Below are 72,089 nucleotides of genomic sequence, written 5' to 3'. Positions count from 1 at the left end.
ATTTGTGAATGATGTCAAATGTCACTTCATTAACCACTTTGAGTCCCATATTGGGAAAGAAGAGGGCTATAAATAAAAAAAGAAAGCCTGGTTCCATCAGTTCTTCAATCAGAACTAATAATTAAGAAATATTTGAAAATACATTGCATGTTAAAACAGAAACAATGGGCTCTTGGAAAGTGCAGCCCTATAGTAGAATAGAACAGAGACATAAACTGGCTGCATATAAATAAACAGAAGATTTTGAGAACATAGGAACATTAAAAAGCCATGTTGATCCAAAGTACAATCCAATTCCACAGGTAAGTTAGGAAGCTCAAAAGCAGGTTAAGAGGATAACAATATCCTCCTGAAAATGCCTCCCAACAATGTATATCCAGAAAAAAAAACCATCTCTAGCATTGAACTGAATGTTTGTCCTCCACAACTAGCAACTATTGCTAGATTCTATAGCCTTTAAACCAATCTTCTTATATAACTGTTCAAATTGTTAGTCATCATTGCACCTTACACTTGTAAATTCAGCAGTTTTGTGAAAAATCTAGGGTTGAGACATACAGAAAGAGAATAAGAGATGAAAATGAGTTGAGCATTGAAAGGGCCCCAAAGTGCTTCTTTCTGGAGACTTGATATGAAGTAGCAAGAGATATGCTGCTTAAAACAAAGATGTCAGTACTCAAACAGGTTGGTAACCTGGTCACCAGTTTGAGTGAAAAACAGTCAACTAATCTCATTGAACAAATAGGTCTAGAATCAGAGTCTAGAGAGCTGTCAAAGCCCCAGAATCATGTCCAGGTCTGAGACAAAGCCCATCAACTTGAGATCCAGAGATTCTTTGAGCAGCACCTCAGAATCCGACATCATCTAGGCTTAAGTTCACATAGAATCAACTCCTCCAAATGAGAGAGACTCCCACCCTATTAGTACCACAGCAAAACAGAACCAGGAGAAACATCAAGATACAACTGAAAGATCTGTCCATTTATACTTCTCAAGAAAGGGGATGGAGCCTGGTGGCACAAAAGGCTTCACATTTCAGTCAATGTCCTAACATTATTGGAGAAAGGTACTCTCTTGGAGTTCTCTTTGGTGCTGAAATGGCCCCATGATCTACATGGGATATCCAGAAAGAAAGTTTACAAGATTTTTAAAAAATACAAAGAATGAATATATTTTAATAAAACTTACATGGATGGTAGCATAGGTATTACATTATTTTTCCACATAATCACCATTGTTTGATACATTTTGTCATCCATGGGATGCGTGTGACACAGAAGTTTCCCTCTGGCTTTTCAGCCAGTTCGTCACTTTAATTTTCACCTCATTGTCATCAGAAAAGTGTTTTCCACCAAGGTGTTCCTTCAATTTAGTGAACAGATAATAGTCATTGAGTGCAAGATCGAGGTTGTGAAAGGGATGGCTTAAAACATCCCAACCAAATGAAGTCAACAACTCTTGTGTTACATGAGTGGTGTGCGGACATGCATTGTCATGAAGGAGAGAGACTCCCACCATCAGCATCCCATGACGTTTGGTTTGGATGGCTCTGCTACGTTTCTTCATGGTCTCACAATATATTCCATACCCATTTTGTCACATGCTGCCTTGACATTACGTCCTCTCCATAAACTGAACTGATTTCATGGTGAATCGCAGTAGCGTTCATGCCCTTAACATTTAGGTAGCACTTGGAGGGAAACAGAACGAGGATGCTCATGTCTAACCTTAGCCACAATGCCAGTCGATGAGCTACTGACGACTGGCACTGCTCGATCACTTCCGCTGGCTTCCCTCTACATGGCAATGATACCAACTTCCCCTGCGAAAATTTCCTTTGAGAGCTATGTGCCTTGTAACCTTACATTCCAGATAACCCTCATACTAGTCAGAATAGGACTGCTGCTTATTATGCACTACTAATCTATACTGAGACCTCCACATGAATAAAAAAAACTTTTAATTGTGTTTATTGTCTATTGGCATTATATAAATGTCAATAAATATGTTTTAATTACTTTTTTAAACCAAACAGAGCAGCTTTCTAGAAATTTCTAAGTTTTCAAGCATGATTATATGGAAGTCATAGATGGAAGATGACAACAGAATTGCATTGGAAGACCTAGAGATTCCTAGAGAGAATAATTCAATCAAATCAGCAAATGTAAAACTCGCAAATGTGAAGGGCCAATTAGATTTGTATTTAAATCAAATAATACAAAACTTCAATTTGTCCTCCTTCTGAAGAATGTCGATAACTCTGTGGAGCTGCCTTTGTAAGACAAGGAACCAGACAGTTTGTAACAATATTTTATTGCAAGTATAATCAGAGCCCTTAGTGACAAGGGCAAGTAGCCTGCCTCAGATAAAATTGCCAAGCTATGCCTCCTCCATTCTAAAAGGACCATAAGTCTGTGTGGGACAGGCTTCTTTATAGCAAGAATTTGTCAATTTACATGTTTTAAATGTATTCCTATAGTATGGAATTTAACCAAGAAACACTATTATTAGGACCTGAGTGGTTTTACTGTTACAAAAAGAATTATTCTCCAGGCTTGGAGGCAAAACATTCACCATCCATTGTTCAAGGGTCAGGAGAGCTTACTGCTTTAGCAATGCATGAACACATTCCTCAAAGATGTCATTTTCAAGAAACTGTATTTTCAGAAATATGGTCAGCTTATATTTGGCCCATGCCTAGATCTTGCTTTTATCCTACATATTTACTCCACACCTTTCATTTATTGTAATCATGTTTTTAATCTATTTTTTTAATTCTTCAGATTATGCATCTAACCATTCTTGGACTGAGGAGTGTAGCAGGGCTGGAGTTTGAAATGCCAATCAATAACATAAGTCCAATAGCATGAACTATATATGTGACCTCCTTCCCTCAATATACACACACTTTAATATTCCTACAGGGAAAGGGAATAAAAGTGCAGAGTAGCAGCAAGGAAAGCAGAATGAGAGTTATGTTTATTACTAAGTCATAGCCCTGTCTTCACCACTTTGTGTATGACAGAGGCAGATTTGGTTTAGGGTTGACATTTTCTTTTTCTAACTGGAATGAAAAATGACAGATAAGCATTATGGAATATTTTGACACAGCCACACAACTTAGCTAGTCCCCTTACAGTACGAAATTGTTGGCTGGAGGTTATTAATTTTTGTGATGTGATTCAGTTCTTGGGCACAGTGGAATCTATACAGCTTAGATGATGTCTGTGCAGTGCCCGCATTAGAAAATGCAAATCCAATATTAACTTCAGCTTAAGTCGCTGCTGAATTTTATTCTCAGACGTTTTTGGTCGCCCTTCTGACAGATTTATTGCAAATTAAAATTATACTTCCTTTCCATGTACATAACCTTCAAGTTTGTATTCTGTTGAACCATTTTTTACACAGAGATTTTTCTTACAATTTTGACACATTCATTAGCACAGCAGAGTTTGTTAGCTGTGTGTCAAAGGGCATCTTTAAAAAATCTCGAGATGGGCAGTATGATTCCAAATTATGAGTAAGTATAATGTATTAAAAATAATATTGGGTACAATAACCTCTTGTCCCTCTAGGCTAGAAACATTTAGGTTACAAAGCTCATAATGGAGAGAGCTGAAGATAGCTTGACAAGGTAATTTTTCAAGTGTGAAGAATTCTTTGCTGACATTAACTATACATGATACTCTGATATATATTTTTCTGCCTGGATTACTTAACGCATTAAATATAATCTTATTAGCACAGTAAACTTTTCCAAGCCAGTCTACTAAAGTGTTTAACCAAGTCAATTCAGAATGGATAGTGATTCTATTTTGACAAACGAGAAGCATATTTTAGAAGGAACCCTACTTCTGGAGCTGTGTGTGAAGTGGGCACTGGTAAATAAGTCAACAGAACAGAGGCATGACTTGCTTTTCTTTTTTTCCTGATCATGTGTAATCAGCTTTGAAGAAACATCATCTTCACAACCACCTGGACAGGAATCCAAAAGAAAAAAGTGCCAACTTCATGACTATAGGGTCCCCAAAGAGAACATCTCTTTTTAAAATCTTGCTGTCTTAACTCAGCATAATTATACTCAAAAAAGCAACACTAATAGTTCATCAGCTTGGAGATCATGTAACATAAGGAAGGAGTGTTCACTCATATTAATGTTCACCTAGAAAGGCCCAACTCAGTCAGTCATACCTTCTCTCGACATTTTTTAATGTAAATGTCGAGTAAATGTTAACATAGCTGCATCTTCGGTTATCTCAGTCCATCTGTTTGTAACAGAAAAGGGGAACCTGGAACTTCTGAGATGTGGTTAGACCACAATTCCTCTCACTCCTGGCTGAGCCAACAGCAGTTGCTTTCTAGCAACATTTGGAGGACTGTATGTTCCTCACCCTGGGTGTTTCTAAATGAAAACCAACACAGTTAATTATGTTGACACAATAAAAAGCACTGCAGATTCTAAAACACTTTAAATCAGCCAAAGCCTCTTCAAGTTCAATGTTCTGTTCACAAAACATGGGTAGCTGTCTATGGAAAGACCAGAATCAAGGCAAACGTACAGGCAGTCCCTGAGTTACAAACATTCAACTTACAAATGACTCAGAGTTAAGAATGGGGTGAGACAACAGGAAGTGTGAGAAATCTGCCCCTAGGAAGGGAAATTATCTCCTGAAAGAGTTAATATCATGGGGGGAAAGGCTAACCACCGAAGCTTTCTCACCAGTCCTTGTTTCCACAACAAGCCAAATATTTTCAAAACCCAATCACAGGGACAGAAAGTAAGGTGAAGTCTTCTGAACAGGGCACAGGCAGCAAAAAAACACCACAAGGGTAGTAACCCTTCCCTATGCAACCCAAAGCATGCTTGTGTATGTGTGTGGATGTGTATGTGTGTGTGTGTGTATATAACTTCATATATATTTATATAGAGAGAGTGTGTGAGAGAGAGCGGGAGTTACACTTAAAATGTACTTTTTCCAACTTACAAAAAAATTCAGCTTAAGTACAACCCTACAGAATCTATTCTGTTCATAACTTGAGGACTGCCTTTACTCTCTCCTACCTCCAATACTGAATCAATTTTAACTAGTAACCATTAATGGCCCTAACCTCCAAGAATGTATATAATCCCTTTAAAAAGCTGATTTATCCAATCTCTTTTCATAGCCAGAAAATAACAACATGTAACTATGTGGATGGTGCAATTTTAATAGTGAATGCAATGTTTTTATATGTTTTAATGTGCTTTAATTTTAATTTTAAATTATAACTTAAATGTGTTTAAACTGTATGTTGTTCAAGGGTGGGATAAAATAGAGTAAATAAATAAATATGTGAAAAATGTATTTACTTTCACCCATCCTTTCAATGTGATTTTTATCATCTGCTTTTTAGCTTTAGCTTTAGACTTGCTGTAAACTCTTTGTGTCCAATGCAAGAAGCAAGAGAAATAGATAGACTGATAGAGCTAAATCTTCCACCACTCACCTTCAGTGGATGACCCCAGGTTCAAGTACTACAAGAGAGGATACAATAATTTCTTAGCACTAGGAGCACATTGTAAGATTGTTGTGATGGTAACCATTTTTCACTATTGTGTGTCACAAGTCAAGTCCTAAAAGTGAGATGATACCACTCATACCAGCCCCCACATCCCACCCCGGTGCCTGTATCTCTCTCTCTCCCTCTCCCATAGTTAAATGAGAATAAGACTGAATTACAGCACAGAGTGGCCATAGATTGTACTTAGGGCTGGAAATAGTCCTCTGTTTGAAATCATCCTCTATTTGGGGACCTCTCAAAGGGATAAATTGTATTCACTACTGTTTGTAACTTGTATTTTGTTGTTGTTGTTGTTGTTTAAAAGGAACACCTTGCCATTCCACTATGACGGCCATGTGCCTTATTTAGCAAAGGATATTCTCGTGTTTGAAGGTTTGTGCGAACCAACACTAATGTATAGATAAGGAACTGACACTGTGAAGAAGGAAACCGTGAAATTTCTCATCACCAGTTAACACCTGGGCTGCAAAGCGAGTCAGTAGACAGCCATCTAGTGATCTTTGCCATAATGAGGAAATTGAGGGTTTACAGTTGCAAATTTTATGCAAATCTGGTTTCTTCCTACAATGAATTTCCTCTTGTTTTTTGTTTTTTTGATCATGTGCAGCCAGGCTCACAGGCTTTCTTCCCTTTATCAAGCATGCCCCAAAACTATTCCAAGCAACGCAGAGGTATTATTTGTTCTACGGCATTTGTTGTTTTCCTACATATTAAGTTTAATTGTGGAAGGGGTATGACAAACTAAAAAAAACCCACTTTTTAAAAAATCAGTCAAATAACTTTTTGTGTGAAATATAAATAGGCTCTTACCGAGTGAGCTAACAATACACAAACAACAAAATTCTGTTTATGCAAAGGAAGTATCATTTTAATTTGCAATACATAGACATTCCAGTGGCATATCTATTATTCCAATGGCATATATCTATTAAAATGTATCAATATTCAAAGCCTTCCACACACAAAAGGCAATCCCAGTTAAGATGGAAATTTCAATACCAAGCCAAGGCAGAATTAATAAGCCTTATTTAATTCAGTAGAGCTATAACCCAGATCATGTTGGCCCTAATTCATTAGCCAGCTAGCATTAACATCTAAAAGGTAGGATAAAACATCTCATAAGGTACTGATTTAGATGCCAGTTGATATCAAGAGAATGTGCATGAATGAAGGTCTGAAACAGCCTAAAGGGATCCCCAGACTGCCTTAGCTATTGTACTTACAGAAACATCCAGTGCAGTTTGCCTGTCACTAATGTGGATTTTTATACAGTAGATCACATGTATCAAAAAGGCCCATGGGCCTAATCTGGTCTGCCATTTCATTTTATATGGCCCTCCAAATGCAGGACAACTCACGTATTATTATTATTATTATTATTATTAATAATAATAATAAACAACTTTATTTATACCCCGCCACCATCTCCCCGAAGGGACTCGGGGTGGCTCACTGAAGCACTATAAGTGCCGAAAATAAAATAAACTATACATAAACATGTACACTATAACAGCATAAATTTACAACAGCAAACAACATATGACACATAATAAAATGACACATAAGAATTTTTAAAAATCATAAAATTCATAAAATGCAGTAATGCCAGTGAATAAACTGACAGTCTTAAAATTAACAATTCAACTGCCGGACTGGAGCAGTCACTAAGTCCTCATGTTTCACCATTAAAATCTACTCAATGTCAAACGCCTGTCTTAAAAGCCAAGTTTTTAGACTAGACCAAAAAGCTTGGAGAGTGGGGGCTAACCTAATCTCTCTAAGGAGGACATTCCAGAGCCGGGGCACCATCACCAAGAAGGCCCTCTCTCTCGTCCACTGTCATACTTGCTGCGGAGGTGGGACGAGAGGAGGCTCTCCCTGGTAGATCTCTGAGCCCAGGCTAGTTCATAGAAGGAGAGGTGGTCTCATTAGACATCATGACTAGAGTCAATGGGAATTGTGATTCAGGGCCCTTCCACACAGCCATATAACCCAGAATATCAAAGCAGAAAATCTCACATTATCTGCTATGAACTGGGATATATGGCAGTGTGGACTCAAGCTAACTCAGTTCAAAGCAGATAGTGTGGGATTTTCTGCTTTGATATTCTGGGATATAGGGCTGTGTGGAAGGACCCTCAGTAACATTTGGAAGGCTGCAGTTTGTTCTATTTAGTCAAGAGAGAGGGATCTGAATTTAGATGTAAGACTTGTGGAGATGATGCCTGATGTTATAATTTATTTTAATCCTTCCCCAACATCAGAGCCACAAGTGCAGTTGCGTTAGAATTCCCATCATCCCAGAAAGGTGATGGGAGTTGTTGTTCAGGAACATCTGGGGACGCAAACTGAGTAAAAACCAAAGGACTCTGACCACTATATTAAAATATTATAGTTGGTCCTCTGTATCCATGGATTCTTCACCCAAGCATAAGGCTGATATGGCCCTTGATTAAAATGAGTTGACACCGCTGCAGTAGATTCTCAGGCTCCTTCTACACTGCCCTTATATCCCAGGATCTCATCCCAGATTATCTACTTATCCCAGATTATATGGCAGTGGAGACTCAAATAATCCAGTTCAAAGCAGCTAATCGGCACCCAGATAATTGGTAGTTTGCGGTGACTTGAGAATCACTACTAAAAATAAGCCTATTACACCATAAACTTTTTATTACCTTGATATTAATATTGATATACAAATACAATCATTAAAAGTAAATTTAGACAAAAAGAAATGTAACTTTACTGTGTTTTACTGTGTTATAAAAATCGATTTCTAACTCTTTTTTTAAAAAAGGCTGATTGCTTGAGAGTTCCAGTTGCTTACGTTCCAGTTGACTGAGGATGTACAGTACATACAGTATATTTATATGGATTCATGTAATTCATAAATTAAAAAATACAAAGCAGCGTACATTAAAGAATATAACATAAACATATTGGATCTATTCCAAGTTGTGAATAAAAGTGGCAAAACGGCGCTATTTTGCCCCACATAAAGAACTCCAATAACAATACGACCCTCCTATGCAGAAGAACATCTGAATTTATCATAACTGCAAACCATGGATAATAGCAAACCCCCTTGAAATGAATGACTGGCTAAAAATAATATAAAGTTTCATTGTAGACCAAGAAAATTTCCAGAGAAGATACTTCTCTAGGAACTTTCTAGGTCCTGCAGTAAAATTCTATGGTACCTTCTGGTGAAAGCTTACCATAAAATCACCTGGAGGATGCAGGTAGATAAAACTGGGGATATTGGTCCTGTAGATATGGGAGGTCAATTTGGTCCTTGAACTAGATAGCAGCTTGAATTAAACCAGGAAGTCTTGCATAAAGACAGTTTTTAACATACATCTAAAATGAGTACTAGTTTGAATATGTTGAACAGCCAATGGAAAAGTATTCCACATAGGTATCACTACACTCAATTGAATAATATTCAAGCAGTAATCTGATCAGTTGTTCTTTACATTTGGGTTGTTCTTTACATTTTGTTTAAAACCCTCCTACTAGATACACTCTCTGTTCATGTCCACCATTTATTTTAAAGTTTTAACTATTACATCTGGCCCAGCCATAGGTTTTTAAATCCTTGTATGTTACTGTCTATGTGTGAGTTATATTAATTGTATTGTTTATTTTGCTTATTCCCTGTTGTTTTTATTGATCTGTTGTTGTTGGGCTTGGCCTCATGTAAGCCGCTCCGAGTCCCTTGGGGAGATGGTGGCAGGGTATAAATAAAGTATTATTATTATTGTTGTTGTTGTTGTTATTATTATTATTATTATTATTATTATTATTATTTCAGCTTCTGTATATGGAATCAGGGATGGGAAGCATCTTGTTTTTCACCCGAACCAGCAGTTTGCAGGAGAGTTAAACTTATCTTTAGATCTCTCCTATTTGAATCTATGTAAAAAAAAAATGTGCTGTTGGCTTATGTGTAAATAAATTGCCAAATAATTATAAAGGCTACATGAAATCCAGAACATTGCAGAACTTTATTTTTTAGAACAGGAAACCAAAAGGGACTCTTGGTCCACAAATAGTGTACATAATAATGTAAATCCAACATGAAAAAGCTTGCATAAATATATACCACAGTATTTAAAAACAGTGGAGCAGAGGGCAATAGAAATATACCAGAATCTCACAGGACTAGAGCTTTCTATTAAGGTTCATTCTCAGATGAACAGAGGATCCATCTATCAAGTCAAATATGCCAGAGGAAGATTTATATTCCGCTAACCAAAGGATGCAGTCAGTGACCCCATCAGTATTTTTTTTTTCATTTTTAACTACTTGGATCTAAGAAAAATGCTAGGCTCTAGATATAGAACATGATTGATCACATTCTGAAATCTAGTATGTTTAATGTCACAATACAATCTGAATGGCATAAAGACCACAACAAGGTAACCCTAAAGGATTGGTTGACCAATCACCGTTTATAGAAACCTATCTTCAGCCATTTAAAGCCAAATCTTGTCTGATAATTGGTTTCTAGATAAAGCTGCTTGGGAATTGTGAACTTTTAATAGAGATATAGCTTTAATCATCATCATCATTGTCATCTTTATTTGTATTCTGTCCCCTCTCCTGAAAGGGACTCGGGGAGGCAGTTAACATTTTTGTCCAACTTCTGAAAGATTCAAAAGATTGACTGCTGAACAATTTTGAATGTTGTTTGTTATCTTAGACTAGTAAGCAAACCCTTTTTGACCAATCCTAAAGTTTTCAAAAGAATTGTTTGATTTCCTGCAATGATATTATATAAATATATAGATATCTATACAATTGATGCCTGCAAAATGTCTTCCTGAAGTTTCATTCAACTGGAAAATGGCATAACACAAAGGTGGAATTAAAAAGAACCACAAACTTCTCTCTATGCTTTATTGTTTCAACAGAGAAAATCAACACAGCTGGATCACTGAATCACCAGCATCACACAATATGAATTTGATGGAGGTGGTACAGCAGAGATTTTCAGTGAACCAACAAAAAAGGAGTAATTCAGAAACAGCAAAGCTGCAGCATTGGAAAAACAAATATGAACATGTGTGCATTCTTCTTGCTCCCAAAGACTAGTGCGGCCTAAATCCAATTGCTAGTCTCAACAATAGGAGACCCACAAGATTAATAGGATTTACATAAGTGAGTGTTGGTTTATCATCCAGCAACTGATTTGATGGTCTAGACTAGCAAATCAATGTATGCCTTTTTCTTCAATCAATTAAAATATTCATTTATCAAAAGACAGCTTTCCTTCCTCATTCAGGTTCACCGCCTGCAGCGGGAAACACCACAGTTTTAATCTTGCTTCTAAATTTAGGAGCATACAGGCAGGGATATTCTCATGTTGAGAGATTATTCTGTTTTGCTCAATGAATGGTTCAAAATAAATCATACGGTAGCAACCAGGTTGCCAAGACCCCATATTTATATATTTTGAGTAGCTGAAGCACTCAATTGTATGGCTTCCTCTAGAATTACTTTAATTGAATCTCACAGAATCTAAACTGAAGTTTCAAGGGCCTTTTAAATATAACCGTTTTATTACAAAAAAAAAATATTACTGCCCCATATAAAATCATTACAAGGATAACATTTCAGCATGGGCTGGGAAATTTACCCAATCAACACACATTAAGGTTTTCTGTAAAGGTTTTTTAAAGGTCATACTGAAATTCTAGCAAAAGCCTTCAGCCATTATAAATGGACAGTTCTGCAAAGTGCATTTTAATCTATGTTATCATCTTATTTCATCTGTACTACTGTGTTGCATTATTGTATTCATGAGGAAAGGACAATGGAAGACACTGCTTTCTATGCTTCATTTTGTTTGTAACAATATTTAAAAGAAATTGGTGCAGTACATTTTAGAGCAATGGCCCTCAACCTTCCTAATGCTACGACCCCATAATAGAGTTCCTCATGTTGTGGTGAACCCCAACCATAAAATTATTTCTGTTGCTACTTCAAAACTGTAATTTTACTGCTGTTATGAATCATAATGTAAATATCTGATATGCAGGATGTATTTTCATTTACTGGACCAAATTTGGCACATATACCCGATACGCCCAAATCTGAATACTGGTGTGTGTGTGGGGGGGGGGGGGGTGTTGATTTTGTCAATTGGGAGATGTAGTTGCTGGGATTTATAATTAACATACAAAATAGCATTCTGAACTCTCAAACAATGGAATTGAACCAAACTTGACACACAGAACTCCCCTGACCAACAAAAAATACTACAAGGGTTTGGTGGGCATTGACTTGGGTTTTAGAGTTGTAGTTCACCTACATCCAGAAAGCACTGTGGAGTCAAACAATGATGAACCTGAACCAAACTTGGCACAAATATCAATACGCCCAAATGTGGAGTTTGGGAGAAATAGACCTTGACATTTGGGAGTTGTAGTTGCTGGGATTTATAGTTCATCTACAGTCAAAGAGCATTCTGAACCCCACCAATGATAGAATTGGGTCAAACTTCCCACAAAGAACCCCCATGACCAAGAGAAAATACTGTGTTTTCTAATGGTCTTTGGCGACCGCTCTGATACCCTCTCACAACTCACTCAGGGGTCCCGACCTCCAGGTTGAGAAATGCTGTTTTAGAACATTAATTTAACGAATAAAAAGGGAGGGATTCCTTGTTTACATAGTAATGATTATATCTACTGTGTAATCATCTATATTTCTAAATATCTGTTGACACTCTAATGCTGGTACTTTGTGGGATTCCTCTGTATATTGCCCAACTGGTTTTATTTTTAAATTTTTCTGGTGTTTTATGTTTCACTATGGCCGATGGCCAAAACAAATAAATGTGAATTGATTTATGATATGAAAAAATTACCTCTATTTTTAGATCTTATTAACAGGCTATCTTTCTCTCTCTTGGCCTTTCTCATATTAATGTATTGAGGTTATAAGAATGCTGACATAGGTAGGACAGTTATTTTCATTCTGTATATCATATGCCAAACTTGCTGAAATATGTAGCAACTATTAACTCCAACAGTATGAAATCTTTCTGTTTTGTTTATTTTCTTCATGAGGAAATGGTGTCTTTCTTTAAAATATTAAAATATATTCAAGTATGTTTTTAAAAACTAGTAATCATATTTTATATTTTGGATTGTTCACCGTCTGACTAATGGCTCACTTCTTCCATCACTGCAGATTACAGAAGAGTTCAATGGCAAAAAGAAATGGGGAAAAGAAACTCTTTTCTGGTAAAAACAGTACCCATTCTTTCCAATGACTTTGGCATGTGGCAGAAACACTCTGGATCGATAGCAACAACTTGGGGTGTTTAGAAACGTAATTACTAGTAATTATAGGCCCTCTTCTAGTGGGGCTGCCAAATAGTTCCCATTTACAATTTTAAACAGTAGATTTGCATTTTGTCATTTCTCAGAAGAAATAAAAACTTATTATCTGGAGTTACTTCTTAAACATTTGAATGCTACAAGCCCATGGCTTGTGGTACAAAGCACTTTCTCCTGCCTACTTCGTCTGTTCAATATAAACAAAAGAATGCAAGCATCAGCAAACCAAACAATATTCATTATCCAATATTTAGGGAGGCTGCAATCCTGAAACTTTCCAAATAATTAAATGCTTAGAGTTCCATTGCAAAAAAAGGATGTTATCCCTCATTAAGTCCTAACCATAATGTAATTTTATTAAAACATAGTTACCAGAAAAAAATGTATAAATTACAAGTAACTAGAATTACAAGTAACAAAGTAGGAAAAGAAGCAAAGATCTAGTTCTCTTCAAACTCTATAGATTACCAGCATTCTAATAGCATTAGCCACTTATACTATGTGTCATAAAAGTGAAAGAAGTAAGCCCAACTTTGCTGCCAGCAAAAGCATTGCTCAACAGTGAGACAAAAAATGTCAATTTCCCGCAAGCAGAAGTTCTCAACCCTTGATCCTTCAACTGCTTTGCGTTCCAACTCCCAAAAGCTTGACAGCATTGTCAATGATGATAGATTCTGGGAGCTAAAGTCCAAAACATCGGAAAAATCAAAGATTTAGAGACGCTGCTTTAGAGACAAAAATAAATCATACATTGATACAGACTGACTATATATATTGACACTGGCTAGCCTAAGACTCAAAAGTTGGCACGAGCCTCTTATCCTCTACAACTTGCTCACATGTTATGATTGTTTTCAATTATATCTGTTCTATTGATTCCTTTGTCTGGGACATTCATTAAAATCAGAGCCTGAAAAAGTTCCTTTCTGGACCATAACACCTAGAATTCTACATCCAGCCATGCTGGCCAAGGATCCTGGTAATTGTAATCTTAAAAGACTACAATTTCCACATTCTGGATAGAACTCTGGGAGGAGACCATCTTGATTAGTGCCTCAACTCTGGCCTACCTGATATTGCTGATATTCCTATTTTTTTGAAAATATGTTTTGTTTCTCTGCTGTGTTATGTTTGATTTTTTCCCCCAGATATTTTATGAGGTTATTGAATTACATGAACTCTTTTGCTGGATTTTTGCCTTATGTATATGACCCTGCTATCTTAAGGTTACATGAGCCACATATAATCCCAAGAGACTGCCAGTTTCATCTGCCATGTGTGGCCTGCTTGCAGTTCTCCACTGAACCATAGCTACACAGGGTGCCCAAGTAGGTCTACGTGTTCTGGTTGCCATCACAATTGAGGTCACACTGTTGTTTGAAAGGCTTTCAGGATTCCAATGTTACTGTGAACAAGTACATGCCATAAAAGTGCTTTCAATGTGCCGTGTTTCCTTCGTATGAAATTTCATATTTTCTGTTTGTAATAGCAAACATCTGAATGTCAAACATCACCTTAAGGGCTGCAAAGTTTGCAGACCACTGCTTAAAACAAAGGGCATGATATAATATACTTTTTACTCAGTAAATTTATTTGGATAAAATGTGACTGATGTGCTGTCATCCCAAAGGTGGAACAATGTTCTAACCTAAAAAGCAAATTGACAATTGCTACTGCATATTTTGTAAGGGAAAAAGTGGACCATTGCTAATTATTAATGACTATGCCATTTCTAGCATTGAGGATGATAGATTACAACATAAAAAAACAAAAAGCAACTCCAAATTGGGTTTATTTGATTTATAATAAAATCTATGGAAATCCAAGGTGCACTTCCTTCAATGCACCATGTGCCATCTGCGTTGTTGGGACAAAGCTGGATTACAGAGCACAGTACTTGCTGCAGAGCTTGGAGAAAGAACATTGTTCACAGATAATCTATGAAAAGAGGGAAATTATACAAATATCCAAAATAATAAAGTCAAAGGCTCTTACTCCAACAACATACAGTCAGCCTTCCTTTGAAGAGGCCTGGAAAAAACTCAGCATCCTGATCAATTCCTTCAAATCTGATCCATTCAATTAAACTCAATTAGGATTAGAACATTAGTGTTTAAAGATAGCCCCACCATAGAATGTATTATAGCTGGGTGCAGAAGACCGGTGGCCAAGGACAGTACAGGGGAATGTCAAAACCATACATTATATATTACATGTTATATTTTTCTTTGCTGCCGCCAATTCACAATTAAGGTTTCTTTTGCTGCCACCATTTATTAATCCATAAGCTACCTCCTTGCTAGGATGTTCAATAAGACACACAAACTCTATTACAAACAGAAATAAAAACAAGAATATGATGTTTATTTTGTCCTTGAACATTAAAGATGCCTAGTAGTTTCAATAAAGTGTCAGGATTTACTTTTACAGAGAATGGTTTTATAACATGAGTTTCTTGAAAACTATGTTCCTCACACAGGAATACGAACAGGTTATTTAAACCTTTTGAATTCTCTTCCTCTGAGGCTTCAACACCAGCGGTCTAAAACCATAGAGGCTCACTCTATTTCTTAATCCTTCTCCCTGAAGGCTTTAATTGCTTTCCTCAAAGAGATATTTTTCTATTAACAGTTCCCAAAACCCTCCTCCCCGCTTCCTTCCCCTTCAAAACTCCTAAACTAACTTCCTCTTCAAACTCCAAACTCTAACTCCCAGCTGACAAAACTCTGACTGCATAGCTCTTTCTTTTCCTCTGGCTCCACCCATCTCCAGTTGTCAAGCAACTCCCTCCAATTTCATCAGCCAATCAGACTGCACCAGCTATGAAGCTGCCTGATCAATTCTCTGCCCTACTCTCCTTAGCCTTTTCAAGCCAGGCCTGTTACTGCCTTACACCAACCTTGTAAAGTTGGCTAATCTGTTACACTGGGATAGGAATGATAAGGCCCTTCAGCTGTTCTCAAACTCCAATTCCTCACCATTCGCCATGCTGGCGAGGGCTGCTGAGACTTGCAACCAGCAACATCTGGAGGGTTGTACGTATGATTCCCCCCACCCATTGTCCTCTAATGGACTCCTGCTCCTTTAGACAACCCCTTCCAGTCTTTCCTGCTTTTCCTTTTGTCTGGAACAGCAGCTCAGAAGGCCTCTATGAGGATATATCTCATATCTTTTTCAAATATAGTATGACCCATGTATTTGTGATACCGGTACCTGTGGTTTCATTTACCAAATCCAAAAAATATGTAAACACTAAGCATTTTCTAGGTCTTCCAGCACATCTCTATGATATTCTTGGGTCAGACGCCCTTCATTTAAATAAGATTCGCTATCATCTGTGGTTTTACATGCTGACGCAAAGTCCAGGAATGTATCTTCAGTGGGTATGGGGATGATATTTTCTCTTTCTGAATGCCTTGCTAAGTGTAACTGATACAATACCTGAAGTATATAACTTTGATCTTTACTCTAATTACATTTTCTTTCCCATCTGCTGTCTACCTTTCGTCTCCTCTAGACAATATCCTGCTTATGGGGAACAGACCTATCCTCTCATTCAATGAAAGTACCATATCCACTATTAAATCTCAAATAAACTGATCCCAATTAATTTAAAAAGCAGTTTTTTAAAAACCTACAGGCTTTAACATGATCCTACATATGTTTATTTGGAGAACAAAGTAGCCGACTCCAGTGGGACTTATTTTATGTTTATATGCTCCTTGATTAATTTTAATATTAGGCTCTTACAGCTAGTTACAGCTCGAAGCTGTAATAGCATAAAATAGGCATCTTAAAATACAATAAACACATGAAACAACAATAAAAACTTAACAGGAAGAGAGCAACACAGATAGCTAGCAGAAACAAAAGGAAAGATCAGAATAAAGCAGTGGACATAAACAAAGCAAACACCCAAAGAGGTTTTTTTTTTTACAAGTATTCTAAAGATTGAGAGGCAATTAGCCAGGCAGGCTTCTCTTGAGAAGGAATTCCAATGATCAGCTATCAAACTGAAATAATGGGAAGTTTCACTGTACTTCGCCCATTGCCATCTCAATACATAAATGGGAATACAAAAGAGAAAAATCTCTCTTTGAAGCAGTCTGGAAACAAACCAGCAACAAGAACAAGTCCTTGAAGTCTAATCCATACAGTGGCATTCTGAGTGCATCTACACTGTAGAATTGATGCAATTTTGCAACACTTTGACTGTCATGGTTCAATGTTATGGATTCCTGGGAGCTGTAGTTTTACATGCTCTTTAGCAAGGGTCCTCAAACTAAGGCTCGGGGGCCGGATGCGGCCCTCCAAGGTCATTTACCCGGCCCTCGCTAAGGTCAATCTAAGTCTGAAACGACATGAAAGCACACAACATCAAAAACAATCCTATGTCATCAGCCAAAAGCAGGCCCACACTTCCCATTGAAATACTAATAAGTTTGTATTTCTTAAAATTGTTCTTCATTTTAATTATTGTATTGTTTTTAATTGGTTTTTGTACTACAAATAAGATATGTGCAGTGTGCATAGGAATTCATTCATGTTTTTTTCAAATTATAATCCGGCCCTCCAACAGTTTGAGGGACTGTGATCTGGCCCTCTGTTTAAAAAGTTTGAGGACCCCTGATCTTTAGCCTCCTCTGCCAAAGAGTCCTGGTGCTTCATCAAACTACAACTCCTACAATTCCATAGCACTGAGCCATAGCAGTTAAAGTGGTGTCAAAGTGCATTGATTCTACAGTATAGATGCACCCCCAGAACTGAAGGAATTTACGCCTAGAACTGAAGGACATTAAACAGTATATAATACTTTAGTTTATAGTAAGGGTGGGAATTGTACATCCCTTCAGTTTTTATTGGACTGTAATTCCTCACCACTGGCTAAGGCCTTTTCTACACTGCCATATAATCCAAATAATCCACTTTATCTGCCTTGAACTGGATTATATGACTCTGCACTGCCATATAATCCAGTTCAAAGCAGATAATCTGGATTTTATATGGCAGTGTAGAAGGGGCCTAAAATGGCTGTGGCTGCTGAGAGTTGCAGTTCAGCAACATCTGGAGGGTTGTATGCTTCCTAGCCTTAGTTGTTGTTATGCACCTTCATGTTGACTCCAATTTATCTCAATAGTATCATAAGTTTTCTTTTTGCAATATTTATTCAGGGGATTATTGCATTGCCCCTATACACTGCCATATAAAATCCAGATCATCTGCTTTGAACTGGATTATCTGACAATGTAGACTCACATAATCTAGTTCAAAGAAGATATTGTGTATCACCTGCTTTGATAATCTTGATTATATGGCAATGTAGAAGGGGACATAGAGTTATTTGGGCAAAAGTTTCCATGGCTGAGCGGAGATGTTAACCCTGGACTCCCAAAGTCCTAGCCTAACATATTGGATGACACCATTTATTTGCAGGAGTGAATGATGTTATTAGGTGGCTACTTCCATTAGGGAGATGAAAGCCAGTAATGAGAAGAGATAATTTACAGTCCAACATTTAGATGCCCACATATTGTCCAATCTCATATTAGACTTGCCCCTATATATTCTGATAGACCCATGCTGGGAGAAGGACAGAACAGCAGGGTCTCTTCCTCCTGTTGAACTTTTCAGCAGCTTTTGATATCATTGACAATATCAACGTTTCCTATGGCAGTTTGGTGTAGTGTTGGGAGGGGTGGATTGGGACCTGGGATAAAAAAATAAATTTCCCCACTGAGCCATAGACTAGTCAGTTTCTCGCAGCCCAATCTACCTGATAGGGTTATTCTGAGGAGGATGTGGTCTTGAAAATAACATGGACACTGTGCTAGATTGTCCTTGTGGTCTCTTCCAGTCCCAGTCTCTTTTGGAATGCAAATAAAATAGAATGAAACCGAATGTACTTAAGTTCCAATACCAAAGACATCATCTGCATTCAAGATTGGATTCAGACCGCTGGGAGAGGTAATCTGGAGTTCAATGCCACCTATATGTAGATGACACCCAACTCTACTACTCCTTCCCACCTAAAGTCAAGGAAGTTGTCCTGACTATAAACTAGTTCTGACATCTATAATGGAATAGATGAGTGCAAACAAATTGAAACTTAATCCAGACAAGACAGAAGTGCTCCAGACAAGACAGAAGTACTCCTGTCAGAAGTACTAGGGAATAGTTATTCAGCCTGTGCTGGATGGGGTTACACTTTCCATGCAGACACAGGTCCGCAGTTTGAGGGTCCTCCTGGACTTGGTTTTGAACCTGGAGGTCCATGTGTCGGTGTTGGCTGGGAGGGCCTTTGCAAATTTAAATCTTGTGTACCAACTGCACCCATTCCTTGAGAAACCAGATCTTGCCACGGTGATACACTCCTTAGTTACATCTCATCTGGATTACTGTAATGTGCTCTATGTGGGGTTGCCTCTGAAGAGTGCTCAGAAACTCCAGCTGGTCAAAAGAGATGCAGCCAGGTTGCTAACTGGGGTTGGCTGCAGGGAGCGGACAACCCCCACCCCCATCCCTGTTGCAGCAGCTCCACTGGCTGCCAGTGTGTTACCGGATACAATTCAAAGTGCTGGTTATGATGTTTAAAGCTCTAGAGCAGGCAAGGGCAAACTTTGACCATCCAGGTGTTTTGGACTTCAACTCCCACAATTCCTAACAGCCTATCGGGAGTTGTGGGAGTTAAAGTCCAAAACACCCGGAGGGCCGAAGTTTGCTCATGCCTGCCCTATATGGTTCAGGTCCAGGTCCAGGCCTTGAGATCTTCAGGAGAGGCCCTTCCCTCGGACCCACCTCAATCTCAACCTCTGTTGGTGGGAACAAGAGAGCGGGCCTTCTCAAAGGCTGCCTCTTTACTCTGGAACTCCTTGCCCAGGGAAGCCAGAATGGACCTTCCCTGCTGTCCTTCCAGTGGCAGGCTAAAACCTTTTTATTTAGGCAGGCTGTTAAAGATGAAGGTGTTTAAGACCATCAAGGGTTGCTGTGATTTTGTGATGTGATTGTATATGCTTTTATGGTTTTAACCTGGATTGTTTTAATAGTAATGTTTACTACTGTTTTAATATTTGTATATTTTAAGTTGTATTCAAATGTTTTTAGTTGAGAGCTGCTTTGAGTCTCTGTATGGAAAGAAAAAGTGGGATATATATATATGTGTGTGTGTGTGTGTGTGTATATATATATATATATATATATATACACACACACACACACACACACACACTAGCTGTCCCCTGCCACATGTTGCTGTGGCCTAGTCTGTGTATATGTGTTTTGTGTGTGTGTATATATGTGTGTATATGTGTATATATGTGGTTTTGCACATGCATTGTAATTTTTTTATTTTTTGGCTTTTAAAGTCTCTTCCGCTGTGTTTTTCAGTGTTTTATGAGTGATGGTCACTCAACCTGATAGTTGTTATGTGTCCAAATTTGGTCTCAATTTGTCCAGTGGTTTTTGAGTTATGTTAAGCCCACAAACAAACATTACATTTATATAGACTAGCTGTACCCACCACGCGTTGCTGTGGACAACCTTCCCTCCCTCTTTCTCTCCTTCTTTCTTTCTCTCATTCCTTCCTTCCTTCTCTTTTTCCTTCCTTCCCCTCCCTTTTTCTTTCTCCCCTTTCTTCCTTCTCTACCTATTCTTGGACTGTAACTCCCAGCAGCCCTCCTGATTTTTCTATCTACCTACTATCTATCTCTATCTAATCTATATATCTTATCTATCTGGAGGATTGCTGGGAGTTGCAGCCCAGGAATAGGAACTATGTATGGATTTGGATGCGCCCAAAGAAATCCAAGGAGAAGCAATATTGCAACTTGGAAGCAGTGCATTTGGAACACCCTCCTCCCCTAAAAGGCCTGGTCTAAGGGATGCTGGGAGCTGTCATTTTTGTACATGTGGTGTATCACCATTTAGGGTTTTTTGGGTTTTTAAGTCCCTTCCGCTATTTTTTGGGAGGGGTTTATGAGTTATGGTCACTCGTTGGTCTGTTAGGGGTGTAATGTCCACATTTCACAGGGAGGAAGCCACAGGGAGGAGGGAGCAAGCTTGTTTTCTGCTTCCTTGGAGACTAGGACGCGGAACAATGGCTTCAAACTACAAGAGAGGAGATTCCATCTGAACATTAGGAAGAACTTCCTGACTGTGAGAGCCGTTCAGCAGTGGAACTCTCTGCCCCGGAGTGTGGTGGAGGCTCCTTCTTTGGAAGCTTTTAAGCAGAGGCTGGATGGCTATTTGTCAGGGGTGATTTGAAAGCAATATTCCTGCTTCTTGGCAGGGGGTTGGACTGGATGGCCCATGAGGTCTCTTCCAACTCTTTGATTCTATGAAATCCCAGCAACTACAACTCCCAAATGACAAAATCAATTTTTGAGTGAAGGGCATACATTGGGTTATTAGATGTCTTGTGTCCAAATTTGGTGTCAATTCGTCCAGTGGTTTATGAGCTCTGTTAATCCCACAAACGAAAATTACATTTTTATTTATATAGATAGAAAATAGATAGATAAGCATTGTTCTTCCCATTATTTTCATCACTGTCTAGAATTGTAGAGCTAGAAGGGACCACAAGGGCGATCTTAGTTTAACCCCCTGTCAGGCAGGAAAAACTCACAACTAAAGCATTTTCTGAAACATGCTCATCCAGTGTATTGTATTTGTGTTGTTGTTTTTAGCTATGTCGACCCTATCGGCAAACCTATCACAAAGTTTTCTTACCATGATTTTGTTTGCCGCCTTTGTCTCAATGAAGCTGTGTGAGAGTATGACCCAGTGATTTTCCATGGCTGAGCAGGAATTCAATCTCTGGTCCCCAGAGTCACAGTCCAACGCTCAAACCGCCACACCATACTCTTAGGGCGCATTTACTCTGTATAACAGGTCTGGGCAAACTTCGGCCCTCCAGGTGTTTTGGACTTGTAACTCCCACACTTACCAACAGCCTACCGGCATGACTCCAGAACACTAACTTTGAGGGAGGAAAGTAAGGCAGCCTGCCTGGAAACTACTTGCCCCAGGATGCAACGCGGCTCCTGGCTGTACTTCCCCCAAGCACCGCCTGTTACCCATTCCCTCTCCACGGAAGCACCGCAGCCCCCCGCCCCGCTTGAAAACCCAACGCGCCCATTGAGTTCACGTGACCCCCAAAAAGAAGGGGGGGAGAAGTGTCTCCGCCTTCCCAGTCTGTCACTGGTCAACGTCTTCACGAATCACGTCCTTCCACTTAGCACAGCCCTTTGCCATTGGCGGAGGCGGACAAAACCACCGCCTCCTTTGATCCGCGCCCTATAGGCCTCGCTCCTGATTGGCTACCGGCCTCCTCTTTTGAAGTACCTGTCGCTCTCTGACAGGTTAGCGGCGAGTTCCTGACAAACTGGGTGTGTGTGTGTGTGTGCTTGTGCGCGAGCGCGGGGAAGGGGCGGGGCGGAGGGATGGGAGAGTCCGACTCCCCTTGGCTCCGCCCACCTCGTGAGCATGTCAGCGGTTGCCTCAATTAACCGTCCGCGAGCGCGCGCGCGCCGGCCCCGCCCCTTTCCCCCCTCTCTTCACGGACAGGGGCACGCGCCTCCATTGCTCAGACTCAGAAGGGCCTCCCTCCTGGCTCCGCCCCCTTTCCCCGATCTTATAGCCTCCCAGCCACGCCTCTTCCCCTTCCCCCCTCCCTCTTCTACCGCACATCTCGCGGGCGGGCGCGCGCGCTGCTCGGGTCTCGCGCCCGAACGTTGCCTCGCGTCGCCTGTCTCGCGCCGCACTGGGATGTTGGCAGGCGGCGGTGGGGTCAGTGGAGAGGAGGGAGCGGCGGGAGCGGCGTGAGAGGGGCGCGGGAAGGGAAGGCGAGGCGAGGCGACGTCCCGAGCCCGTCCCCCGCTTTCTCCTCCTCCTCCTCCTGAAGCGCGCTGAGGGAACGGGGCGGGCTCTGCTCCTCCTCCTCCGCCGCCGCGCGTGAGGCGGAGAGAGGCAGGGAGAGACAGCGAGGAGCCCGCGGAGCAAGCAACATGGCGGAACACTCAGCCCCCGACCAGAAGCACAAGCCCGGCGCCGCCTCTGCCTCCTCCTCGTCGTCGTCTTCCAACTCCGCCGCCGGCTCCCAAGCGCTGGCCAACAGCAGGAGCTCCTCCTCGGCGACGGCGACCGGAGCCGGGCCCCCAACGGGAGGCGGAGGCCTGTCGGGGGGCCTGTCGCAGCCGGCGGGCTGGCAGTCGCTGCTCTCCTTCACCATCCTCTTCCTGGCCTGGCTGGCCGGCTTCAGCTCCAGGCTCTTCGCCGTCATCCGCTTTGAGAGCATCATCCACGAGTTCGACCCTTGGTAAGAGCAAGGCGAGGAAGGAAGGAGGGGACAGGTCTCTCTTCCTCTCGCGTTCTTTCCGAAGTGAAATTGGGGCGAAGGTCGCTCCGTTGGGGCTCGGAGCGGGAGGCCCAAGGGTTGAGGAGTTGCCTCTGTGGGTGAAAGGTGGCGAGGGCGGCCCGCGGGAAAACCTCGCCTTGGAAGACAGGCAAAGCACCCCCGACAGATGGCCATCCCGCTTCCGCCTTGAAACCTTCCCAGGAGGGATTTCCAAGACTTGCCTGCGGTTCTGGAATTGCTCCTGCCTATTTTTTCCCATGCGCTCCGAGCTCCTCTCTCCCTCCTTGGCCCAGGAAGTCAAGGACGCCCGAGGCTTTGAACTTTGGCTCCTTCCACACAGTAAAATTCCACATTATTTGCTTTGAAGTGGAGTAAATGGCAGTGTGGACTCAGATAACCCAGTTCAAAGCAGATATTGTGGGATTTTCTTCTTCGATACTCTGGATTATATGGCTGTGAGGAAGGGCCCTTGAAGAGATAGCGGGCTCAGTGTCTTGGGGCCCTTCCACACAGCCCTATATCTCAGAATATCAAGGCAGAAAATTCCACAATATCTGCTTTGAACTGGGTTATCTGAGAGCCCTTCCACACAGCCCTATATCCCAGGGTATCAGGGCAGAAAATCCCACATTATTCTAGTGTGGACTCAGATAACCCAGTTCAAAGCAGATAATGTGGGATTTTCTGCCTTGATATTCTGAGATATAGAGCTGTGTAGAAGGGCCCTGAGTCTACATTGCCATATATTCCAATTCAAAGCAGATATGATGGATTTTCAACCTCTATATTCTGGGTTATATGGCTGTGTGGAAGAGCCCTGGCAGGTTGGGCTCCTTTCCGCCAAACTTGTGCAACAGCACCCGTTGCGGCAGAGAGGCGGGCGTCCCTCCATGTGGGCTTGCAAGACAGAGGAAGAGCAGCAGCGAGTAATGCTATTGACAGGATGTTGGTTGCGAAGCCCCAGAGAGAGAGGCAGGGAGTAAGTGCGCATTGCATTACAGGTGGGCTGTGTTCCCAGTGAGGTTTAGGGCACATGGACTCCACACCGTGGCAGCCGAGCCACCCCTGCAGTCCTGAAAGGCACTATAACCCCAGTAGAAGGCAAAGCAGCATCACTCAGGTTTTTTTCAGTGCTATGCAAAAATCTTAGGAGACTGTCTGCAGCAATGGTATTTAGGACGCCAGAGGTAATTGGAGAGTTGCATGCAAATAGTATTTCTGGTAAAATCGTGCTGTGGCTTTGTAATAGGTTGAAATGCTAATTATGATTTAAGTTGCTGTGAGTTTTCCAGGCTGCATGGCCATTTTCCAGAAGCATTCTCTCCTGATGTTTCGCCCACATCTATGGCAGGCATCCTCAGAAGTTGTGAAGTCTGTTGGAAACTATGGGCTCTTCCACACAGCCATATAACTCAGAATTTTAAGGCACAAAATTCCACAATGTCTGCTTTGAACTGGATTATCTGAGTGCACACTGTCATATATTCCACCTCAAAGCTGAAAATGTGGGATTTTATTCAGCTGTGTAGAAGAGGCCTAAGCAAGTGAGGGTTTATATATCTGTGGAAGGCCCAGGGTGGGAGAAAGAACTCATGTCTGTTGGAGGCAAGTGTGAATGTTGCAATTAATCATCTTGATTAGCATTTCAAAGCCTTGCAGCTTCAAGGCCTGGCTGATTCCTGCCTGGGGGAATCCCTTCTTGGGAGGTGTAATTATGATTTATTTGCACATATTGTTAGTACAGGGTATCTGAGGGTTTTTCCCCTCCTTTCATGGTGTAACACCCATGTTGTATGCAATACAAGAGAAAATCTAAGAATTCATGCAATATCTCTGACAAATCATAATTTCTACATGCTTATGTGCTAGATTGTTTGATTTTAATTGAGATTTCCTTTCTTGGGATAGCAGTCATTCTTGAATGTGCCAACAAGTGCATCTTTCATAGATTATTTTTTACTTGAAGCTTCCGGTGCCTCAGATGGTGTCTTTCAATCACATAAACAGTCAGTTATATTGATGTATCAAGCTGTATGGAGATTTGTGTATTTTGTGTCTGGTGAATTAGGTCTTCTGTTTTTATTATTATTATTGCCAGTTGTTCACATGCTGCTGTTCATCCAGATAGAATATTTTGGATTAGTGAAGACTGCTACATAGAAATTTATTGGAACATGTCTGGAAAGCCGCTTCAAATTCTACATACATGTTTTAATTGCTTATATTTTGGGATTGTTTTATCTTTTGGTGTGATGTGATTTATTGTTTACTGGTGCGGCATTTAAGTTTTGCCGGATTTGTAAGCTGCCTTGAGGCCCCTCCAGGGTTGAGAAAGGTGGGGTAGAAATGAAGTAAATACAATAAATACAATAAATAAATCAGTGTGGACTTACTGTTGGTAATGTGATGAAATCAAAAGAAGATCTTTCAAGCTCAATTGAGCAGTTTATTAAACGATCTTAGGCAATCTTTCTTACATTGGTGTATATCTTTCAATTTAAACTACTTTCTTCTATGTATGTTATGTGTCGTGCTGTCAATTTTCTGTTAAAAATAAATTGTATCTTTGGAGGAAATGGTGTGGAACAAGGGTTAAACTTCCATTCTACCGCCTCTGCTCTTATTTTGTGGGGGAAGGGAGGGAGGAGTAAGATGCCTAGTCTTTGCTCTCCCAGCATCATGTTTAGTTTGTTGCTTGGATAGTACAGCAACCTGCTTTTTAAAGAGTGTACCAGTTTCCATACACTCCAGTGTCACTTTTTCTCTCAGTTTTTGTGCTGCTTTTGTCAAAAGAATTTGTGCTAGATAATTAAAATCTGGACCTTAGTTATAACGTTAATGAAAATATGCCAGTGTGATAGTCAATTTGGTATACATTTTAAAAAGTACATTTTAAAAGATTTAGTAAGGTTTAAACTTACTGAATGACAAAGTATAGATCTGTCTTATTGATAATGAAATTGGATGCTGCTAGTAATAATTGGTGTATCTAAAATCAGGTTTCATGGCACCCCAGCAGTAAAAAAGGTCCCAGTCCCATTGAACAATGTGCCACTTAATTTTAAAATATTTAGGGCTGTACTTGAAGAAATATGATATGGTGGAGCTGTACACTAAGGAGCAGTTTCGATTATGAAGGATGGAACAAAGAAAACAACTTGTATTCCAAGTGGGGTTGTACCTACACTTTGTGCTAAGGCTTTTAGTTATTGTAACACTATTTGGTCATATCTGAATATGTTAACACAAGTGTGTAGGGCAAAGAGGTCTTACACATTAGTTCTGTCCTCCTCAGTCCTGACACAATATGGTTTTAAGGGCCATTCCCTTCAGACTTTGTTGCTATTCAGTATTGCAAGGTCAGAAAAAGAGTTCTGCATATGAAAACTTTGAGCCAATGCAAACATTCAAGTTTCCAGCCCTCTGCATCACAGATGGCCATAGTGTAGGCCTCCAAATGTTGATCCATAGCTCTTTGTCTGTTCTAACCAACACAACCAGAAACAACAGTCCAGCATCTAGAGCAGGCATGAGCAAACTTAAGCTTTTCTGGTGTTTTGGACTTCAATTCCCAGAAATCCTAGCCAGTTTGCTAGCTGTTAGGAATTGTTGATGTTGAAGTCCAAAACACCTGGAGGGCCAAAGTTGGCCATGCTTGATCTAGAGGGTCTAAAACTGAGATAGTCTAAAGGCCCCAATAGCCTTTCTGATCTTGGAAGTTAAGTAAGTTTAACCCTCGTTAGTACTTGGATGGGAGACCACAAACACATACAAGGCTATAGACTGTATTTCAAAGGAAGGAATTCGAAAAACCACCTGAGTATTCCTTGTCTAAAACAATCTAGGCAACTTGAAGGCACATAGACACATCATAATCAGATGATCTCAATTACTCTGTGGTAGTGACCACATATAGACAGTTCCTAAACAAGGCCCATAACTATGTAAAAACAGATAGTGTTTGTGTGCAAGTGACATGAAAAACATTTCTTCAAATGACAATTTGCTTATTTATGAATTTGGCTTTGTCACCTGTAAAGAAGTAGGGCTGAGCCAAGATAGGATTATGCCCCCATATTAATTATTTTGTTAATAATTACGTATTTATGGCAAAATATCGTGCACATTTGGATCAACATCACCAGTCAGTTCCAGCTGGTTGTGCACAGTTATGTATATCTGAAGCCAGACAGGGTGGTGTTTGCCTCTATAATTATGTCAAGCAATGAAACCTCCAGCACACAGAGTGTTGTCTCATTTGACTCATCTCCTAGTTGCCTTCAGGTGGCATCATTACCTGGCTAGATCTGCAATGCAATTATAATGATGCTGTCTTCTTCCTTTTGTTTTACTTTAGGATTATACAGTGAGAAAGAGGACAAAATAGGCTGAAGCAACAGCATGTCAGGGGTTAATTTTTGTTTACACAGAATAACACACATCAACAGCTTTTGCATCAGATAATTTAAAGTGTGAAAGCCAGACTAGAACATTTAGACATGTAAGCAATAAAAAGACTTTCCAATCTGAAAAATGCAGTGTACAAAACATTTTTGTGAAGATGATATATCGGTAGTAGCAATAGTATACAGTGCAGAGTCCATTTCCTTCCATACATAATCATAGTCGCAGGTGGCTAATGCAGAATTATGTTGATCACAGAAAAATAAATATGAATCAGTCATCACTTGCCCAGAATTAATTGATAAGATTCAAGGAATGATGCCACTAATTCCACTGCAGAAACAAAACACTGTTTCAAAAGTCTTTCATGTGTTCCTTACAGCTTTTAAACATGCCTCATTTTTAAACATCTCATTGTAAATGAATTGTTCATGACATTTTGTAGTTACAGAGAACGCCAAGGTTGCTTATATCTGTAAATGTCTCTGAATATCCAAGTTAAGAAATATTGTAAGCTCAGATACTTCCCCAGTTGCAACAGTCACAATGCAGTATATGTGCTTAGTATGTGACCTTGCAGTCTGCTTTACATAGGTGAGATGAAAAGACCACTGAAGGTCAGAATTGTTGTTAAAATCGCATTGCAAAAAGAAAAAGCTTTTTTTCTTCTAGTGCTTTCATAATGAACATCACTCTGAATCACATAGCCAGGAGTTTGTGTTTTATTTCTTGAAGTATAAATATATTAGTCTCGATCTTCTTTGAATATATCATAGGTTATGTTGCATTTTTTTTGGCTTCTGTGCCTATGTGTGGGTTGAATGAATAACAAGAAATGAATTATTATACAGCTGGTATTATAAACTGGCCCACATACCATGTGCAGATTACTGTTGTACATCTTTGTATCTTTTTATTTCTAAAGTGCTTTAATTTGCTAGGTACAAAAAATAATAATAATCCTGCTCTTTAGTCTTTTTCTGGATCAGAATGGCTACTGTACCCTACATAACTTGAGGTTCTAGTGCAGAGGTTCTTAACCTGTGGGTCCCCATGTGTTTTGGCCTACAGCTCTCAGATATCTCAGCCAGTTTTCCAGCTGTTAGGATTTCTGGGAGTTGAAAGCCAAAACATCTGGGGACCCACAGGTTGAGAACCACTGGTCTAGTGAATTATCAAATCTGGTTCAAATAACTTCATTCTCCCACCATCCAGTTCATTATTTTAATAATGGTTTAATGTTACTGATTTTTAGATTACATAGCCTCTAACAAGGGCTATTAAATATGCCTTTCACTTTTAATGTTTACATATCCTCAAAAAGCTCTTCCTTGTTTGTATATAGTAGGCTTTGATGGTATAACACTTCTTATATTTAGCTATATCATCCAGTCTTTCTCAATCTGTAGGCCATTTCTCCTGATGGTACTCCTATAGGAATAGAACATTTTCCTTTTGCATCAATAAGATACCCAGTCATAATGAAATTTTTCCTCAGGAAATAAGAATTTTCAACTGCCATTATAAAATGTGGTGATTGTTAGAGCAACTCTAGTTTATTTTTCATATTCATATGACTCACTCAAGTAGATTATTTCTGTGCCTGCCCAGTAGTTATTCGGTACGTTCTAGAGTTCTACTTTAATGTGGCTCCACCCCCTTGTAATGTCCATGACCAGCAGGATTCGTTATTTTCCTTGGAGTTTCTTTTTAAGTGCCACCTTCGCAACTGCGTTAGGGAATCACCAGTGATTCAGTATTATAAAATACTTTGTCTTGTTTATAGTCTGGCCATGTCTTACAGTAGTTCTTACAGGGCCTTCTCAGTGATGGCCCTTCATCTGTGTGTGGGGGGGAAGGTACAAGAATAAAGTTATTTGTGTGTGTGTAATGACAACCTAGTAGTGCTGAAGGATAAAGAACGTGCAATAAGTACTTGTATTTTGGAGCCAAGAAATTGATTTTGGAAGCCACTATCAATTGTAATTTACCAATCCAACCATATCTGGAGAAGAAGTTTCATTTAAAATTGTTTTAAATTTGGGCCACTGAAACAGCCTTCTCTCTAATTCTATAGAATCCAAGAACGTAAAACATTACTTTTCAAGCCTGACTTCTAAAATAGTCTTACAGATTCTTAAAATGTTACTTCTGTTCCAGTGGGTTTCTGGAACTGGGACTTGCAAAAAAACTATGAGTTCGGTTTTCGTATAATTCATCTTCAGTAAATTTTGCTTGCAGTAAGAAATAAAATGAAATCTAGTTGCATAAAGCAGTACTGAAATCGCTTTCCCACTAGTTCTTGTTGGGAAAAATATGGTCCAGATTAAACCACTACATCATTTAAGTACAAATCTCTGGGCCAGTAAGAAACACTTTTTAAATATCTAGTAAAGCAGTATTGGTTATAAAAAATAAATGAGTTCACTAACAATAAAGAATATGAATCAAGGATTAAATAAAAAACAAACTCTGATGTAGCAACTAAATAAAGTCCTCCTGGGAAAGTACAGGTTTCATTTGAGGATGAAATGTGACTTCCCAAGCCAGGGACTGCGGCTAACAAAGAAGTACAGAAAAGAAGTAACAGAAAAGGAGCTGTACCTTAGAATTGTTATCAAAGTAACTTCAGAGAGTGATTTATTAATTGTTGGAAAGGGAGATGTTACTTTAGGGGTGGTTCTAAGGCGCTTAGTGCTATAGAAGTCATGATTAACTAACCTGTTGAATTGCATCTGGAAATAGAGTAGCAAACTATACCCAGTAGGAAGGTTACTGGGCAAAATTCTTCCAGCTTTTCTGCCGTAATAGAAGTTTGCTGTTCATATTTTTCTGCATCTTAGTGGTGCAGTGAAACTTTTTCACAAACACTTTGGTATTCTCGAATTTTACATTGTAAAACACATGTGAAGAAAACTTGTTATGGAGAAGAGCTACCAAACATGATATTTACCATTTGGACATTTTATGAATTAGGATTTCATGGTCATCATCTCAGAACAGCAGTTATGACATTGTCTGCATATCAGATTGTCCACACTGGGGGCCCTTCCAGTAACAAACTAGAATTTGCCCTTGGTTGTTTTTAGTTTTCCTTTCTAGAAGAGGCAAACAGCTCCCCTAGAAACAGGATTCTCTGGAGTCCTGGTTTACATTTATGACTAGACACTGAATCTGTTTCAGAGAGAGAGCAGTAAAACTCCTTTGACACATTAGTTTACTTTGGATTTGCTCCTTTTTTATTCACGGGGATTGCTTATCAAAGGTCACACTGTTAGGATGTGTTTGCAATTTATGATCAGTTTTCTTTTTGGGGACAGGTTGGCAATCAAACAATCAGACTTAGTAGCAACCTAAATTGTGTGTAAATGTAATTGCTCTTTTGCACCTGCTGATGGCACCCATCCCTGAAAATTTTCACATCTGCAATGGTGAAGAAAAAATGTTTCAAAGAAATGGCCCTTTCTGCTTCCAGATCAGTTAGAAAGGAAACAGGCGGGTGGGAACCTTATGAGTAGAGCAATCAATTCTGTGCAGGGCTGTCCTTTTTACTTTGCTGGGGGCATGCACCTAGCTTAGCAGCCATTCCATGTAAGGCTCTGGAGGATTCAGTAAGGTGTATGATTACTATAAAATCAGTTGAAGTTTTGGAGGTAGGGTTAACAGAATTTGTTGTTTTCTCATCTACCACTTCTGCATAGAGTTTGTGACTGCTGGCAGGAAATATAACTGTGACAGGGTTTGCCTTACCAGTGAATTGGAGTTACTGAACAATTTGTTGCTTGATAAATCACTTTTTAAATAGCTAAATAGAGACAATACATTATGCTTCCCTATATAAATGTATTTCATTGTATTCAATGGAGTTTACTCTTAGGATTTCAATTCCCTTGATAAATAAAATATTTCGAAACTGCCAATAGTTTTCCTTCTCTCCTTTCCCAACCTTCAGTTCCAGTCTTGTTTTAAAAATGTATAGATTCATGGTTAAAAATAATGTAATTACATACCACAATATATATAATATCAGATGTATATTCTTATTTCCAAAGTGTAGTGAAAGTGTGTACTATGCATAAAGCATTACAATAGTTTTTGTGATGTATATTTCAGAAATAAACCTTCATAAGCAACTGTCGTACTTTTTAGTCTATAGAACATGTTCTCAGTTCCTTTTAGATTGTATATAGTTAAATAGACAACTTGAATGTGCGCACAAGTTTTCAGTTGGCATTGGACTACAACTCTAGAAACCAGAATTGAATTCTAACTCAACAATAGAAATCCACTGCATGACCTTGGTGAAGTCACATTCTCTCAGCCTCAGAGGAAAGCAATGAACTAATCTGATCAAGAAAACCATATGATAGGTTTTCTTTTAAGATAGCCATAAGTTGGAAATAATTTCAAGGTACACAACAACAGGTAACACAATAAAATAAAATGGTTGAACATGTGACTCAAAAGTCATTTGCTCAATGAAATTTAAAAAAGCCAGGGCCACACTGATAAGGTACTTTGACATTATGGTTGACTTATGAATGGACATAAAGTGATTCAAAGCCGTATTTCTTGAGTGTTAAGAAAGCTTGACTAGAAGAATCCTGAACTGATAAAAAATCTTTGCAGTTCAACATTTATTCTGTGAAATTCATATACAGTGGTTTTATACAAAAAAAAAATTCTTTACAGAAAAAATGTTCTTTGTGCAGAAAAAAGTAGAAATATTTTTCTATACACAAAAATCTGTTTTCTCTGCAAACTGACTATACATGTATATTGCACAAAATACGTCCCAAATAGTGAATAGTTTTGTTAAACGTGCAGTTTCTGAATACTTTCTTTCAGTAGGCAGAAAATTGCTAAAATTACTGACAGTTTTCTTCAAGAGGAAAAAAAAAGTGAAAAATTACATTGTGTATTTGTGAGAGAATGAAATTTAACTTTTCTTTGTCTTACTTTGTTAACACAAATGTTCTATAAACTTATGTCATGTCAGGAGTGACTTGAAAAACTACAAGACGCTTCTGCAAAGTCTGAGTTGGCCATTGTAAAAAATGAAAGAACTCAAATGTCAGACTTTACATATCAGTTTCTTTATAGGCTATTGACTTTCAGTAATGTATGTTGTTTTTGGCTATCTTCATTGAAACTGGGGAAACAAAGTAACTTTGTGCTTATTCTGCAGGTTAGTTTACAAAATCTTATGTTTCACGTATAACATTCTCATATTGTTACCTATTGACATTGTCCCAAGTGTTGAGGAGTACCTTGGGACCAGGAAAATCACCAGATACACTGAGGAGAAAGCTGTACAAAAGCCCTCAGAAAATGACATCATACTTATCACAGATTCTGTGGAACTCTGTGAATAGTACACTGTTTGCTTTATTTTGAGGGGATCCGTTTCAGTTACTGAAGTGTAGTGACATGGACAATACTCAAATCAGTCTTGTCCCACCCTTGCTATCCCACTATATAAGGTCTAGTAGAGAAGGATTAATTGGGTGGGCCCAGGAGGTTCTAAATGCCACAGATGATACTCTAACTTTTAAGGAGACTGTAGTGCCCTTTCTTGAAGAGCATGCCTCTGAACCCAGAGGTATATGGGAATTCCCAATCTGCCTCTAATACCTTTTGAGTGCAGATGCTCAAGCATATGTTGGTCTCAGTTCTTCTTCAAGGAAACAGATTACTGGTAGCTGGAATCATTTCAAGGATTTCAGCCCAGATTTTGGTACAGAAACAGCTTTTGTTGCTCTTACCAATGGCCTACTCTAAGGAAAGATATGAGAGTGCTGTCTAGTTAATCTTCTTGGATAACTTGGCAGTTTTTGGCATAATCAATTATGGGATGGAAGTAAGAGGCACTGTGTTGCAGTGGTTTTGTTCCTGTCTGCGAGGCACATTCCAGAGAGTGGGCAGTAGGGTATCTGTCAGGCTTCGTAGTTATCAAACTCTGGGATTCAACAAGGCTCCATCTTACTATCCCCATACGGATTCTGAATCCCAATAAGACAGTGATTTGGTGATTCTCAAGCTTGAGAATTGGGTAAATGTCATGGGAAGTGTATCTTTGGATTACTCATCTATTCATCTTGACCTAAAGGTCTAGTTGACTCCATGGCTAAGTGTCAGATGGAGTGAGTTTTAACATTATATAGCACCATGAGATCCCGTGATACAACGTATTAGTATTTTAGATAAACTGTTTCAATGTGAAGATTGTAAAATCTTCTTTTCTCATTCACGGTTGAGCAATAATAATTAAAATTATACTTGTAGGCTGTCAGTGATGCTGCTTTGTATCAGCTGCTCAATGGTGCTTTCTTGGGTTTCTCATTCCTTCCCCACCCCAATTTGTTAGCCGCTGCCTGACTAAATTTTAGATTATCTTATTTTTCTTCATTTGTGTACAGAATGGAATAAACATACTTACCTGTCATGCATGTGGGTGTTTTATAATAAATATTTATTCTTTGTTTTCATTCTTGTGTGTTTGGATGTGATGACCTACCATAATTTATCATTGTTGTTTGGCTTTGGTGAGAATAAGCCTAGCACACACAACCCCAGATATAAGGGCCCCCTTCTTGGCTAGCCACATGGAGAAGTTCAGAAACTTTGGTATCCATTTTGATTAGCTGATGTTTCACAGGACTTCTGCATCCAATAAATGTTAATTAATAATTGCTTGTTGGAAAGGTTTTTTGTTTCTTAATAATAGTTAAGAATAACCAAAGTTTACGATTCAGTTGTAACAGTTATTTACAGTTAGTTAGGCTTCTAAGGCAAATGGCAGAATATTTGAGTATGGTAAAGCATCATCCAAGTACAGCAGTGTGATAAGGCTTTTAAAAAATCAGGTTTAGAAGAAGAACAATGTCAGTGATCTGATAATAGGTGGTCCTCGCTCTTCTCCTTCATCCTGTGGTTCTCTTTGATTCTGTATGTGAAGCTTATTAGCAGTGGGAAATGTTTTTAAATGATAGACCAGCAAATGTGTCAGTCTTGTGAATTAATATCCCCATCTTGAGATAATTCATCTGTGCATGGGAGCAAGTTTCTTTTAAAGTTTAAACTGTTGATCTAAAGGAAAACACATTTTTCTCTGGACTCTCATTCTTTAAAAGCCTTTTAAATCTTGTCAAAGTTTCAAAAAAAATTACATGGAAAATACATAGCCTTTTAAAAAAACTTTGTTTCGTATACTGTCTATTTTGTATAGTAAGTGAACTAGAACACAATAAAAGGCAATAAATGTGATCTCAAAAATGATGGTCTGAAAAAATGGAATTCACTATCAAGCAGGTGTTTTCTACAACAATTGAGTGAAAGAATAACAGTTGCTTCTTTTATAATGTGAATTTCTTTGTACCATAAACAGTAAATTATTGCTACATCAGATGCAATTGTATAGCTTTAAATGAATAGGTGATGTTAGGAGGAATATGATTGTATTATATCACCCCTGTGTAGGATTGTGGTCTAAGATACTGCTATATTATTTTTCTGCTTTGTATGTATCCATGGTTTCATAATTTGGATCAGTTCATGTAGCAAGACAACACATTGCTATTTTCCTGAGACTTGTCATTGCAGTTAAGTGCTGTTAATTGGCATCCTAGGTGTGTTATAGTAGACCTAGACACAGACAGCAGAAATTCCAAATTTCGTAGCTGGTGAAAGGAAAATGACAGCAACCTGTTCATTGGGAATATTTTTAGCCATAATCCAGAAAAAAGTTGTCCTCTTGGCCAGGCATGAGAGCTGATTTACTACTTTGAGAAAAGAGTGATTATTTATTGTAATTCTTTCAATATATTTTAGCCATTGTACAGTATTACATTTCTTCAAGAACATTAAACTATAGTAGCTGAGCCTTAGTTATTCTAAATTGGTTGTGATAAATGTCGATGTATTGGAAGAGTGCAGAGTATAGACAAATCTCTTACCTAGTTCATTGTAGCAGAAATATGACACATTATGCTGATATAGTTATCGAGGCAAAGAAAGAAGGAAAGAAAGAAAACCTTACCGGAACAAGTGCCAATTTGAACTCTTACCTATTATTATGTAATTGAACTGTCAAAATCTGCCTTAGTTACTTGATAAAAAAAGTTGTTTTCTTTAACTCTGCCTCATTATTTCTTCTGCAGTGTTTTAAGATACGCTGTAAAGTAATGTAACAACATCTGAGGCAGATGTAGGCCAGAACTTCAAAATGAGGATAATTTTTGATGTTGCTTTTTAATTATATTGCTAAGACCTGTATCATAACTTTTTGACAGCTGTATTTTTTCTGCAGCTGTCTTTGCTTTGTTTCAGCTGACATCTTCGGCATTTCAAAATTCTTTGAATGATATAGCCAGTTTTGGAAGTGGTACATAAAAATATTTAAGTGTGAATTTTTTCTTTTAGATTTCGTAGTTCCCTGTGCAGATTTTTCTTTGGTTTCAGCTTCTGTTGCCTAGAACTATAAGCTAAGTATTCTGTATTAAATTTTTTTTTAGGAGTAAATACCCTTTTCAGATTTTTTAAAAAGATCAGTAGCCCAAGGCTTCACACTACTTTTAGATAGGAGTGATAGGCTTCATAAATGACAAAATTTTGTATGCAAAATATTAAGCTATAGAGACGGAGAAAGAGGAGAGAGGGGTTCAAAATATGTCTTATTTTGGCAGGTGTAATACAAGAACAACAGTCATATTTCACACAATAAGCCTAAGATAGTACTTGAAAACTAAGATTCTCATATATATGTACAATTAAAACCTAGTGGCTTCTGTGTTTCTGTATTTTGCTTAGTTTTGGTTATTTCAGAATTTGAAATAGTCCTTATCTGTTGGAAAAGTTTCTGAGATGATTGCTGTCTTTCTAGTGGCGTAAACCAGTAAATAAGAAATGGGACAAATATGGTGGTATCTGAAAGGTGTTATATGTTACTGACCAGGTAAATTGTTCACAGACTGTCAAGAGTTGAATAACTGTTTAAAAAAGAGAGAGTTGCTTCTCTTCCCCAAATTGTGTGATAGTATCAACAAATTATCTCTTCACCTTCTTTGCTTTGGGAGATAATAGTTTTGAAGGACCCAGTCATAAAACAAGTATTTCATACTATTTTCATTTTAGAGGTTTCAGGTTTTTAACCTCCCAGAATAACCTCCTCTGTATGTGAAAAAATTGTTTGACAAATTGCTTGTGTTTATCTAAAGCTAAGTAAATGTAATTATTTAAAGAGTACTTATTAAAACTGATATATTTTTTCCAGGTTTAATTATAGATCAACACATCATCTTGCATCACATGGATTTTATGAATTCTTAAACTGGTTTGATGAAAGAGCATGGTATCCACTTGGAAGAATAGTTGGTGGAACTGTAAGTACTAGAAATGTGCATTCATGTATATACAATGAAGCTAAATGAACATTATTGAAGTAACATGCTTTCCTTCCAATATTAATATTTCAATTTGACTGGGACTCTTAACAAAAATTTTTCAATTGGGCATTTATTTAAATTTGACACTTATCAATTATCTTGAACAAAATGTATTAACTTAATATTAAACTTTAAAAATGTGGAAATGTACATTTTACTATCTATATAAGAACCTGACACAATATGGACTATTTAGAATATTTAAGAAAGTATCTTATTACTGCACAAACCAACTTTCCAGCAGTTGTTTGATTTCGTGGATGGTGATTGAAGTACTTTGCAGTCGGAGTGAGAGCTGAGCAATGATAGCAGTAAACCCTCATGATGAATGGCATAATACCATCAGTCCTGGCTGCAGAGCTGTTTGAATAACCCCTTGTATATTATATACATAGCACATATGCCAGGTTTGGTGTTGTATATAATTTTTTATGTCAGTGTGGTAACTTGAGATAATCTGTACAGTATGACAAACAGGTAGATGAAGTGTGTTGCCTCTGTCTAAAGCACTGTCTAGACAGGAGAGGCTTTGAAATAAAGCTAAAAATAGGGAAAGCTTTTAGGCAAAGTTTTGAGGTAGAGAAGAGCTTATACTTTTTACATCATTTGAATGTAGAACATGTCTTAGAGCTCAGCATACTTCATGAATTCTGGAGTACAGGTGGTGTCTAAGGAGTCATCAAGCAGAAGAAGCTTCCTTTGTGGTGAAAGAAATGGAACTGTTTCTTTATTCTTTCTCTATAGTCCTACATATGTTCTGTGCACACACAGTAATTTAAAAAGTTAGAAAGTTGGGTGGAAGAAACCCAAGTCTCATCTTCACGGTCCACATACTAAGAGGTGTGGTCCCAGTTGTCCCACTCATTTCATTCATCAGTAGTAAGAATTACTGCTTTAGCAAGAGTTTTAAAGAGAGAGACTACCCTCTAACTTTAATTTTGTTAAAGCCTATGAAAATGTGGTCTCAGATGCATATAGCTTCTTTGGGTGCTGTTCCAGACCTTTGTGTATAAGATCTGATCTTACCTGTCACAGTTGTTTCTCTGGCCTTAAACACGGAATCCAATTTATTCCACAGGACTGTAGATGTAAGCTTTCACAGCCATCCAGTTCTGAAAATCCACCTTTGTCTGATTTGCAGTTGATTCGTTCTTACAGTAATATGGACAGAGGCTAAAGCCATCAGGTTTCAATTAAAGTTCAGCAACAGTCTCTGGCTCTGAACTACATATCAGCATATAAAGTCTCAGTGCCAAGATGTAGCTTTGGTATCTGCAGGACACACTGGTATAGAATACTGTGGAAGAAGAATCCCTCCAAGTATTAGTGGGGTTTTTCCATCCTTCATAGGGGTGGCCATAACATATAGTCTTAGTACCTCAGGGCCTCTCAGTGCAGAGAAATGTGATACCAAAATGTAGAGCATTTTTCATTATTAGCAATAGCATGCAAAGTACTTTTTAGAGCTCAAAGCTTGATGCTTGTTACCTGAACATTGCTCAGATTCATCACTTTAGAAAACCAACAAAAAATATGTACTATAGAGGAAAGTCATTGCACCAGAGAAAACAGCGAACATCACTAATGTTAGAAAATAGGTTATACTTACATTGTAGCAGACCAATTCCATCTTAGTCATTAGTGATCAGAATATTATAGCAATCTTGTTGACCGAGTCAAACTAACACTGCAGAAGCAGGTGAAGTGATGAATGTTTCCTTAGTAATGTCCCCACTTTAAGAAGTCTTTAACATTGCAGATTTGGGGAAATTGCAAGGCATAATTTAATAGAGATAATATCTCTCTACTTTCAAAGAATTAATTGGCTTCATTTACTTCAAATACTCACCTGTGACCATACCTGCTGAAACTGTGCTTACTTGAATTTGATGGGCTTGGTAGTTACTGACTTGGTTTTCATTCCGTCCGTTTGTAGTTCCTGTTTTGTTGTTCTAAAATATTTACATTTACTAAAGTGTTTCAGTAGTTTTACATTGTTTTAAGGTGATTTAATTAATCTCTCACAATTAGAGGCCTCATTTTATAGAGTAGGGTAAAATTCTTTAATAAACATGTACTTAAGTGAAAAAAGATAAAAGAAAAACAGTATATCTGATAAAGTATTTCCTCAATATACATATAAGGATGTGGGAAAAGAAGATAATGTGAAAGAAGATACATTAGTGGCCCCATTCCAATCTCCTTGCACTTGTTAGAAAAAGCTAAGGAGAATCAACACAATTCAGTATTAAACAGGTGACTTTCAGAACTGGAAACAACTTTTAAAAGCAGACAGTAGCACATTTTAACAGTGTGTTGAGGTGACAAAATGAACTGTTACATTTTTGAGTTGTATGTTTTCCGGGCTGTATGGCTATGTTCCATAAGCATTTTTTCCTGACCTTTCCCCTGCATCTATGGCAGGCATCCTCAGAGGTTGTGAGGTCTGTTGGAAATTAAGATATATCTGTGAAAGGTCCAGGGTGGGAAAAAGAACTCTTGTCTGTTTGAGGGAAGTGTGAATGTTTCAATTGGCCACCTTGATTAACATTTAATGGCCTAGCAGTTTCAAGGTCTGGCTTCTTACTGCTTGGGGGAATCCTTTGTTGGGAAGTGTTAGCTGTCCCTGATTATTTCATGTCTGGAATTCCCCTGTTTTCAGAATGTTGTTATTTATTTACTGATTTTAGAGTTTTTTTTAATACTGATAGCCAAATTTTGTTCACTTTCTTGGTTTCCTCCTTTCTGTTGAAATTGTCCACATTCTTGTGGATTTCAAGTCTGGCATAGTGGTTGACTTCTCTGGTTGAGTCAGCCATAGCAGAGCACTTGATGAACCAACCTGGATACAGCATATTATTTGAGAACACAGAAATCCTGGACCACTCTAATAACCACTATGTCAGACTTCACAGAGAATCTTGTTCATAACTTGGGGACTGCCTGTACTTCCTGATGTAATTTCACTTAGCAATTTTGGGATATTTGATAAAACTTGCTGTCAGTTTTAGGGCTGTATTTTTTCTATATAAAACTACACTGTGCCCTTTTATCATTAGCAATACCTTGTGCGTGAGTAATCATCAATTTGATATTGCTGCTTTATTTCATCAGATGAAAAGTAGCAAAGAAATGAACAATACGTATCTTTTACACACTCTACCTGATGCTTTCCAAAGATATCAGTATTGTGGTTGTCTTATCTGGAAAAAGATGCAAATGAAAGTGTATAGAGCTTTAGTAATAATAACCCATCCTCAAGTTATCCCAATTGAAGTTTTACATTAATTATCCCTTCCCACAAAGTAGCTCATTTTCTATTCCCAAAGCAGAGTCAGCTGTTTGCATTGCTACTCTCTCTAATCTTGCTCCCTCTGTCCTTCACACTGTTTCCTTTCAGCAAACTTGAATTCACCACCCAAAATATCTCATCTAGTGCATTATATGATTTTTCCAACATCTTTCTATATTAGCTTTATATCCACTTGAATTTTTAAACATATGTAGACAAGTCCAGACAGTACCAGAGAAAGTTGTGGTGCAGTCTTCACACTGAAGACAATTTGCTTACATATTTATATAAAAAGCTTGTACATTTCAGTCTGGATTAACTCAGGTGATACTCATGTTCTTGAGTCATCCTTGAAATCAAGAAGGTATACAATTTCTTCAACATGCACATTTTGTTTTATGATATGAAGGATATTTTTCTCAGGCACTGAACAGGATGTCTGGCACTTTTGATAGCTTGATTTTTAAAATGGTTTGTAGAAGTAATAATCTCTTCTGCATATATTACTGCTTCAAGATACTTAAGAGTATTTTTATAACGTTGATTCAGATACATGAAAATCACATCTTTCATTGCCTTGTAGTGAAATGTTTTTCCTTATCTTTCTTAGGTATACCCAGGGCTGATGGTGACAGCAGGCCTTATACATTGGATTTTAAATATGCTTAACATTACTGTCCACATAAGAGATGTATGTGTGTTTCTTGCACCAGTTTTTAGCGGCCTTACATCAATTTCTACTTTCCTGCTTACCAGAGAACTGTGGAACCAAGGAGCAGGGCTTCTAGCTGCTTGTTTTATTGCTATAGTACCAGGTTACATATCACGATCAGTTGCAGGATCTTTTGACAATGAAGGGATAGCTATTTTTGCACTGCAATTCACGTACTACTTGTGGGTAAGTAGTTTAATCTAATTCAAGTACTGTTTTTACTATTCATCATCATCATCATCATTTAATAACGTATTAATCCCCCTCCATCCGAGAATGCTCTAGGCGATTTACAGCTAAATTATAAAAGATAAAATACATACATACAAAAATTAAAAATTAACAGAGATCAAATGCTCTAGTAAAAAGCCAGGTCTTAAGTGCGAGAGTAAAAGGCCCTAAGTCACGCATGGCTCTCATGTAGGGCGACAAGGAATTCCACAAGGCAGGGGCAGAAATAGAAAAAGCCCTGCATCTGGTCCTTTCCAAGTGCACTTCTCTAGGACCCGGTATATGGAGTAAGTCACGTTGGGCTGGTGGTTGCGACCTCCGATGATGGGAGAAGGAGAGGCGGTCCCTAAGATACGATGGACCCTGGCCGTAAAGAGTTTTAAAGGTCAGAAGTAGCATCTTATACAGGCCACGGTACTCAGTTGGAAGCCAATGTAAATGTTGCAGCACTGGTGTTATATGGCATTTCATGGGCATTCTTGTGAGTAGCCTGGCTGCCGCATTCTGAACAATACGAAGTTTTCGGGTCGTAGACATCGGAAGGCCCACATACAGGGCGTTGCAATAGTCCAGCCTAGACATGACCATGGCATGGATGACAGTTGCCAATTGCTATTTTAAATGTGCTTGAGATTTTCCTTAAATTTTTATTTTGATCTTAAGAGCTTTCCCTTCTAGAGTCATAATCTGTAGAAAAAATATCAAGTAATTTCTTTGTCTTTTGAAATAAAGTTAAATTGGGTGTTTCCACAATGGTTCTATGTCAGTAAAGAAGCACAAAGTCATTTGGTAGATATAAACTTAGCATTTCACATGGGAATAATGTTCTATGTCAGTAAAGAATCACAAAGTCAAAGATCTTCCAAAAATAGGAGGTAAATTACTTTGCTGCTTTCTTGTTCACAGCAGTTCTAGGTGCACCTAGAGCAGTGGTTCTCAACCTCTGGGGCCCCAGGTGTTTTGGCCTACAACTCCCAAAAATCCTAACAACTGGTAAACTGGCTGGGATTTCTGGGAGTTGTAGGCCAAAAACATCTAGGGGGCCCAGGTTGAGAACCACTGACCTAGAGAATAGAAAGCTAGTATGTACATGCTTCCTCCTCATCCATTCCATATTATCTGACTGCAGTCTTCTGTGTTCCCTCCAAATCTGGTTTTGTTCACATCCTGCCTATATAGAGTTCAGCAGGTCTTACAAGCTTATACATTTCTGTTATTTTGGGATTGACCTATTAAAAGCATTGCACTAGTATAGAAATTTAAAATTTTCTATGCTAGTATGACTGTTTTTGTTCTGTAGATATGTGTGTAACTAACAAGTAAATTCAACAGTGAAAAGCAGTAGATATTGTAGACTTTGGCCTCTGCTCTTGATAGTGGCATGACTACTTTAACACACAATTGTTTTTTCTACTCTTGCTAAAACTCAAAACATTTTTTAGGTGAAGTCTGTGAAAACTGGATCCGTTTTCTGGACCATATGCTGCTGTCTGTCTTATTTCTACATGGTAAGTAATATATCAATTATATGTACATCTTACCTAGTTGAATTGGCTGTGCAAAAGCTCAATCTTTATTGAGTCATTGTTTATTTCTGTTACCATATGCAAACAAGTCACTGATGTTTTAAGTATGGTGGATCTTTTAATTATTGCTTGTTTTATATCGAAACAAAATTGGAACAACAATGTTCACACTTGTTTAAAAACATGACTTCATGTACCTTTTTTGAATCCTTGTGTCTTGAAATTATTTTCTATGTGGTATACTTCAAATATTTGCCTGTTGCAGTATTGTGGAACTATTATTTGCTGAGAGTTGCATTTCCTAGCCATATTCAGGGCGAGAAAGCCAAAAGTAGATGGATTCATCCCTATTTTTCCTCTTCTTTCCCCCAGTCAGCAGTCTCCCTGGGAGGAGCAGATTACTCTTGCCAGGTGTTTGAATTTATCTCTTACACAGAGCTTTTGAAATTAGGCTGAACGCCCCAGATTGTCCATGTCTAATCTTTCTGAAAAATGTCTTCAATTTAAAGAGTTGATATGCATTTGTATCAAGGTTATGTGGTTGTTGTTTTGAGTTTGTGTATTCTTCCTCAGTAAGCATATTGAGTACGTAACATAGAATATTTATAGAAATGTATTCTTTAATTTCCCTTCTAAAATCAACTAAGAATTTTGAAATCTGAGAGAAATAAATTTACGAACTGTCTTTAAGTGGGTATTTCTTTTTTTGCAGTTGAAGGTTGTTGCTTTTTTCATCTGTTTCAGACATGCTTAAGATCACTACTGATTCATAGTATTGGTACTGTTGATTCAAAAGATTGGTACTGTTGTTTCAGTATTTCTAGACTTTGTTTAATATGATGATAACGTTTTACTGAGTCACTAAAGTAAAAGGCTCAGCATTAGGAAATTGTGGTCCTCCTTCCCAGTTCTGTTTTATAAAGGGAGATTAACTACTATTTTATCCCACAGGAATCGCTTTTTGTATTTTCACAAACACTGTATTAGAGTTTGCTCAGTGAGTTGAAAGTGTGTCCTTGTTAAATTGGATTTTAAAGCAAAAGTTACTTTACCTAGAAGATAAGTTTATCTCAGGCCACCTCTACACGGACATTATAATCCAGTTTGGAACTGGTTTGAGAAGGACCAGTTTCACTCCACGGATGATCAGATTGCCATGTGTGGAACCGTTTGAGGGCAGGAAGGTGATTAAATTTACCAAGGACCTTTGTTTCAAATCGCTTTTTCATTGCTTGCAGAGAATGCACATCAGTGCACCAGAGGCATATGGGGATTAAAAAGGGAAAGTAACAGCAGTAGATACAATCAGTTCTCCTTCCCAGGGAGTCAATTAGCCCCCTGCTCCCCAGCAATGCCCTTGGAGCATTTTTTGCCCATTCTGGATTTTTTATTCTAGTTCAGCAGGAACAAGTGTTTACAGTGTGCTCTGCATTTTGTAGAGTCAATTTTGCCTTGGATCTGGGATATCTGGCATCTGCTGTGGCACATTTTCGTGTAAACTAGTAATTCTCAAGACTTTGTTTTAATGCATTGTATGCCCTTAAATGGGAGCCCCCGGTGGCGCAGTGGGTTAAAGCACTGAGCTGCTGAGCTTGTTGATCGAAAGGTCGCAGGTTCGATACCGGGGAGCGGCGTGAGCTTCCGCTGTCAGCCCTAGCTTCTTCCATCCTAGCAGTTTGAAAACATGCAAATGTGAGTAGATCAATAGGTACCGCTCCGGCGGGAAGGTAACGGCGCTCCATGCAGTCATGCCGGCCACATGACCTTGGAGGTGTCTACGGACAACGCTGGCTCTTCGGCTTAGAAATGGAGATGAGCGCCACACCCCAAAGTCAGACATGACTGGACTTAATGTCAGGGGACTACCTTTACCTTTTTATGCCCTTAAATGTATGCTGTAGCACGTTACCAGTATGCATTTTGTGGCCGTTGCCTCAAGTTTGTTTCGAACTGCATTATATGGTCATTCTAGAAGGGCCCTAGGTTGCCATTTGTGACAAAGTTACTGGTATGCTTAGTTTGGTGCTGGCCTCCCTGCAAGTCTGTTAATTCTTGTAGAGATAGCTTTACTGGGGGGTTTTCAACTTAAAATTGTCAGGAATTCATAGAAATGCTTGTTTTTTAATTTGTAGAGAAAGCCAAGTGAAAGTGTAAGATCTTAACTGTTACCTAATGTGGTGGGGGGGGGGGTTGGGGGGGTTGTCGTGTCAGGAGCAACTTGAAAAACTGCAAGTCGCTTCTGGTGTGAGAGAATTGGCCGTCTGCAAGGATGTTGCCCAGGGGACGCCCTGATGATTTGATGTTTTTACCATCCTTGTGGGAGGCTTCTCTCATGTCCCCGTATGAGGAGCTGGAGCCGATAGAGGGAGCTCTCCCCGGATTCAAACCTGTGACCTATCGGTCTTCAGTTTTGCTGGCACAGGGGTTTAACCCACTGCGCCACCAGGGGCTTCCACCTAAAGGGTTGCATTCACTTAATTGTATTGAGTGATCCAAATTTAGATGCATGTGATGAGACCAAAAATAAATCTACTTTTGGTCCCATCACATTCCTTGTCTTCTCCTTTCCATGGCAGCTCCTCCAGTCCCTAAAATTCAACACATAGTGTCTAAGGATTGGCTGTAGTGGTGAAAGACAGCTTCTGTATGCAGATTTCTTTCAACTTTATTTTGTGAAGGGAATTGATTTAAATTCATAAAGCATATTAATTTTTACTATGTGCTATACAACAATTTTGTTTTTAAAAACTAGTCCATGCCCAGTGATTTATTATCTTCATGCCATAAAAGAAAAAGGAGATGGGGAGGGTAGCTCCAGGCATCAGTTCTTAACATTGCTTAATTATTCTTGTAATGACTACCTGGAATGAAGACGGTTTATGGAGTGGAGGAGTTTAAATGGCAATTCAGTTAAACTAGTAAAGTGGGTCTTTCACACACATCTTTCCCTAACCTACACACCAGATGTTCTCGATGTATTCCATTTTTGTCAAGGTACTGATAATAGCTCAGAATTTTAGATTATATTCCAAAATTTCAGATGTCTCCTTTTTGGCAACAAGAAAAAAATATTAATGACGAGCTGATGAATACATTCATAAAGGACTGTAAACTGGACATGACGAAATTATTTATATTCTGTTCTTAAGATTACAGGTTGGAAATGTATCATGTTTCTATAATATTTCCACATCTTTTTTTAATAATCATTTTATGTAATATTTTCACTTTTATACCAAAAAAATGTAAAGCAATTTATTCATGTCCACAATTCCCTGCCTCATGCACAGAGGAAGAATTGTTTAAAGCTACAGACAATGCGGTAGCTGCTGTCCATTTTTGGCCTAAAATTATTTAGCCACTTGTGCTCCCTCTATTTTATCAGTTTTATACTAACTTGTGCAGTGCTTTTGACATGCAATAAAACTTTCATACAGCACTGTCTTTCAAGCTACCTACTCTGTTTTCTGCCTGTTTGTTGGATTTTTCATTGTGACTTGGAACATACGCGGTAATTCATGTTGGTCAGGCTAAGTGTTTTAACTGTTTACAAAATAACATTATGCTCCTCTGTGTTTATTTTTTACAGGTTTCTGCATGGGGTGGTTATGTTTTTATCATCAACCTTATTCCACTGCATGTATTTGTTCTACTATTGATGCAAAGATACAGCAGGAGGGTCTATATAGGTGAGTGTTCTGACTTGCTGAAATTGAGAAAAAGTGATTTTTCCCCATTCTGGAATAACTCGTTTTAAAGTCACAGTGAAGCCAAGCCATTAGTTTTGACCAGTCAAATTTTAGTGGATTGATAAAAAAAATGGAAAACTTAATCTCCTTTATTTTCTCTTATTCCATTATATCTGCTTTTGTATTGGGCAGTCACTTGTGTGGTTGTTAGAAATATTTACTTTTCACCATTATGCCAAAGACAGCTAACAAGAATTATACTATTTAAGATAAAAAACAATCTCATAAAAGCAGTACAAACTTGAAATATTAAATGCGAGTTTAAATTTTAATTGGGTGTAAGATGGGCTCATTAAGAAATTTATTGAATTTCCTTACTGTTCCCAGTGTGAGAAAGAGCAAGTAAAGCTGGTCTGATCAAGTCATATATCTCTAATTTGCTGGCAATTAAATAGGAGGTGATGGTTGTCTGTCATAAACACAATGTATCTATTATTAGGAGTAATTTGGAAGTAGATAATGCTTGCAATGCAAAGCAAACATAATTGTTTTTATTCATATTTGTGTAATTAGCTTCTTACAAAGATTTTATTTATGTTTTAAATACACAATGATTCTAAAGAAACGTTTAAGTGATAGATTTAGGTCAATCTCCAGCTTCGAAATGGCAGGTTTGCAGGGAAACAGACAAGATCAGGAGTAGAAGATATCATTGAAAAGCATCTATCCAGTTTGTTCTTTTCAGTGCCTCACTCAGAGTTTGAGATAACAGAATAGCTTCCTTACTAGGAAGGAATTCAAAGCAAGTCTACAGTTACACAAAGTTACTTGCATAAGCAGATGCATATCTACAGAACTTTTTTTACAATAAGATTTCTTTTATTTGGTATGTTAGAATAGTGATTTCTTTAGAAAGGTGTATGAATGTGTGAGCATACATGTCACTTAACATAACTTGCATGAATAAAAAAGGACTTTGCTGCCAGGGAATTTCTATACTATAATTTTATAAGAAAATATCTCTGCCTGTAGCTGCTATTTTTCTTCATGGCATTGTGATAGATGCCTCAGATTTTTGTCAGACTTTGGTTTTATTGGACTTACCATAGTTAAGGCTTTCAACCTCTATCTTAAATTAATTTGTTCTCAATTGTTGAATTTGTTTTGTATTGCCTTCTTGTCTGTGCCATATCCTAACATCTTCTGTTATAAAGAAAAAATATAAATGTATAATAATAAAATATAATGTTTTTTGTTTGGTTTCCGTGACTTACACAAATGGGTTGCTTGCACATTACATTGTTTGGAATCTTATAGAGCTAGGGAATAAGCATTTTGGGGGTAGTTTTGCCCTCACAGGGGTCATGTGTCCTGCACCATTATTTCTCTTGGGGTTATTAGCTATAGAGCTGAATTCCGCTGTGTGCACATGTGTAAAATAAGAAGACTTTAATGTGGCAAGTCCAAATATCCACATGCACAAAACTTGGTTACAGCTGGAAAGGAAAATTAAGAGAATCAAAGGAGTTAAAATTGATGATTTTGAAGAATAATTTGAAGTGTGAAGAGAAATGAAAACTTTATATTTTGGCAGAGGCAAGGAAAAATTGTTGGAGAAGTTCAGAGGAGTAATAGACCTTCCATTGCTGGTGGTTAAATACTTTAGAATTAATATATTGGGTTCACTTTTAGATTTAATGTATTCTTTTAGATACCTTAAAACTACAAACATCACTTGTAATTCGCAAAACCTTTTCAGAAGGCATTTTTGAAGAAAAATTTGTCATTTTATTGCTTTGGCAGATGGACGTAAGCAAGCCATTTATTTGACCCACTTGGCATCATAACTGTAATGCTGACTAAACTCCTGCTGACTGCTCATGCATATTTGATGCAAAGTTATTGATGTTGACATCAGTATGAGTACTTTTGAATCACTTTAGGAATATTGCATAAGATCTTAATGTAAATGCACTAAAAGTGTGGGAAACTGAAAAGGTTGCATGTTGTGATCTATTTTGATCACTGTCTAGCTGTAAAACAAAATATTTACTGTACCAAACATATATTTGTTTTCATTTGGAGCATCTCAGCCTGGTTTGAGTAATTTAGAAAGGGAAAGTATAATTTAAACTGTTTCTGAAACCTATTCTTTTTTTTTAGTTGAGCAGAGCAGTGATTTTTGCTTAAGTTGTTACCTTTAAGCAATCGTTTCAACTCATAATTATTCAGGTGTGTTCATGGAAATGTTGCCAGTATATTAACCATATACAAGAAGAAATTGTGTGATCCCTTTATTTGTACCACTATGAAAAACCGTCAGGCCTTGGGCCATTTGGGGAGGACAGCCTCAAAAAGCAACCAAAATATAACTTTTTGGATGTATTGTTATCAGATTAAAGGAGGAATAATGCAATATGAGGATATAGTTGGATGAAGTAGCTGAGGAAAAATAAAAAGTCATGTGGGAAGAGAAATGGAAAAAAAATATATTTATTTTTTAAAAATCAGGAGACCAACTGTTTATTTCTAAATGAGTTGTTTATTCATTGTCACCCAAAAGCTATTTTAATATGTCCACATGAAATAGAGATGCACATTGAGAAATTCAAAAGCTTATTGTTACTGGGTTTGAGCCCATGATTGTTCACCACGCATCCAAGGAAAAGGACCCAAAACCAATTCAAAATTCAAAATGGCTGGAATGCTGAAGACAAACACTTTAGACTGCAACTTTTTGTTGCAGTATCTTACTTTAATATCAGTTTAAGTGAGTTTTCATTGCTATAGCTGCTCTGCAAAAGCATTTGATGGGTTCCCAGTGTTAAATGTTACTGGCTAGTAAATGAGCAAATTTGTAGCAAATTTAATGATATAATACAAGTAAAAAATATCAAGACAATATGTAATTCCTGACTTCCTAGTTAAGGCAGGCAGCTCAATGAAACCTCCTGGAACCTAGCACCATGAGTTCATATGATTGTTCTTGTTTATAATTTTTATGGCCTGCATGATCTTTATAATATGCTCACTTTCTGTATTGTTGATACTTACAGTTAGTACAAATGGAATTTTTCAAGAAGCAGATTAAAAACCTACATCTGTGGGTTAAACAGAGCACCTCTGAAAGTAAATAACCACCTTCAGATATTTGAACAACCATCCGATTGATGTTGAAGCAAAGCATGTTGTACTTGAGAATATGATTCAAACTAGTACAGGCAGTCCCCAGGTTGCAGAGAAGATAGGTTCTATAAGTTTGTTCTTAAGTTGAATTTGTTTGTAAGTCAGACCACATACATTTCTTAAGTGTAACTCCAGTCGATCTGTATTAGATTTGGATAGCATAGGGAAGGGTTAACAACCCTAGGATTTTGTTGTCTGTGCCCCTGTTCAGAAGATTTCACTTCACTTCTGTCTCAGTTATAATTGGATTTTGAAAAATGTAGCTTTTTGTGGAAACAAGGATTGGTGAGAAAGTTTCAGTTGGTACACTTTTTCCCCATGATAACTTTCAGGAGTGAATTTACCTTTTGAGGGGTATATTTATCTTACTTCCTAACTGTTGTCTCACCCCTGTTCTTAACTGTGAGTCATTTGTAAGTTGGATGTTTGTAACTCGGGGGCTGCCTGTAGTGTCAAATTACAGGAAAATATATTGTTGATGGTATAAGTTGTGGAACAGTATTGTTAGTCCTCTTCATTAGACATTTTCAAATTGAGATCGAATAGTCAGCCATTTAACAAGAGTACTGTAGCTCCAGTCCAGTAAATTGAAAATTTTCAAAATAAAGTCAAGCCCAGCCCACTATTGTCACATAAAATCCATATCTTTATCTTCCTTAGATCTGTTGTCAACATCTTTGTCTCTTGAATTGTGGGCACTTTATCTCATGCCACAAAATCTCCTTTTTACAGCTTTGACAGTTTATTTCAAAAACGTACATAAACTATAGTAATGATATATGTTCACATGGGCACATGTGCTGTTTGAGCAATAAGCCTATTGTTGAAAAATGCAGTCGTTTTCAGAAATTTAGCAAGAAAACCTTTTATAAACTGTTGTCAGAGTGTTGTCATGAAGACATTATGAGGCAGATCTTCTTAGAGCTGAAGAAGGGTGAAAGCAGGTGGTCAGCAGTCACAACAACACCCAGGCAACGCTAAGTATATAGGCTACTATTTAATAAAGGGTAGCTAATAAACTTTATGCACTGTGTCTATATTTCTCAAAAGCCTCAATTTGGAAAACAGCAGTTTCTCGATGATTGTTAGGTGTCATAGAAGATTCTCACCTTTTAAAAGAAAAACTTGAAGATTTTTTTTCCAATTCACCAACAGGACATACCCATAAATATAATAACATCTTTCTGTTGCAAGAAGCACTTGCCATCACTGAATCACTAACCAAACTAGACTGATCTGTCTAGTTTGATTAGTGACACGCTGAATTTATTGAAGGTGTCTTCAGATCTGGAAAACTGGACATCACCATCAAAAATACACATACGTATCAGGAAACTCGCACATTCTCCTACACTGACAGCTTATATTTTCATTAATGTATTTCAGTGAACAAGAATAAGGTACTATGTGTGGATAGTTTCTAATGAATGTTCTCATTTTGCAGAGGATGAAAATTTGAGAAGAGGTTTAGACCATAATACGTACCAGACATCTTCACTATTCTCCACCCCTAAATCACTTCGAACCTGTGCTTAGCACCCTTAAAAGTTTTTATGCAACATGTCATTCAATAAAACATAGAGATTAAATCTTTCTACAGTTTACTATTGGTAGTAATAATTCCTCAAAACCTGTTCAGGAACGCATTGCTTTTGCTAAAGGAATAGATGTAAAGTTGATTTGGTGTATTTTGAGGCACAACAATGAGTAGCCTAACAGTTATTCAGTTAAGCATATGTTTTGGGAACTTTCTACTTTTGCAGGTTTCACATTCGCAATATTGATTATTTGCAAACTTGTGTCTCCATCCCTATCTGCTGAAGTTGGGCCTGCCATGTGAGCCAGCAATGGGGGCTGTTTGGGAGGTTGGTTCTACAACTGAACTAAAGCCTTTAGGAATCCGCCAACTAGTTGTTCGTTTTTGTGGTGGCCAGGAATGCTGTCCCAGAAGTTATTGAAGTAGGTGTTCATAACTGTAGACATGGCTTATGAATTTTTGGGGAAAATGTTCACCAAGCTATTGTTGTGAAAAATATTTCAATAACTTCCAAAGACAGGAGGTGAAGGTCTGTCTTTTTGTCAGATTTAAAAGTGCAAAATCTAAAACAATAAAAGGAATACACATAACTAATGGCTGTTAAACACCAGAGGATGGCAGTGTTGCTATAATTGGTTGGCAATGTGAATTGTAAAATAAAGGCAATCTTGGCATTTTGATGTAAATAATCCTGATGTAGTTTACTATAGGGACCCAAAACTGAAATCCAAAGGGGACAAATTGTGTAAAAAAAAGTTAGTTATTCAATGCACCTACTGTTTCTAGTGTATTAGAAGATTGGCAGCTGAGATGTTTAGGGATGTGTGTCTTATTATAATATTTAGGAGAAAAATTCATTAAATTTAATTATGACTACAGTAAACAAAACTGCTTGGGGGTGCAAACCCATAGTGAATGCCTCTCACAAACATATAGGGAGGGGGGGGGGGTGGTGTTAGAGGTATCAGTTATACTGACAATTTCATTTTGAATATTTCATGACTGTTTAGAGGGATAACAGTTGAAATATACTTCACTATAAAAAGGATTTTAGCCAACTGTAACTTGTCAGTGTGTTATATATATATCTGCCTTGATAGTTCTGAGAAGGAAGAAAAATAGTTGGAAAGTTGTTACATATAATAATTATTTTATAAGCTTAGTGAGCTTTTTATCATTTTTATTAGATCCAGCTAGGAATTTTGAAATGTCATGTTATAAAATAATTACGCCCAAAAATGACTTTCAGACTTCTCCTATCTCATTAAAGTGTATTCCTTTTAACACACCATCACGATTTTTTTCTTCTACTTAGTTATATCTTACCCTGTATCTCTAGATAATAGTCATTTGCCTTTGTTTTCTTTTTTTATTCACAGCATATAGCACTTTCTATATTGTGGGTTTAATATTATCCATGCAGATACCTTTTGTAGGATTTCAGCCAATTAGAACAAGTGAACACATGGCAGCTGCAGGTAAGAGAAAGAGTTTACTTTATTGAATGTATACACTGTGTGGGAGTTATAATTCTGCATCACAGTCTTATAAGCTCCAGAAATATAGCACTGGAAATATAGCATGTTAATTCTGAGCTTCCGGCAGCCTGTAACATTCTAATACCAAAGTTTGAATTGTAATTTCGAATTTGAATTATGCCTACTTGCTGTAGAGCATTTTAGAAGTTTTGATTAAATGATTGCACAAGAGACTTGATCTTGACTTGGTTGTGAGAGCAAAATACGATGCAAGTGATACATAAAATTATAGGCAGTTAAAATGGGATTTCCAGTGTGGTTCTCCTAAGCACCATGACATCTGCAGATACCTCCTATGATGCTTGCCAAGGTCCCCCATTTCCCATATTTTTAAATTGCATTTTTTTTAGTTTGACTTAAGGCAGTGGTTCTCAACCTGTGGGTCCCCAGATGTTTTGGCCTTCAACTCGCAGAAATCCTAACAGCTGGTAAACAGGCTGGATTTCTGGGAGTTGTAGGCCAAAACACCCACAGATTGAGAACCACTGATTTAAGGCGTAAAATTGGGATTTGTAATGGATGAATGCAGCATATGGTTTGGAATGAATGAGTGGGTGTGGAATGCATAGTTGTTATAAATACAGTAATTCAGTAGTAGTCACTGAGAGATGTATATTTTGGGCATTGATGCAAGGGATGGGGATTCTTCTTTACTTTCATTGTACAGCGTTTAGTTCTGATACATGATTTCAGGTGATCTTCCTTCTTGGGTAAAATCAACTTGATTGACTTACTTTTCTGTGAAATATGTATTCTGTTGAAAAGAAAAGTGAGGATTTTTTCTTTTAACTCTACTAGTTTAGCTTTCTGGGAAGTGAATGCTTTGTGACTTGTTGCAATCACCAAATAAAGTTGTTTTCAATAGGACAGTTTCCCAGCACATCTGGAATTTTGTGATCCCAAAATTCCAGATGTGATCAAGGGTTGGATTCCTTTGGTTTAGAAGCTGTTGTATATATTTCTTTTCCTACCTATAATTAGCAACTCTTCAATATCCTTGTGGTGTAAACTGGTTTATTGATAGCAAGCACTGAAAGAAAAGAAATTTAGAGCAAACAAATGTAGAGCAAACTTTAAAGTCTTCCCTTTTGTTTTACTAGGTGTCTTTGCACTGCTGCAGGCCTATGCCTTCTTACAGTATATGAGAGACAGACTAACAAAGCAAGAATTTCAGACTTTATTCTTCTTGGGTATATCATTAGCAGCTGGAGTTGTATTCCTGAGTGTTATCTACTTAACATATACAGGTAAACAAGATGGTAATTTTTAGTCAGATGGCACTTTTCCTCAAAAAAGATATAGAGGAATTCACAATGTCTAGTGAGTGTGTCTTTCAGGCAGTACAGTGGCTCAGCACAATGGATATGACTGCTGCCTCACTTCAGGTGCCTTGTTTTCACTAGCAGCACATTGATACGGCAGCTGCTTTCATTCATCCATTAAACATTTTTATAAGAGCTTTAAACATGCTTGAAGTTTAGTGTTCACATATTGTAAATGTCTCTCTGTAGAGTATTTGCCTTTTTGATATATTCAAAAAGTCAACATTCATTCACACCTTTAAAGACATCCATAGAAGTACTCCCTGACAGACTATGTAAGATTATCATTTATATTTTCAGGTTACATTGCGCCATGGAGTGGCAGATTTTATTCACTATGGGATACTGGGTAAGTAGATTTATAAGAAGTCAGATCAGATACTCATGAACCTATGCTGAATGGGTAAAAAGATTAATTTACTCCAAAAATAACGGTAATCCATAGCCTGGTATTACGGGGATGATCAGGCATCAGCACTGGGATCATACACTTCTTTGTCTTCTTCTGTTCAAGGGAGTAAATGTAAAGTTTCTGTTTCTGATTTGAAATGAATTACATTTTAAGTCAGTTATATGTGTCATTGGTTTAATAGCTTGGCTTGAGGATTGACTGTAATTTGACCTAGTCTCAGTTTCCTTAATTTGAAGTTGAAAGGAAACTCTGGTTATTCCAGAAAAAAAAAACCAGAAGTTTACACATTTTTTGCATCTGAATGAATTTAGAAGATTAGTTGTAGCCTTACTCCTGCTTTTCATAAGACTACAGGAGAAGTGAAAGTTTGGTTCTCCAGATGAAGGTAGACTCCATTTCCCATCCTCTCCAGCCATCATAACCACTTGTCAGAAGTACTTTGTTTATGTATTCCAATATTGTAGGAGCGTGGACTGGATGCCCCTTGTCTCTTCTAACTCTATGGGAATCAATTTAGTGTTAAATTAAAACTTGGTGATAATCTTGAAGACCAAGGCTTACGAAGAAAGGTTGAATGGTGCTGGATAGGCTGAAAAGGGGATGTTTGAAAAGGGGCTGCATAAACATCTTCAGATGCTCAAAGGATTGGCATACAGATAGTGATGCAACTTTGTTGTTGGGGTGTTAGTTTCTTTTGATGTTCCAGAGGATAGAACATGAACCATTGGGTTCAATTTTTAAGAAAGGAGTTTTCAGCTAAATATTGGGAAGAGTACCCTGAAGGTACAGCTCGGCATACCTTCTGTGCACAAATCTGGAACAATGAAAAAAAAAATCCCAAAAGGGAAAATTGGATAGCTCAAACATTTCAGAAGATGAGGACCTTTTATTAATTTTAAATAAGAATGAGAAAAAATAACACTAGCAGACTAATACTTTTTTATAAACTGAATAATTTAAGTAAATACTGAAAAAAATACTATGACATGTTGGATGGTTAATAAAGCAATAATCACACATACACACTTCCACTCCGAAAGGGGGAAGTCTCCTTTTCACTCTTTTGTTAACGTATTTGTTCGTGTGAGTGAGTTACCTAATAGATACTTTTATATAGATCTTGTGAAATATCTATGTATTTTGTAAAATGTGGCTTTCCAAAAAAGAAAAGACGGAAAAGCTTCATTAAAACATCAGTAATAATTCATATTATTTTGCATTTTATATGTTTAAAGATTTTGCATTAATTAATTCTATTTATTAATTATTCAAAGCTTGCCTTACATAATTAAAGAATGTTCAGTCGTCCACAGTTGTAGCATATTTTGGTAGTTTTACCACTTGAAAATAATTTGAATTTATTTTTTAAAAAACAAGGTACGCGAAAATTCACATCCCGATCATTGCTTCAGTGTCTGAACATCAGCCAACAACATGGGTTTCCTTCTTCTTTGATCTACATATTCTCGTGTGTACTTTTCCAGCAGGGTTATGGTTCTGTATCAAAAACATCAATGATGAAAGAGTTTTTGGTAAGAAGTAACTAACTTTTCAAAACTGAACAATTAGCTTGAGGTGAAATGCTGATGTCCCTGTTATATTGTTAGTTTATTATAACATTAGACTTAAACATATTTCCTTGGATACTGAAAATAATATTGGTCTTGCCTACTGTCAATTTGTTGAGGCATATAAGATTCCTTTGGAATGATCCAGCAGCAAAATTGATATATTGAAGTTGCTGACTCCTTGAAGTTTAGGCGTGTAAATGAGAGATAATGTGATTCAGTAGAAATTCCTTAGAATGCAAACATATATAAGCCTACTGTGTTTTTATAGAACATTTTATTTTATTTGGAATCAACAGCAAAACTATCAACTTGGTTCTTTTCAAATGCTTGATAATAAAACATGAATAACTTTGCTTCCCTACAGTGGCTTTGTATGCAATCAGTGCTGTATATTTTGCTGGAGTAATGGTCCGTCTGATGTTAACTTTGACTCCAGTAGTCTGTATGCTGTCGGCAATTGCTTTTTCTAATGTCTTTGAGCACTATTTGGGTGATGATATGAAGAGAGAGAATCCACCCATAGAAGATAGCAGTGATGAGGATGATAAAAGAAATCCAGGAAATCTTTATGATAAGGTGAGTCTTGATGTTCTTTATGGTGTCTGTCTTTGATTTTTAAAAATAGAATCAAAGAATACATGTCAGAATTAAATTAATACATGTCAGAATCAAAAAGATAACTTTCTCAGGTAATGCTATGTAACAAAATTTGAAAAACTTTCTGTTCTGTGCTTGGAAGTGTTATTTCCTATTCAGAGCTAGATTTGACCTAGATTTGAGCTAGCTTGTTCAGAGCTAGATTTGAACAACTTAATTCTATGGTAAGAACAGGACAATTCAAAAACTCCCTTATCATGACCATCACAAGTAAACGTAAGTACCAGGAACCTAGCACCTAGGGAATATGCCGCTCTGGGGCCAGAGTAAAGAAGGGGAGCCAGGAAAAAGGTCTCCTGTGTCATCAGTTGGGAGCCCCCCCCCCCCCCCCCAGCACCAACTGCCACTTTGGGGGCAGAGTGAAAAAGGGGAGCATGGAAAAGACAGTTCCACCATGTCTCCTGGGTCATCAGTTGGGAACCCCTCCCCCCCCCGTAACAATATAGTAATATATAATCCTAATATTGTGCTGTGCTAATAATATAATATATTGTCAACACATATAATATAAGCAATAATATCATAATGTAATACAATATATACTAATAATAATACGATATAATAATTGTATATTATATATTACATGTAATATTAATAATAATATTGAAGTATAGTGTAATAGTGCAACATAGTAATATATAATTCTAACATTGTGCTATGCTCATAATTATAATATATTGTATGTACATATAATATTGATCATAAAATTATAATACAATATAATACTAATACAATATAATAATTATATATTTTATATTACATATAATATTACTAATAATATTGCAGTATAGTGATATTATACAGTATAGTAATATATAATGTTAATATTGTGCTGTTCTAATAATATAATATATTGTTTGTACATATAATTTGTAAGCCACTCTGAGTCCCTTTCAGGGTGAGAAGGGCAGGATATTAATAATAATAATAATAATAATAATAATAATAATAAGATTGTATTCATGCAGATACTAACTTAGGATAGATTTAAACTAACAATTCTTTAGAAAACAGCTTTCACCTGAATGTATTGCATTTGTTTTAAAAACCCAGTAGAGTAGTGGTTCTCAACCTGTGGGTTACAAACCCCTTCAAGGGTTGAAGGACTGTTCCATAGGGGGTCACCACACATGGCAGGAGGAGGCAGGCCCTCTCTCTTTCTCCCCCTTCCCTTTTCTCCTATTTCCCCCTCTCTTTTTCGCACCCTTTCTTCCCTCTCCTTCTCTCTTTTTCTATCTCTCTTTTTCTTTTTCTTTTTTCTTCCTCCCCTCCTCCTTCTCCCTTCTTTCTCTCTTTCTCCTACTCTCCTTTTCATATCCCTTTCTTTTTTCTGTCCTTCTTTCTCCCCCTTTCCTTCTCCCTCTTTCCCTTTTTCTTTCTCTTGCTTCCCTCTTTACCTTCCTTTCTCCTTATCTTTTCTATCCCTTTCCCTTTTTTCCGTCTTTCTCCCCCTCCCTTTTCTTCCCTTCTTTCTACCCCTTTCTCACTCCCTTCTTGTCTCTTCTCTCTCCCCCTCCCTTAATAAGCATCTCCTTCTTTCTCCCTTACTTTTCTCTTTTCCCCTCTTTCTCTCCCTCTCCCTCCTCCCCTATCTTTCTTTCTCAGCCTTAGAGGAAGACAATGGTAACAACACAATCTGGTCAAGAAAACCCTGATGGTTTTGGCCTAAGATTTCCAAAAGCCAGATTGGTTTGAAGTCACATCATAGCAGCCTCCTTCTAAAGAAGAGGCCTTCTCACCCACATCCCTTTTCAAGTCTTTGCAAATTAATCCCTCCTCTTAAGCATATACAGGCAATAACAATGACAATACATCCTGCATATCAGATATTTACATTATAATTCACAACAGTAGCTAAATTGCATTTTATAAAGTAGCAACAAAAATAATTTTATGGTTGGGTGTCACCACAAAATGAGGAACTTTATTAAAGGGTCGCGGCATTAGGAAGGTTGAGAACCACTGCAGTAGAGGATAATTTTGCACATCTATAACAAATAAGTTTTTATATGTCTGGCAGTTTAAAGCAGAGGTCAATTTCTAAAAATGAAACTTGCTTATGCATGTATTGATGATAATAGACATTGTAGTTTCTGAGATCTATATTAAGCTGAAAGGGTCAAATGTTTTCATGTGTTTTCTTTGTTCAGGCAGGTAAAGTGAGGAAACATATATCTGAACAGGAAAAAACTGAAGAAGGCCTTGGGCCTAATATCAAGAGCATTGTCACAATGTTGATGCTAATGCTGTTGATGATGTTTGCCGTCCACTGTACATGGGTAACTAGCAATGCCTACTCCAGCCCTAGTGTTGTACTAGCCTCTTACAATCACGATGGGTAAGCTTTGCATTTCCGCTTGCCTGTTCATAGCTGTTGGTGACATAATGCATGTAATCCAAATGGTGCTGCGCATTTGCTGCTGACTCTTATTTATGTTGCAGCACTCGGAACATTTTGGATGACTTCAGGGAAGCATACTACTGGCTAAGACAAAACACAGATGAACATGCCAGAGTAATGTCTTGGTGGGATTATGGCTATCAAATAGCAGGAATGGCAAATCGAACCACTCTAGTTGACAATAACACTTGGAATAACAGCCACATAGCCCTGGTATGCAGTGAGAATTCTGTCAGCAAATTTGACTTGACTTTTCTAATTTTTTATTTTATTATGTATGTATATATATCCTGTTCTTCTACTAAAATGGTGCACGAGGTGACTTAACGATAACAAAATTCAAATTAATACGGATTATGTTGAAAACATTATATAATAAATTAAGTTGTAAATGAGATGCAAAGCTCCTCCAAGAAGAGACCAGACCTACCTGAATTGAGACTTCTTTACCTACTGATTGAAGAACGATGACAAAGAGGGAGCCAATCTAGCCTTTTTCGGCACAGATTTCCAAAATCCAGGCTTTGTCTCACGTTTTCATCAAATGTGCCTCCTTTGGTAACATAATTAAAAGAAGGTTTTCCTATGAAAGCTGAAACTCAGGCATGCATGTATAGGAGAATGTGCTTTTTCAAATAGGCTCGCCCCAAGTCATTTAGATTCCGCAGAGTTTCTCAACATTTTTACAACTGTGGCCTCTTTCTGACCTTGTTTCCTTCTGCGGCCTGAAAGTAGCTATTTTAAATGTTTTGTTTGTAAATACGTGATTTTCACGTGTGCCTCCCTTGGAATATCCTGGGGGCCCTAGGGGCCAAATGGCCACAGGTTGAGAAACAGATAGATAGCCAGGGAAGCTGTGATTCCTTTGTTACAACAGCTTCACTGGCTATCAGCCTCTCAACCTGACTGTCTGCAACAGTAGTCTAGGTTAGTTGACATTTGTGAACCGGCTAAGTAGATCTGCTTCCCAAGCCTCATCCAACCAGGGTTCTGTAATACAAGCCAAACTTAGCTTAAAATCACAATATTCAAACTTGATTTTCATATACTGTATATATATTTTTATGTATCTGTCTTTCACGAAGAGTCGGAAACGACTGAATGAATGAACACCTGCCTTTCATACCTTCATTTTGATTGTGGGAATGAGAAACATAAATATTTCAGGAAAACTGTCAGAATTTGGTATAATTTATTATTTGGTATAATTCTCAACCTGCTTTTTGTATTTAGTTTTCACAGTATCTGCAACATGTGTATTTGCTACCTTAGCACTGATTGTATACTGGGATGATTTAATAATCTCTGAAAGTGCCTTGTTTCAGCATACAGACAGTCTCCAAGTTACAAACAAGATAGGTTTGGTAGATTTTTTCTTAAGTTGAATTTGTATGTAAGTCGCAACAGGTACATTTTTAAAGTGTAGCTCCAGCCATACATGCATACAATATATTGATGTTTTGCTGTCAGTGCTTCTGTTCAGAAGATTTCACCTGACTATCTGTCCATGTGATAATTGGATGTTGGAAAAATGTGGTGATAAAGCTTCAGTGTAAACACTTTTCCCCCATGATAATGCTTTCAGGAGTAAATTTCACTGCTTAGAGGTAGATTTTTCTGACTTTCTGCTATATCATCCCTTTTGCAAATAGAATGTTAGTAATGTGAGGACTGCCTTTACTAAAGTATCCTCAATTAGGCCGATATTACACCCTCATCTCAGGTCATGATGATAAACCATGGTTTATGGTGACAAAATAAAGCCACCTTTCCCTCATCCTTAGCTCTCTTTTTCCTTATCTTCCTCCTCCATGATAATAAATTAGGCAGTTTTAGTTTCCAGTTTCAGTTAATCACAGGTTAGTGTTACATCCACGTAAACTAGTAAATTTTAACTATGACTTGTTTCCAAAAACACAAGTTTCATTAAACTAGTTTGAAATTGGCTTGTTTCACATAAACTGTAGTTGAGAATAACACAGTTTGCCTGGTTTGCACAAAAGGGGGGTTTACTTAATTTTGAGAGAGAAAAACAGTCTTTCCCCACTCCACCCATCCCTGAAGTATAAGTAGGACAAGATAGACTTCAAAAGGCCACTGTACCCCTGCTTGAACCTGAGGCTCACTACAGCTTGTTTCTTCTATTGTGATCTGTAATTTATCGTGATGTTTGAACCAGCTCACAATGTAATGCAATCCTGATTCATGGGGCTTGAGTCGCGACTCCTTTGTACACGCACAAATTAAGTTCACACTGGAATTCACAGATTATTTTCTTTTCCCTAATGAGAACAGATGACCTGAGAGATGCTGAAACCAGTCACCCTATCAAGTATTTTAATCAATAAACCACCTATATTGTGATATCAGGGCTATACTTTTGTATTTAGTTGCTTGTAAGTTAAAACTTATGTAGAGGAAATGGCATATCAAATGATTCAGTGTAGGATAACATTCTAATACTTTTGGAGGGACTTTGCTGTATTGAGTGTATTAAGTATTATAAAACAAAAATCCAGCTAGAAGACTTCAACATATTTTACAATTGTCTCATCCTTTTATTGATTAACACTGCTACTTCATAAACTCTAGGCTATCAGCAGAATTCAGCTGTAAATAAAAGCATGACTGGCTGTATTTGATGTCCTAGAAAATAGGGGACTAATTCAGATAGTTTGTCTATTTTCTCACAAATACATATTTTAATACAATTTTAGGTTATTGTACCAAAATCCTTTATGCAAATTTTTCTTTTTAAAAAAATTATGCTGTTGTTTGTAATACTGGATTTTGATAGAGTCTTGATCAATTTATTTTACTGGAGCGCATCTTACAATATGGATTTAAGAACTGCATCCCTTGGCTCTGTTATCTTTGTCTGTTATCTTTGTCTGAAGACAGTGGCTATAGGGAGATGATTTTGAAATGTATGGCACTGCCAGTTGTATATATCTATAGTTTTCTCAACTTGCAGTCAGGGAAGTGTTCTGATTCAGTTGTAACAGCATAATAATTTGATTAGTCTGAATTGGGCTAGTGATTGCAAAGAAATTTGCTACTATATTGTCATATTTTAGGTTTAAAATATATCTAAGCATATGTTTAGGCACTTATATCTTTTAATTAAACTAGATTTAAATTTTATTTGAGTTGATTTTATTGAGATGAATGACCTGACAGGTTAGGATGGAATAAATACGATTAATTTTTTTTTCAGTATCTGCTTCTTATGCTTTTAACAAGCACCCATGCAAATTTAAGGCTATTCTTTGTTTCAGGTAGGAAAAGCTATGTCTTCAAATGAGACAGCAGCATATGAGATCATGAGAAGTCTGGATGTGGATTATGTATTAATAATCTTTGGAGGTGTTATTGGTTACTCTGGTGACGATATCAATAAGTTTTTATGGATGGTGAGGATAGCTGAAGGAGAACACCCTAAGGATATCAGGGTAAGTAAATGTGGGTTTAAAGAAGGTTTAATAGTTCATCTCTAATATTTATGCTTGATCTTACAGTGTTTTGTTATACAAGTCCTAATACCGTGTTCATGATGTGTTAAATTGCATACATGAGAAAGAAAAATGCACTAGCCCTGTGTTCTGTCCATCCAGGAGCTTTCTTTTTTACAGTTCCACATCACATGAAGAGCCAACAGACAGAATTCTGTAAAAGAGTTATCTATGTATAGGTATCATAGTTATGGTGTTTTGCAACAAATCCCAGTCAGTGGGAGACTGTTGCCCTGTCACTTAAAAAGCAGCTGACTGCCACCCCAGTGCCTTCCTGTGAGCAATCTTCAGTGCAAATGCAGAAGCAGGATCCTTGTTGCAGTACCTTCTTGTTCTAGATCAGAGTTTCTCAAACTATGTTCTTCCAGATGTTTTGGATTTCAGCTCCACAATTTCTAACAGCTGGTTAGCTGGCTGGGATTTCTGGGAGCTGAAGCCCAAAACACGTGGAGGAGCACAGTTTGAGAAGCACTATGCTAGAGATCACTAGGGCGGAAAAATTCTAGGTTGGAGGGAGGCACTTTTAAAAGAACATGTAAAAGTCTTTCAAAGGAACTAATAACAGTTGTGCTTCCTTGAGCTAATCATTGTATATGCCATTCCCTGTCAGTGCTTTATTCTGGCTCAACAGTAATGTTTTAAATAGGTTAACTATCGGTTACTTGATCAATTTAACAATCTAATTTACAGTCAGCCCTACACATTTGCTGGGGCTAGGGGCACAAGAACCCCAATAAAAGGGAAAAACTGTAAATTACAAAATGCTTTTTTAAAAAACCAGAGAGAGGAACTCTTTAGAAATCTCTGTCTTCCAACATGACTCTATAGTCCAGAGGAAGTTGACCAAAGATTTGCCCTGGAGCAGTGGTTTTCAACCTGTGGGTACCCAAGTGTTTTGGCCTACAACTCCCAGAAATCCCAGCCAGTTTACCAGCTGTTAGGATTTCTGGTAGTTGAAGGCCAAGACATCTGGGGACTCACAGGTTGGGAACCACTGCCCTGGAGGACTTAGAGATTTCTAGAGAGAATATGTGGAGGGCTGACATTTAGTTAATAATAATGTTTTCTGAATTAATTTTTAAACCTAACATTCCAAGTTGTGGCATAGTGTACAAATATTTCAAAGAGGATCTAATTTGAAGTATTCTACATGCAGTGATCAACTTTTCTAGTCTCTGTTACTCGCACAACCCATTTGTGAGTTTATAGATAACCACTCAAAGAATAGTTAAAAGCAAGCAACTTGTCATTACTTGCTAATCATGGTGTCTCATCATAACACACTTGAAAACCAAGATGCAGAATAATTGAGACTTAAACTGTAACTTATATTAGAACAGGACATTTTAAAAGTGGAATCCAAGAATGATAGTAAAAAAAGTGACATTAGTTACATTAGACTTAACCAGAATCAAATGTGAATGCTTAAAGCTAGCAATTCTATTATGTCCCATCTCAAAGAAATAGGATTAAAATGTGTATGGAAAAGAAAAAAATGATTGAACTATTCTGAGATGAAGGTGAGTCTGTTCCTTTCAGCTAGAAGCAGATAACAAAACTTTTAAACATTACAAATTTATGTTATGGCCTATTTTCTTTGATCTAATTCTTGTGATATGCAGAACATTAATTCTATTTCTTTCTTTTCTTTTTGTTAAAGGAAAGTGACTACTTTACTCCACAGGGAGAGTTCCGGGTAGATAAAGCAGGCTCCCCAACATTGCTTAATTGTCTCATGTATAAAATGTCATATTACAGGTTTGGGGAAATGCAGGTTAGTTCTTTTTTTAAACTTCTTACCAAGTAAAGTTTTCAGAACACCTAACCTTTCCTCCTCTCCCTGTTTTTTTGATGTATCTTTGTGCATTACAGTACTGATTTTTATTCCTCAAAATGACACAAAATTGTATTTTATTAGAGCATTTTCATGCTAAACAATTTCAGAGGGTAAAAAGAGAGGAAATGTGGTTTGACATGCTCTAAACTTATAGTATTTCTTCTCATTTAATAGTGAAGAAGCATATAGGCCTACCAAAAAAAACCTCTGATCTCATAGTTAAATGCTCAGACAAGTGTTAACATCAGCACTCAGAAGTTGTTTCCTAAGGGCTCATACTTGCAACCTCCTTTTTCAAAATAAGTAAAGGACTAAGGGATACAATTTCAGATCTGAAAAATCTTTCTGTTACATTTTTTCTGATGCTGTCTTTCCAGAAAAATTGAGAACAAGTAATTTTAGGATATTTTACTTTAGAATGAGGACTCTAAGCCTCATAATGTGTGCTAAACATTATGGAGGCTTAGAGGAGACAGGTTTATTTTACTAGTGTTAATAGTTTCTTCTCTTCTTATTCTTGCATAATTCTTTCAAACAGACAAATCCAAAGAGGTTCCTTACAGTTTAAGAATTCATAGACCCATTTATTAGAAAAAGTGAAATTAAAAGAAGATTCTGTTAGTAATTATTTTTTGAAATAAATTGTACTTTTATTATGTCGAATATGATGACTTTATGCAAAACTGAGAATGCCAATATATCAGTTTTTTCTGTATTTTTTCCCTGAAGAAATAACTTCTCCCCCCCCCCCCCCCCAAGTCTTCATTTTTTTCTGAACTATGTTAGTTTGAGCATTGGACTAGGACTGGGAGACCAGAGTATCCCTTAGTCCTTGACTTATTTTGACCACTGGGTGACTTTGGTCGAGTCATACTGTCATCTTCAGAGAAGGCAAGGACAACTGAACACATGTTGTCAAGAAATCCCTGTGATGGGTTTGCCTCACCATAACTGAGAAATTACTTGAGGCACACAGCAACAAACAAACTTGGGACAGTTTTGGATTGGATGTCAGTAAAGCAAAGTGAAGGATAATCCAGATAAGGCAAAACCCCATTTCCAAAGCTGCCAACTGACATCTTGGCAGTCCTATACATACAGCATTCATCCTGGGATATGGGAGGTCATTATACCAGTGACTTATCAGGGAAAGTCAGCTGTAGTCTCCACCGTGCCCAAGTCACATCCAGATTGGATTAATGTAATGTGTTGTTCTAAAATATACCCCTATATTTCAGGGGAGGTCTATGAAATCAGGTATTGCTTTTGTCAAGCCTCTACCAACTGAACTGATTTCTATTTTGTTTCTCTGCTTGATGCAAGATTAATGTTAATCCCTTAAACTCCAAATATCCTCAGGCTGGAGTAAATTCAAATCACTGTCTGCCTATAACCTAAGAAATGCAGGTTCTCCTCTTGTATTCCCATCTCACCTCAAATGTAGCATGTGGGTATAGGGAGGGGGGAATGTCTTTTCAGATGTGAGATGCAGATTGTGAATTAGCTTTGCCAAGGAAGTGAATTTGGCTGCCTCACTGGCTACCTTTTGGTATAACGTAACAAGTTATATTTCAGTGAGTGTTCCCCTTCATGTCAGTACTGATGTTTTAGTTCCTACTATTGGTAGTGATGGCTGGTTTCTTCTTCTGAATTCATATTTCATTATTTATTATTAAATGTATTTACATCCCAAAATATCAAAACAGAGAAAAGCAATCCCCTCCCCAGGAAATAAAATAGATACCGTACATCATCCAAATTAAACTCCTTGGTGAATAAAGGGATTTCAAGTTGGTCCCGAAACAATTACAATGTTGGTGCCAATCACACTTGCAGAAGTGAAAAAGATTATCTCCCTTATTTTCAGTAGAGAATAATTTTAATTGTCACTAAGCGTGTGCGTTTCGGCTGAACCTTGATCCGTTTCTGCTGGTTGGATTCCAGTAGACCCCCATATCCATTTTCGCATACCTTCCAAAAACAGGCGGGTAGCCGGATAGCCTTTTTCGGTCCACACCCAAAAAATACACCTAGATCCAGCCCATTGGTGGAAATTACTACTAATAAAGGGGGGATCACTACTAATAAAGGGATCGCTACTAATAAAGGGGGGTCACTGAAGTCCTTGGTCAATAATTTCCATGTTGTGTTGTAGCATCCTCTTAATTATATACTAATAAATATGAGGAAATTGTTACAAGCAGCATGGACTATGAGAACGTACAACTTCTACTGTAACTTGATACTCTGGGGCCACAATAATGTATTGTAATTTTAAATCCTAATGCATTGATTGATGTTAAGGCTCCATTAGACAAACCGAAGGGCAGTTTCAAAGCCACACTACAAAACAATATTGCAAATATGCTAGACAATTGCATTTGATATTTTTAAACGAAATTAACTATGACTTTAATTTTTTGTAGTTGGATTTTCGGACACCCCCAGGATTTGATCGCACGCGTAATGCAGAGATTGGCAACAAGGACATTAAATTTAAACATTTGGAAGAAGCCTTCACTTCAGAGCACTGGCTTGTTAGGATATATAAAGTCAAAAAGCTAGACAACAGAGAGACACTGGATCATAAGCCTAGACTAACCAACATTTTACCAAAACAGAAGTATTTGTCAAAAAAGGTGGGTTCCCAGTGAAGTATGTCAAAGGAGGTTCATAGTGTTTTAGAACTATGCCAGCTATGATTAGTTCTTTCTACTGTCCATATATAGAGACAATTTGTCTAATGGCAGACCTGCATTATGGTACATTACCACTCTGATTAATCAAGCATGTGAGGGAAACTACATTGTATTATTGTGCTAATTGGGAAGGTGTCTCCTAAAAATCCCAGCTAAGTGTAACACACTATACTAAGATAATCAGTAGTGTTTCAGTAACCAAGGCAGCTCACTCAGTAAGATGTGGAAGAAATTTCAGAATGACCTTTTGTAAAATAATTAAACCTGGATTTTTTTGTTGACAGCTTGAGTGTCTGGCTTCTTACTCCTCACTTAAATACACTTTTATATACAACATTTATACTATTTTAATTGAACAGTAAGATCTGTTCAGGCATGGAAATAAAGTCCTTTCAAAACAGTATTGTTTTAAACTTGTATTTAATTTTTAAAACTTGCTGTTTTAACTAATATAGATTAGCAGAAACCAAATTAACCCTTGTCTATCTGGTAAAGTTGAATTCACACATCCCCATCTTGTGGCTTTTGTTTTCATTGTAATAATTTGGTTTTCATATCATTTGCATGCTCACATTTTTGTGGTAATATATGACCCCTATATGACTGGAGCCCCCAGTGGCGCAGTGGATTAAAGCACTGAGCTACTGAGCTTGTTGACCGAAAAGCCACAGGTTCGAATACGGGGAGCAGTGTGAGCTTCCGCTGTCAGCCCCAGCTTCTGCCAACCTAGCAGTTCGAAAACATGCAAATGTGAGTAGATCAATAGGTACCGCTCCGGCGGGAAGGTGACGGCGCTCCATGCAGTCATGCCGGCCACATGACCTTGGAGGTGTCTATGAACAACGCCAGGTCTTCTGCTTAGAAATGGAGATGAGCACCACACCCCAGAGTCAGACACAACTGGACTTAATGTCAAAGGAAAACCTTTACCTATGACCCCTATAGATATGAGGATACATTCCAAGGCCCCTCATGGATAATAGCAAGCCCTATATTTTGACTATATCTGGGCTGGTAGCATACCACAGAATTACACTAGAAGACTTAGAGACCCGCCACAAACACTATTCATGTTAGTTTGGAGTGTAAGTAAAACTGGATTTTGAATCAGTGGAAAGACATGCCATGAGGTATTTGCTTCCCCTTTGTCTCAGAGTTCTCCCTACTTGGTGCACATAGCTTCCTTGTATCCCTCTTATACAGAAGTATAAAACCACCTGTTTAAAAATATAGCACTGCTTTGCCTGGAAAAGTGAGATGTTGTGTATATTCTTGCAATCTAAAAAGAATTGCATACACAATTATTACTGATGATACTGATATCTATGATAGTGGCAGAATGTGTTAAGCGTAAAGTTTGATTCAGAACTAGTCATACTAGAAGTTGGTCCCAACTAAACTCAATTCATTTTAAGCTAATCGTGACCATTGTTCTGATGATTTCTGTCAGTCTGGATCCAACCTGTAATATTCCTCACATGTAGACACAACAGTCGTCTACGTGCAAGAGGATGGGAAGTGACAAATGTCAAAGTCAGCTTTTCTTTGCTGTAAAACATCTTTATGGGAAGAGACCTTGTTTCAGCTTCTTAAGATAAAGAAACTTGTGTTCTTAGTCTTGGATACAAGGTCAAATGAGTTTAGTGTATAATGTGTATGAGGCCGAGAGCCATTAATCTAAAAGCTAAAAATAGTATTGATGTTCAGAGAAAATTTCAAATTGGAATTTCCCCTGATTTCAGTAGAGTTCAGTGTGAACTTGGCATGGAACAAAAATATAATGCTTTCACTGAAATTGTTTTCATACTACATGTATAGTATCAGATAGTGTTCCCTTACAGCCCCTTGGTGGCACAGCGGGTTAAACCACTGAGCTGCTGAACTTGCCGACCAAAAGATTGGCGGTTTGAATCCAGGGAGCAGGGTGAACTCCCACTGTTAGCCCCAGCTTCTGCCAACCTAGCAGTTTGAAAACATGCAAATGTGAGTAGATCAATAGGTACTTCTTCCTCAGGAAGGTAATGGCGCTCCATGCATTCATGCTGGCCACATGACCTTGGAGGTGTCTATAGACAACACTGGCTTTTTGGCTTAGAAATGGAGATGAGCACCACCCCCCAGAGTCGGACACGACTGGACTTGATGTCAGGGGAAACCTTTACCTTTAACTAGTGTCCCCTTAAACCTTTATTATTCAAAACTGCAGTAACAATATGCTGTAATAAGGAAGTGGTTGCTAAATTTAGTGAAAAGACCCTTCTGTCTTTTCAGTCTGACTCTTTGTAGTTTTCACTTCATGAACTAAGTGCTGATTTTCTGCATATGGACACAGCATTGCAGTGTAATGAAATTGAGATAAGATGGCAGCATAAAAATTCTGAAGGACATGAAGGGAAATGTAGATGTCCTATTGTTTATTTGGGGGGGGGGGGGTATACTAAGTACTAACCAGAACCTGCAAAATATATTTATAAAGACTTAATTTGAAACTTGCATTAGATTGAGTTCTTTATTAATACACTTAGTTGAAACTTAGGTATTGGAGAGTGGACTGTTCTGCAGTGAAATTGTGCTTTGTAGAATTAGCAAGTTGTGAAAACAATAGACAAGAACATTATTTTGACTTCTACCAAGAAAAAAAATTCTTGTAATTTATTGAAAAATCAGTTTTAAAAAGCTGCAACCCTAAATAATCCCATTGAACTTTTGTTGATTGAAACATGCACCACATTGTGCTGATGAAGTACACCTAGTTTTCAGAAACGTGGTGATTATTACTGAACACATGCTATGACTCAATGCTGAAAAAACAATTGGAGACTCTTGGATGCCTAGACAAGCAGATGCTTTCCATTTTTCCTGACAAGTGTGATATTTAAGGATTCTAAAGCAATGCAAAAACATGATGTAGTCACTACAGTATTGTAAATCACTAATACACTATTCTGTTTTTCTTTTTAGACTGCCAAAAGGAAGCGTGGCTACATTAAGAATAAACTAATTTTAAAGAAAGGCAAGAGACCCAACAGGAAGACAGTTTAAACACACTGTACTGTTTGCTAATATTGAAGCAGTTGTCCTTGAGATAACCAGTCTTTGCCTTTAGCTCAAGTCATGTTTCACAGCAACATGAGGGTACAGAACCATCATTGGTCCAGATTATTGTACAAAACTTTCAGGCAATGTCTGACTTAAAATTTTGGCTTATTGAGAACAGCTGTTTTAGATTTGTATTGTGGAGCAAGACAGAGCTGCTTTCCAGGTCTAGCAGCAGATTTTCCTTTTTTTTAATTGGTACATATTATCCTTCCAATCTATTGAATTTGGACTGACTGCACCAAAGAGCCCTTTAATTCGGTCCTTGGCACATGCATACTTGTCAGTTTTTTATGTTCAAGCTGAACAGCAATATCTTAACTGGAATGGTGAAATATATGAATGACTCTTCTTAGTCTAACACTTTCAGAAGTGGGGTATTTTTATATTCAGCAAGTAGAACAACTCCTTTTGAGGTATTTATTTTACAAGATTACATGATATGTACTCTCTCCCATTGCTGTATGTTTTCAGGACTGTAAATCAAGCTGCAATTTCACTGATCACTGGACAAATTATAACATTGAACAATGTAATTTGTTTTGGGAAGAAGTGGCCTTGCTGTTTTTATGAGGTGTATTCCTGAAATATAAATACACAGGGCAGATCATGCACAGAATGGGTAGATACAAGGGCTACATTTGTATCTTGCATCTGACACGACAGTAATGAATGCTACTGAGCACCATTGCACCTGGTGTTTTCAGAACTTGCTTGTTTAGCTATGTATTTACCACATACAATAATTTGGCCTTTAAGGGAAAAAATTGACAAGTATCCAAGGTCTTTTTGTGGCTATTACAAAGGCGGCAGGGTTTATAAACCTGCTTGTTTTTTTCATTAGGTTGGGTTCATGGAAATGACTAGCTTTCCTCCATAATTTCCTTTAGCGCTTCAGTTGATGAAAAAATGACTTGGACATGTGCTTTGTCTTTAGTAAAATGTAAAAGACAGTTTATGAAGTGCACTAAATTACTGAACATGTTCACTTTCCAACTATAGGAAACGTTGCAAACTTGAACATTATTTAGTTATTTTAATAAAATAAATGCAAAATGGTGGGGATAGTGTTCACTTGACAGCCACAAGTTATAATTTTGATATAGGAAACAGCTTATACCAGATATATTGGTGTAAGGCAGAATAGTATGTACCTTCCAAACAAAACAAAACCCTACGTATCTATTGCTCAGTGAGAATGTTACTGCTGACTTTTCTTCTCAGATGTATAATTTTTATTTGTAAATTCATTTTTGAGTAAAGAGGTTATTAAATCAATAATGCAGTGGCAACATTTTCACAAAATAACAATCTGGATTTCTGACCCGTTGTCATTGAGATTATATTACTTTGTTGCTTAAAAGCTCAATGCAAACCCGTTGTTGACTATAGGGAAAATAAAGTTAAATCAAGTTTTGTGTTAAGTGATTGGCTGCTATTTATTTATTTATTTATTTACTGCCTTTTTATCTTCCAAAAGTGCTTTGCTAAGGACCTGATCTATACTCATTGAAATTTTGCAGTGTTGTGTTATCTGCATTGGGTTTAAGGATTCTAGATATGGATCTGTTTACAATTTTGTCTTCATAAAATATTTTCTCTTACCAGACAGCATAGGAAAACCTGATAACGGAAAAATCATTGTCACTTAGTCTGGAATATATAGTTGTACAATTTACAACTATATATTCCAGACTAAGTTGTACAATTTACAACCAATTATATAGTTGTACAATTTACAACCAACAATACTTTAGAC

General features: G+C 37.6%; 1 protein-coding gene across 1 annotated transcript; it reads left to right on the top strand.

The window, feature by feature from the left end:
- Positions 1-22,492: 22,492 nt before the first annotated feature.
- Positions 22,493-71,754, top strand: STT3B (STT3 oligosaccharyltransferase complex catalytic subunit B). Its single transcript, XM_060781875.2, has 16 exons — positions 22,493-23,226; positions 36,941-37,049; positions 41,015-41,302; positions 42,790-42,855; positions 46,463-46,562; positions 52,665-52,763; positions 53,924-54,070; positions 54,446-54,494; positions 55,935-56,089; positions 56,493-56,704; positions 58,936-59,123; positions 59,228-59,399; positions 62,465-62,638; positions 64,359-64,472; positions 66,962-67,174; positions 70,196-71,754. Exons 1-16 carry the CDS (start codon positions 22,916-22,918, stop codon positions 70,274-70,276), a joined length of 2,478 nt encoding a protein of 825 aa, XP_060637858.2. The 5' UTR covers positions 22,493-22,915; the 3' UTR covers positions 70,277-71,754.
- Positions 71,755-72,089: the final 335 nt, after the last annotated feature.

This window comes from Anolis sagrei, chromosome 6, assembly GCF_037176765.1.
Source record: "Anolis sagrei isolate rAnoSag1 chromosome 6, rAnoSag1.mat, whole genome shotgun sequence".
NCBI classification, from domain to species: Eukaryota; Metazoa; Chordata; class Lepidosauria; order Squamata; family Dactyloidae; genus Anolis; species Anolis sagrei.
Note: the sequence above shows the minus strand (reverse complement) of the source record. Positions and strands in the feature narration are given on the sequence as shown.

Bases quoted from the DNA above. Each gene is read 5' to 3' on its own strand.
- STT3B (XM_060781875.2), top strand. From the start codon at position 22,916: ATGGCGGAACACTCAGCCCCCGACCAGAAGCACAAGCCCGGCGCCGCC. The intron at 54,495-55,934 runs GTAAGTAGATTT...TTAAAAAACAAG, and splicing joins TATTCACTATGGGATACTGG to GTACGCGAAAATTCACATCC. The intron at 64,473-66,961 runs GTTAGTTCTTTT...AATTTTTTGTAG, and splicing joins ACAGGTTTGGGGAAATGCAG to TTGGATTTTCGGACACCCCC.